This window comes from Ziziphus jujuba, chromosome 7 (assembly GCF_031755915.1).
Source record: "Ziziphus jujuba cultivar Dongzao chromosome 7, ASM3175591v1".
Classification (NCBI taxonomy): domain Eukaryota; kingdom Viridiplantae; phylum Streptophyta; class Magnoliopsida; order Rosales; family Rhamnaceae; genus Ziziphus; species Ziziphus jujuba.
In genome coordinates, this window is record NC_083385.1 from 28,056,283 (window position 1) to 28,128,371 (window position 72,089).

Below are 72,089 nucleotides of genomic sequence, written 5' to 3' on the forward strand. Positions count from 1 at the left end.
TAGACATGATGGGATGCATGTTGGCATATTCTAGTTTACTAGGTTATTTATGGGGAAAAACTTTGATGACAATAGCTTATATTTTGAATCAAGTGTCGAATAAATCCATTCCTAAAATTCCTCTCGAGTTGTGATCAGGGAAAAAACCTAGCTTGCACCATTTACAACTACAGGATTGCAAAGCTGAGATTCAGATTCATTATCCTCAAATTAAAAAGTCGGATCCTAAAATCATTAGTGATTATTTTATAGGCTAGTATATAGATTTAAGGGTTCCAAATTCTTTTGTCCATCTCACACCACTAGGATCATTGAGTCAAAAAAGGCTAGTTATTTTGAAGATGATTTTGGTATTGATGACAGCAATGGTCCAAGGGAGCTTGAATTTAGAGAAAAAGTGCGTTTATTTCTAGTGTTAATGTTCCTACTAGAAATATTGTTGATTCAATTGTTGATGAACCAATGGTTAGTCAAGATGAACATGTTGTGGAGGAGCAAGATGTTACTGCTATAGCATATGCTAATGTGCCTTTGAGGAGATCATAAAGGGCTTGAAGATCTACTATTTCTTATTACTATGGGGGTATATTTATAAGACTATAAGTTTGACATAAGTGATGAGTTGGATCCAGTTACTCATGAGAAGGTCATAAATAGTTCATACTTAAACTTTTGTTGGATGCAATGGAAGATGACATAAAATCCATGGCATCAAATGGTGTATGGGAGTTAATTGAGTTACTAAAGTGTAGCAAACCTATTAGGTGCAAATGAATTTTGAAGATCAAGAGAGACTCTAATGATCAAATGAAGAGGTATAAGGCTAGATTTGTTGCCAAAGGGTTTAGCTAGAAAGAGGGAATTGACTACAAAGAGATGTTCTCTCCTATTTCCACAAAGGATTCTTTAAGAATCATTATGGAAATTGTGGCTTACTATAACTTGAGGTTGCATCATATGGATATCAAAAATGCTTTTCTGAATGGATATTTGTATGAAAATGTGCATATGGTCCAACCAATTGGCTTCTTAGAAATGGGGAATGAGAATTTGGTATGCAACCTTAAGAAGTCCATTTATGGTCTTAAGTAGCCTTCAAGGTAGTGGTATCTTAAGTTTAATGAAGTTGTCACCAAGAATGACTTTGAGAAGAATGTTGTTGACAAGTGCATATATATGAAAGTTAGAGAGAGTAGCTTCTTATTCCTAGTATTGTACGTTAATGGCATACTTTTGGCTACCAATGACACTAACTTGACAGGAAGGATGTATTGTTTTTTTTTTTTTTGGGCATCAAGATTTTTTGAGATAGGGGCAATTATGTATTGTTGTTATCTTAAATAACCTAATTGATAGGATCCTAAAAAGGTTTGATATGCAAACTTATTTTTCTAGAGGTGTACCAGTCACAGAGAATGAAAAGTTTTCTAAGAATCAGTGTCCTAAAAGTAATAGGGATAGGATGACAATGAGAAATATCAACTATTCTTTTAGAGTAGGTAGTTTGATATATGCTCAAGTTTGCACAATGCTTGATATTGCTTTTGCAGTGGTATGCTTGGTAAATTTATGAGCAATCCCAATTCTATTCATTATCAGGCAGTTAAGAAGATCTTTAGGTATCTTCAGGGTACTAAAAATCATATGTTGACTTATTGGCACACCAACTCTCTTTAAGTAGTTGATTATAATGATGCTCATTATTAGGAATGTGTGGATGATAAAAAGTCTACTATTAGATATATATTCATTGTGGTAGGAGGAACTATGTCTTGGCAGAGTGCCAAGCAATCTGTGACAGTTTCCTCAACTATGGAGGCAGAATATATGGCATGTTTTGAGACAACTTGTCATGTAGTTTGGCTTCAAAATTTTATTCGTAATTTAGGGTTTGTTGACTCCATTTAGAGGCCTTTTAAGATGTACTGTGATAATACATACTGCAACAGTGTTTTTCACCAACAATTTAAAAGATACCCCAAAGGTAAGATACATCAATGTAAAGTATTTTATAATAAAGGAGAAAGTTATAGAGGTCCTTATTACCATTGTTCACATACTGACTTATAACATTCTGGTAGAGTCATTAATGAAGGGTTTACTAGCAAGCATATTTGAGGAGCATGTATCTCATATAAGATTGTTGAGTAGTTGAGACTGCTATGGGTTAGTGGAAGTTTATTTGTAATCTACAATAATATTCATGTTGAGTATTATTTATTTATTTGAGTATTGTATCATTGAGCAATACATGGATTTATGTTGATCATTATTTATATATATAAGATATTTATTACACATATGGCTGCTCCTTGTGTTTATAGGCTTGTTTTAAGACTTTTAATCTGTATATGTGTACGTTGATCCATAGGTATCATGGTAAGTCCTTACTATCTAGTTTGGGTATATTGTTATGTCCTGTCAGTACGCAGTGTGCGCAAATGAAATGGTATTGTGCTGGGTGATTGTACATGGTAAGATAACTCTCTACTGAACCTCCAATAAAAGAAAGAGATATTGTATATGAATCACTCACCTATTCTTCGGAATTATATGTATCCACAGGAATAATTTGGAAAACTTGTAAGGATATGCAAAAACAAACAATTTTTATTGAAAACATTCCTCTAATGAATTCCTTAGGAACTTCTATAGTAAATATCCATTTTACGGAATTGTGATCAATCAAATATTGCAAAGCCAAGGTATCTATTACCCGTAAGAATCTAGATTGAGTTTATGGTATGGAAAGTGCTCAATTGAAGTGGTATCTAATTTTAGAAGATTTATTGGAAAAATGTTTACTACCTAGACTTGTATATTGTTATACCCTATATATTTAGATGAAATAGTACTTTATTTTGAGAGATTCTTAGTAAGTGAGGTTAAAGTTGTATATGATAATAGTGCAGTTTAAATGGGAGAATTTTAGATATATATTATGTAGACTAGCCATAATCAATAATTTACTTATAACACTTATTTGTGTCATTAATGCAACTAGCTTGATCGACTTATGCAGTAAAGCTCTTGCACATGATTTCAATCTTTTACAAGTTAAAGCTTTGTTGAGATGATAAGTTCGTGAGAATACATACAACATATTTTCTTAAGGTTTGTGAGATTACCATTGATATGTGAGAAAGAGAGTTAGGAAGAAATATGTTTATTAAGCACTGCTATCACGTGGTGTTTTTATTAATTTATTTTGCAGGATCACAAATCAATTATTAACGGCTGTGTTTAAAGGTTAGTGGTGAAATCAATTTTAATAATTTATTACAGTGAAATTTATTGTGTGTATGATCTGTAGAATTTATTGTGTTAGAATATTATTAACACTAACATAAATTATAATAAAGAGTATTGGTACTTTTCTTTTCCCTTTTGTAATTACTAGTCACTTCTATATTTTTAATTTTTGTAAATTATAGAAATTGTGTCAAACTCATAAATGGTCATGCTCCAATTCAACAAGAAAAAATCATTCAATTTAAAAGGCCAATATTGTTGTGGGTAGCTGAATCAAAAATTCCAACTTTTTGCACTTCTAACCCCTCCCTTCTTTTCTAATTATTATTTTAGAAAAGCCAGTAGGGAAGTAGTAAAATATGCCCACATTTTTAGTTCAACGAGTAGTTTTTCTCATTTGCCTTAAAAATAACTAGATAATCTAGTTTTAGAATATGCCACCGAGTTCAAATCAAGAGCTAAAGTTATTTTTTTGCCTTATGAAACAGAGAGAGGCTCCATTTCACCTAATTTGTTAAGGTTGATGAAGCATGCATGTATTTAAAAACAAAAACAAAAACAAAAAAAAAAGTATACTTGAATCCTAAAGTTCCAAAACTAACTTTTAGTGATTTCAATTTACCAACGAAATATAAAATAAAATAGCACTAGAGTATGGACAAAATATGAAAATACCCTCAAACTCCTCATTACACTCCATAGCCTATTTTCTTCATCATCCCCTATAGAACTCCATAAAGATTTAAGTCTAAATTCTATAGAAAACCCATTAACAAAATGTGGTAAACAACAAGTTTAAGTTATAAATGGTGGTATTTAAATTCCCAAAAACATGAAAAACCATTTTAGAAAACCAAGAGTTCTAGCAAATGAATTCAAGAGAGAAGACTAAAGAATTAAAAGGGGGAGTTGTAAACTGTCCCTAAAAAACACATGAAATTTGAAATTTTTAACAATTTGACCAAAATTGACTAAGTTTGATCAAATTGGACTTTTAAATGGGATCAAGTTTGACTTTTCTTTGGAGATGCATTTTGATTTGACTTTTATACTATTGCAAAAGTTTGTTGATAAGAGTTTATAGATTGTTAGCATGCCTAATTTCAAATTACAGTTAGAAAGTTCTATTTCTAATAAGTTATTATAATCAGGATGCAAACCCATCCTATTTTTATTTGTTAGTGATCCAAGACCCCATTTATACTTTAGGAGCATGCCATGCATAAAAAAATATAAAATTCCAATTATATCCTTGGAAACCCAGAACACCGTGTGAACACAGCTACAAGTGGGTTGACCCGCAACCCATTACCACCTAAATTCGATCGATGTCGATTTCATCTTTTTTCTAGTCAAGAAATCTATGCACACCACGTAGGAGTATTGCCCACCACAAGATTGGCATGCTCACAAAAATTCATGTTAAACAGCAATCGAAAAGACCTAGATGAGCAGTCTAAAGTGTTGGCCATCATTTATGTTTCATCAAATTTCACTAGTTTTCTAGCCTTCAAGCACCACATGCGCCCTATACTTATGTCACCCAGTAAATTCTAACCAAACCTGTCAATTTTCATGATTGATTGATACCAGATGCACGATTGAGGACTTTTCCAACAACGACATGATTTTTTTGGCCACCATATATCTCGTTAGATTTTAGCCATTGCAAGCCTACTCATATACCCCTTCCCCCTAATTCGAATCTCTGAGCTTGAATTTGGCTTGTGTTTCTCAAAATCCTTTACGATTTGAAAGATCCATCAACATCAAGTTTGGCTAAATTTGTCGATGTGTTTTTCAGCAACCAATGAGACTTTTTGATCAAGGTGAGTACACCAATGCATTTCTCATCTCATGGCCTTTCAACATAAACTTTGTAAATTTTGGACATTGTTTGATAATTTTTCAACTTTTGGGTCAATTAGTTTAATATTAGATAAAATTAGATTGTGTTTGGACACAATTAGACAAGTTGAACAAAATGAAGTTGGATTAGTATAACTAGATGTTAATGGGACCCAATAAAAAGTTTAATTTCATTAAATTGGCCCTCCAGGTTGAAATTTTCAATTTTGTATACTAGATCATAAAGGGTCACGATATAATTGGATCCTTCAATATCTAATTTATATGATATGAGAGTTGTATAAAGTAATTTTAGACTCATTCCTTAGTTTTGATTTTTGGATCCTAAGAAATATTGTTATTATATTATATGCACCCATACTAAAACTGGAGGCAGTCTTGCAGAGGAGTAAGAGTATACATCAGCGGTATCTATGAGTGGTTTATGTTTTTAAATGATTTTGGGTATATTATAGACATCAGTGGTATCTATGAGTGGTTTATGTTTTTAAATGATTTTGGGTATATTAGTAAAATATATTATGGTTTGAATATTTTATATGTATATGGTTTGATTTAGATACTTATCGTGTATATATATATATATATATGAATAAATGCCTTTATATATATACATATATGTTTTCATTTTATGTCATCTTTAACAGGTTTTCAAATGATTTTAAGGTCTAATGAGTTCATGGTGAAGTTAGGAATCTTGGTATTTAAATTGATGTTTTAATCTTTTTAGAAAATAATTGGTTGTAAGGAAGAAAATTGTAAATTGTATACTTTGAGGTATATATAAGTGTTTTGTATTTCAAATTGCTTAACGTGGTTTATGGTATATCTTTCAATATTAATACTTATGTTTTGGCATAAATTGATGATTTGGAATATTTAAATAAATGATCGAGTTTGAATATTAAATTTTGGATTATAGTACTTTATTTATTTGGAAAAAATGGAAAGTACGATTTTGAAATAGTTGTTATGATTATTGTACTATTATTTTTAAAGGGTGTACCATATAGTACTAATGTTCTGTTATATATTATTAGCTGCATGCAGGCTTAGTCATATTATATGTAGTCAAGATATGAAAAAATGATGATGAGTTTTGTGCCATTTTTTGGGAATAATAATAAGTTGTATGCCACTTCTCCATGAAATTGATTTATTTATATCTCTTTGCTATCTAGTGGTGTATTAGGACGCCTTACACTAATTGGCAGTATTAGGTTATATCGTATGGTATGTTATATGATTTTCTGGCAGATATATATATATTGGTAGGTTTATTATATTTTTATTATCGCTTCTATGATTATGATTATATTATTTATTATTCAGCATTAAATTTATATTTTAGTTGATTATTAATATTTTAAATTTCTTAATTATGAATTGTTCATTTTAAAATATCGATTTGGAATACAAGTTGATTTTGTTAAAAAGATTTTTAGAAAAGAAAACTTTTCAAAAAAGTGGAAGTGGGGTCACAAGTGAAATGTTTTGAAGTTTAATGACTATTTTCATATTATTGTTTTATTCCACTCATTGAATTTTTTTTTTTTTAATTATTCCTCTAGACCTCAGCTAAAAGATTACGTCTATTACATTCAGGCATCTTTATTGTTCGTATGGTTTTTGTTGCTAATGAAACGTTCTTTTCCTTTAACCTTAATGTAAGTAAATATTATTTTTTGGTAGTGCATTTTCTGAAGATTAAAAATGCCGAATAAAATTAAAATTTTTCTTTAGAGAGCTAGCCATCCAACTTTGTCTACCACATTGGGTCTTTCTAAAATGAAGATTTGCCTCATGATCTATGTAGACTTTGTCAAACTTCTAAAGAATCTCTTTTGCATGCGCTATGGTCTTATCCACAAGTAAACAAATTTGGAAGGAGGTCTCTATTTATTAGATTTTGAAGGGTTTGGAGCACTCGGCTTTTGCAGATTTATGTAGCTGGGTTTGAGGCATTTGACAAATTTTGTAAAAGTTCAATGTGCTTACATCAGTTGGGGAATATGAAAAAATTGAAAATGTTTGGTTGCATGGTGGAATCCGATGTAAAGTGTCTCAAATTTTGGACAATATGGTATTTATACATGTGGAATTTAGTGAAGCAAATTGTACAATGCACCTACCTCCGATTGCAAAAAAGCTTGCTTGGCTTCCACCAATTGTTGGTAGTTGTTGGAAAAACATCCAACACTAAGCGTCTTTGATTGTGCAAGCATGCCACCTTCTAGATTGAAGGAAATAGAGAAAATAATAATAAGAATTGCAAAAAAAAAAAGTCAAACGATTGTATTTAATTATAGAGAACAAACAATTAAGAAGATTCTAATACCTTAATGATTAAAGGATTTTAATCAACTAAGAAAAATAAATAAGAACAATGCAAAAAATAACAATAATAATGATAATAGTAATTGAAGCCAATAAAATAGACGGTCCAAAGACCAGTACAAAATTAAATTGCTAAAAATAAATAGTAGATGGTTTAAGGGCCAATACTAAATAAAACTAAATAATAGGCGGCCAGAAAGCCTGTTTTATGTTAAAAATTAGAATTAAAAATAAAAAAGATATTCTAGTGTAAAGAGATATAGTAGAGGTTGAGGTCCCTTTAATAAGCAAATAAGATTTTAATATATAGTAAGAGAAATCATCTATAAATTTTTTTTTTTTTTCAATATGGGATAATTGAAAACCTTTTATTTTCAAAACCTAATTGGTTTTTATTTTTCTAATTCATGTGGAATATTTTTTTTAATATTTTTCTTTATTATCTTAGACCGAAAATATTGATACAAATAGTAGTATTAAGATCAAAGTTGATAGTACAGTTTCTACGTCTACTATGTGTGTCGGTGTTGGTGTTGTAATACGCAATGACAAAGGTCCGTTAATGGCAACAGCTTCTATTCCTTCTTAGAATATATTTGATCTTCTCACTGCTGAGCTATTGGCAATTCGTAAGGCTTTGGTTTTCTGCTCACAAATTGGACATGATGAAGGAGAGTTGTATTGGATTCTCAAGGCATAATTCTTTTAATTAGTGGCTCTTCTAATTTTTTTATTTTTTTATTGGGGGAATTAATTATTATATTGCGGAAGATATTAGGAGAATTTAAGATTCACGTACTGGTTTTAGGTGGAAGTTATGCTCCTAAGGAATCTAATCAGATTACGCATGCTTTTAGCTAAACATGACGATTTGTCCATTGGTTGATTTTCAGACTTGGATGGAGCTTGGCCTTCCGTGGCTATTTCCTCTCCTCAAAGTTGATACTCGCTTATGTTCTTCTATTGATTTTTAATATATTTCATGTTTTCTTTCCCAAAAAATAAAAACAAAAAACATAATTTATGAGGTTCTAGAATACACGTTTTATTAACTTAATTTTATATTTCATGTTAAAACATTAGCATCATATCAAATTTTACTTTGAGTTGAATTAAAGTGAGTTTCAAAATTGAGAATCTAAATTTTACAAGGCTATAATTAACTTTTTTTTATTTATATATATATATATATATATATATATTTTTTTTTTTTACGAGTAGGCTGATGAGGTGGAATTTTGTCCAGATGTCATTTGTATAGTGGAAAGAGTATCCAATGGCTCTCTATAATTTCCCGCCATATCAAATATGCGCGCCAAAACATGTTTTCCTTTTTCTAAACCCTAATCTTGTTTCCAAATTTAAGAGTAATAAAAAAGGAAAAATTCAGAAGAGAAGAAAATGAAAGGAGGAACCGTCCAGATCAACTGGCACGAAACCAAACCAGTCTTAACCCTTGATTTCCACCCAGTCTTTGGTATTCTTGCCACCGGTGGCGCCGATTTCGACATCAAGGTAACTCTTTTTTTATTTTATTTTTTTTATTTTTGGTTTTCATTTTTGTTTTCCTGGAATCCGAAGATTAATCCGGATTCTGGGTCTTAAGAACGTAATTGGGTTCCGTACAATTTGGTTGTTTATAAATTCATTTGATTAATCCGGATTCTGGGTCTTTGGAATTTTGGCATTTTATGAACGCTAGGGATCAAAGATATCCAAAATGGAAATATATATATAGAGAAAACTGCAATATTATTATTTCGTTTACTATGCACTTTCAAGTGTAAATATGAGTGATTTAAAATTTATTACATGTAACTGTGAGTGACTTTTTTGAGGTTTTGAATCTAATTAATATATTTTCCCGTATTTAATTTTACCAGCTTTGGTCAATAAAATCTGCTGATGCAGAGAACAATGTTCCAACAGTTTCATATCAAAGTAGTCTTTCTTACCACACTGCAGCTGTAAATGTCATCCGATTCTCGCCATCTGGTAAGGGCATATTAATGCTACTCAATGCTTTGAATTTCTTTGTATATATAAATAAACAAATAAATAAAAAACATTATTACAGATTTTAATGTTAAGAATGGCTAATTGTTCTTATACTAGCAACTGTTAGTTTTTGTAATCAGTATCAAATTGGGAACCATTATCCATATGATAGTCAAATGCGGTTGAGATTTCATGTGCTTTAACTTATATGCATAAAATTGTAGCTTCTACTTTCTTCTTCTTCTTCTTCTTCTTTTTCTTTATTTATTTATTTTTTTTTTTTGGGGCATAAATTATTATAAGAATTATGATGAATTATTTCAGAGAGTTCATACTAGTATCCCCATCTTATCAAAATATCAGTAGGGTATTTAAACTGAAAAGTATTTATTAGATTTGACTTGTAAGTTGTCAAAACTTATTATGCATAACAGTATGAACTTCAGGTGTCATATAAATTACTAGAGACATAAGTTTTTCCTATTATGCTTTTGCTCATTTTTAAACTTAAGTTCCATTTGCATAAAAAGAGAATACTAATTGACAAAACTCTAGCTTCATAATGCTGTGACTTCCTATTCAGATGGTGCAAGATTAGTTGATAATTGGAACCTAATCTACTATTTACCAATCCAAAGGTGAAGGTCTTTCATGGTTAGTTTTCAATTGTCTTTCTGCGAAAGATACAATGGTTCTGACTGGGGCTTTCTTTTCTTTGTTATTTATTTTTATTTTGTTAATATTATTATATGTTTGTGTGACTGCACAATTCTAAAAGTTTTAAGTTTGTGGAATGGATCCATCTTGAATCATTCCTTTTTATATGAAGCTCCATGAGGCCTTAAGCATTGGAATTTAGAGTGAAAACTAGCAAATGCATGACACTTGCTGCAAATATTTAGATTGATGCTGGCTTGAAAATGTATGACCTCGCTCATGAATGGGAAATGTCTTGCATGTTCATTATCATTGTGTTTTTATTGGTCTAGTTTCACTAAATTTGTGAGGAGATTACCAAAACTTTATTCTGCTATGTGGATTTTTCTAGCTACTATGTGGATTGTCTCTGGTTTCTTGCATGAATCAATCTGTTCAACAATAGAAAAGTTTTAATCCTCTTCCAGAATCTAAAGTCTTAACTTATCTTTGAAATGAAGCTTTTCAATTAAGTTATTATGATCAGTGGTCTTATAATAGTTTCTCAAAGCTTTTGTAATTATTTTATTCCCTTTTTCGTATTTATGTTCATTCTGATGTGAAGACTATAACCGCTCCTTTTATTATGTAGGAGAGCAACTTGCCTCTGGTGCTGATGGTATGTCTTATAATTTCCAATCATTTGTTAGTTTGTGGTTCTTTGAGTTAGCTTGACAGTCTTATGTTGAACTGAGTATTTCTCTTTTCAGGAGGTGAGATGATCATATGGAAGTTACATCCTACAGAAACTGGTCAAACATGGAAGGTTCTTAAGACGCTATCGTAAGGCCTTTCTTCTGAATTTATACAAAAGTTTTGCATAAATAAGAAATTGGTTGTGTACAGTTGGCTAAACACCATGTCTATCCATGTTCAAGTTTGATCAGATCTAGGTCGTGGCATCTATTCCTTATGTATATGTGCGTGTGTGTGTGTGTGTGTGTTTGATCAGATCTAGGTCGTGGTATCTATTCCTTATGTATCTCTGTGTGTGTGTGTATCTATTGAGTGCCTAAATTTTGATCAATTGACATGGTGTGACCACTCTTACATGTACAATTTCCAGTATGGTGTGCTAATTAAATTTTTCGTCAGTGTGATTTTTGATCTATTGCTCTCTCTCTTGTGAGTATGGAGACTTATTGACACCATGGTTAAATAAAAATCCATTGGCTAAAATTCAAATTTGGTAACCCATTTTCATTTCTCGAACAAAATTTGATGTTGATCCAACGCTTAGTGCTAATAGGATTCTTTTATGCTCCCCGGTGAGCACAAGATACACAAACATAAATATAGGAAGGAAGCTTGTATTTCATCTTGATAGTTTAGAAGGTCCAGCTGAAAACAAACCACTGATAATTTTGATTTTAGTAAATTATAAATCTGAAAGTATAAACTATCCATGAATGAAGAAGTGAAATTGCAATTGGTGTATCTTTAGTGAGGTTCAGTCGCTTTAAGTTTATGATGTATTTTAGTAATCTTTTTAGACCAAGTTGTTGAGTTCAACTAACATAGTAACATGTGGAGGCATAATTTTTTTACATTTACATGGTTGGAGGCTTTGATGCTTTCTTTTTCTTGATTTGTATTTTCTTTTTACTGGAATTTTTGTTCTCTAGATTTCACCGCAAGGATGTTCTGGATTTAGAGTGGTCTACTGATGGTTCATTTCTCATATCTGGATCAGTTGATAATTCTTGCATCATATGGGATGTGAACAAAGGTTAAAATATACTCGTTACTACCTAGTAAATGCCAGTTCAAATGTCTTACAGATTCAACCTGATTGTTGTTTTCTTTTTCCTTTTCTGCTTTTCAGGTTCTGTCCATCAGATTTTGGATGGCCATTTCCATTATGTTCAAGGTGTGGCATGGGATCCATTAGAGAAGTATGTTGCTTCCCTTAGTTCGGATAGATCCTGCAGAATATATGTCAATAAGCCTCAAACAAAAGCAAAAGGCATTGAGAAGATGACTTATGCTTGTCAGCATGTAATAATAAAGGCAGAACAGCCAATGGCTGATGATAAGGTTAGAAAATGATAAGATGCCTATGTGCTATCATGCTGTATGTATTACAGATGAATTTATCACATGCTGTAAGCCTTTCTATATGCTTTAAATGCAGGCTTTGAGAAGCCATCTCTTCCATGATGAGACATTGCGCTCTTTCTTCCGCAGATTAGCCTGGTCACCTGAAGGATCATTTTTACTTGTTCCAACAGGTTTTAACTCAACCGCTCTTACTGACTTATGTCATCTATAATTTTCTCACCGACTCTTGGTTCTTTGAAATTGTTGGCCATAACTTGGATTTATTTGGTTGATCTAGGAACTGCCTTATTGTTTGTTGAATTCTTCTATTTCTAATTTTAACTCAATTGTGTCACCTCAAGCTTCAAATTTTAGAAATTAAACTGTGCCACTTAAAAAATTAAAAAAAAAAAGGCGTAGTTCTTCCAAAAAGACCACTTATTGATGTATTCTTTTGTTATTGTGTTTGTTTTGTTTTTCTTTTATCTTTTCCTTTTTCTTTTTCTGGTTAGCAATTTATTTTTGTGGTTCAAGGATTGAATAGAGCCTTATACTGAAACTACCTGAGTTGCTTTCTGTATCGCTTCTATATCTGCATTGCCTAGTTTTATTAAAGTTGTTAATTTTGGTTGTCAGAAGGCAGATCTTCATGGATGGTTCCTACAATCCATGTTCCTTACTTATCAAAAGTTTTAATGGATTAAGTTCTAGGCAAAGTGATCCTGCATAAATGTGCATTTGTGGTACTTTTTGATTGCTTGGTTGGAAAGAAATTCCCTAAAGTAAATTAACTAGGTGAAGAATTAATGTGGGATGGAACACAATTTTTGGCATGATTATGGGCTTGAGGAGGAACAAGTTTAAGAGTTTTAGTAATTATGTTTTACTAGGGTTTTGATTAATGATGTATGTGATTATTGAATGTCTCATATATTTTCTACCTATGACTTTTTCCTTCCTCCTCTCTTCCTCTACTCTATCACCAATCCTATTGGTATTAGAGTCTAAACTCAATTTGCAATGGTTTGGCCCCTGAATATACTTTTGAGAAACCTAGACATGTATGCTTAGACCATTCACATGTCAACACTTGCCAGTGTTTCCCTGCTGCATACTGTCCCCAACAGTGGGCTTCCTTTGACAAAGCAAATATCTATTGAGCTTTAGAACTTCACTGTGATCCTTCCTGGCATTCCATTCAACCAGTAGAGCTCCAAATTATTGGGGCCAAATTGCTCTAAATCTTGTAATGTACTTTTCATTTTTAATGAAGTTAATATTTATATAGGAACTGTTAGTAACAAGTATCCTAGATGTATGATTTAACTCTGTATTTTAAGAATATGTTGTGGTAGTATGGTGCTTATAATTGACTGTATAAGATATGCTTATGGATGAGGTTGGCCTTGAATCCACGTTTTCAATTCTTCTATAATTCAAGCAATTTGCTACAGGGATAGAGGAAAGTACCGTTTTTCTTTTTGTTTTTGGTTATCATTTAATGAATATTCTTCAGAATAAGTGTTTGTTTTTCTACAAAAAAAAAAAAAAAAAAAGAGAATTTCATTATATTTAGTTTTAGAAATCATTTGAGCAGGCAACTTCTATATGGAAGGAGCCATATAAGTAATTAATCGTTTTTTCCTGCTTTCCGTCAAAACTTGTCACATGACAACTCTGTTGTGTTCCATTTAACTCGTTTCTGAAAACTGAATGGTGGCTTAGACATTTCCCGGTCTCTGACTGCACTATCTTCATACTTACATGTTATTATTATTATCATTATTATTATTGTTGTTTTTTTTTTTTTTTTTTTTTTAATTTATATCCATCCTTTTGATGATGTGCATTTTGTCCTTTCAGGATCTTACAAAATTTCAGCTGCACTTGAATCCATAAACACAGCATATATTTTCTCTCGGAAAGACCTTTCTAGGTAAGAAACAGCTATTACTATTCAGCGTTGTCAGTATCTTAAAATGAACATTCTGGTGTGGTATCTTTATAATTGTTTTATGCTTTTGGATGCAACTTGACTGCCTATTCAAACATACAAAATGATGTTTGGAGGAAACAGTGTCTGCTTTTAAATTCATTTCCCCAAGTTTTATTTCAATGCAGGCCCACTATACAGCTTCCTGGTGCCAGTAAACCTGTTGTAGCCGTTCGATTTTGTCCTCATCAATTTAGCCTTCGGGGATCAGATCCATGTAGTACTTCTTTCTTAACATATATAGTTGGTTAATTGATGATTGCAATCTGAAGAGTTATTTGTGAATTATGCAGCTGGATTCTTCAATCTCCCTTATCGTCTCATTTTTGCGGTGGCCACTTTGAATTCTTTGTATATTTATGACACAGAGAGCATTACTCCAATTACAATCTTGGCTGGTCTTCATTATGCGGCCATAACTGACATTGCTTGGTAAAACTTCTACCAGTTACCAGGCATTGTTATTTTATTTTCTTTTTATGTATAATATACATTTTGAAAGCTCAAAATGTTATCTGGGTTCAAATAGCTGCCCTTATTTCTTTTCATAGGTCATCTGATGCCCGTTATCTAGCATCATCCTCGCAAGATGGTTACTGCACCTTGTTAGAATTTGATGGTGATGAGCTCGGTACACCCATTGTTTTATCAGGTTTGCATCCTTTTCATATTCAAATTGCCATCAAGTTTTCTCTGTTATCATATCTTTTCACCATTTGCTTCCTTTTTGGTAACTTTTTTTTCGCTCTGCTCTAGAACAAAAGAAAGTCATGGGAGATGAAAAGATAAACCCTGTTCAGATGCCTGAGAACATGGTAATTGAAGCAACTACAAATGATGGTCACATTTCAGCAAATAACACGCCAATGGAAGCAGATGGTGACGTGGTGAAACAAGAATCACCAAGCTCCTCGAAGACTCCCATCGTGAATAAGCCCACAAAGAGGCGGATTACACCTATGGCTATTGATCCATGATAAACTGGCATCCTGATCTCTCTACATTATACCTACTCTTAACAGGCTTCACTCACTGAATGTTGATTCGCCCACTATGTGGATTCAACTAAATCATTAGCTGCAGATGTTTGGAAAGATGACCCTTCTGATGCATGAAACAAACACCATTTTCTATGTTGTAGTGCTTTATCGTTTTTGACATGTAAATATAAGAGTTAACTTGAGCTGGTAGGAATTTGTATCTTTTTCCTTTTTGTAGTATAGTATGAAATGTATCTTGTTGGGCATATGGATGCCTACATTAATTTGACTGACCAAGTGTAAGGCCTTATTATGATGACCTTGGGTTGATTATCTTTTATGTACCCTTTGAAATAAACCATACTATTTTAATCAGCTTTCATTTTCTCCTTTGCAGAGTGGTTTCAAATTTTTTTGGTGTGTATATGAGATGCAAGGAAAATTTTCAATATTCATCCATTTGTGTAGTCTGTAATATATATTTAGAAGGGTATATTCAATTTAGAATTTAAAAGATTTTAAAAATCTTTAAAAGTTTTTAAAAATTTAGAGGTATTCGATTTAGATTTTAAAGGAGTCTATACAAGTTTAATGATATTCAATTAAAATTTTGATAGATTTTTTAAAAATCCATTAAAATTCAGGTATATTCAATTAAAATTTTGTAGAATTTTTTTAAAATCTGGTAGTATTCAAAAAGTCATTTATTTTATAAGATTTTAAAAAAAATGATGGATTTTAATGGATTTAAAAGGATTTTAATAATGAAACTGTGAATAAAATTGCCAATATAAAATTCAACTTTAAATCCAAAGATTTTGTTGGTATCTTATAAAATCTTTATGGAGTCTGTAGAATTCCATAACAATCTATCAAATCTTTTAAAATCTATAGTTTATTTTAAATCCATCAAATTCTAAATTGAATACGTCCCTTTATTTTTAATTGGATGACAATATGGTTAAATTATTTCTTGGAAATGGTTAAAAGAACAAAATTAATATTTATTTCAGCAAAGAAATTATCACATCTGCATGTCAGGATTTTAACTAATGAACTGAATGCGGATGCCTGGATGAGAAAACGAATGTACTGCAGCAAGCTTTTTGCAGGGATATTTGCAAATTAACTTATTAGAACATAAATCAAAAGTAGAAAGATTGTAAGATAGCGGTAAAAGACAATTAGGTCTAAATTTGGTGGTAAAAAACATGTCTATTTTTAACTACCGATCCTCAAACACTAAAATGTATCTAATGCAATACAATTTGAGATTTAATGGTTCACCTGAAAATTTTAAAATTAATTAGTCCAAATTTTAGATTTTGTTCACTATAAATTAAGAAAATCAACCATCACCTTAATTTAATTAACACCAAGAAAATTACGTCGAAACATCATCATGATGTAATGGGTATTAAGCATCTATTGCCCCTCAATTATTAAGCTTTTGATTTTTACTAGCACTTCGTTTGGCAAACTTTAAATTTTTTATATTATGGTCCTTTGAACAATTTTTTGTCTACATTTTAGCAGTTCTTACAACAACAAAATAATGAAATTACATAACTAGTATATCTTATATTACAAATTGTAATAACCCGTATCAAAATACACATATTTTAACAAATTTGATCAAGTTTGACCAAATTTGACCAAATGAACAATATATAGGATCAACTTGACTTTTTCAATGGTCAATATTTTTTGTTTCACTGAGGTACCATTGTATAGATCTCGTCGATACGAATTCATAAACTAGCGGCACGCCAAATTCCGAGTTACGGATAAAAAGTTATGGTTCTAAGAAGTTTTAAGCATAAGTTTTATACCAGTGTCCAAACCAGTCTCCAGTGTTTGTCTATTAGTGACCCAAGGCTCTATATGAGCCTCAGTAAGTGTGGTAAGCAAGGAAATAAATCCCAAAATATCCATTTCATTCCTAAAACCCAAAAAATTCTCCTCCAGACCAGTGGATCTAAACTGGGTCCCCGTTTAACGTTGAACCGGATCATCTCCATTTTTGCCCATTCTAGCCACCAACCTATTACACGTGCCAGCCAGGGAGGAAGCTCACATCAAGGAGAACTTGGCCATGAAATTTCACGGCTAACGGCGACGCTTGCTCTCGGATCTGGCCGGCAAAGTCGGAAGCGGCCGGCTAGGTGGGTCGCTTGATTTTTGCATTTTTCGACTGTTTCAGGCGAATCCATACATCTATCCTACCATTTTTGGACCCTTTGGACTCATTTCCATGGTTATTTTACCCAGATTCCTCACCGTTTGAGAGATACAACAATGGAGATTTCGGCCAAAGCTTCAACCGAGTTTTCCAACCACCAGAGGAACCTTTCCCCTAACGCTAGACTGACAATAAGAACTCCCCTATCATTCGCATAAGGGCTCCCAAGGCCCCTTCCTCTTGTTAGGGTCGATTGTTTGGCTTGAGCTTGAGTGGGTCGAAGATTGGAGGCTCGGTAAAGGCCTTTTCCCTTAATTATTAGTTACAGGGGAGGCGCGTTTAGCCCTATATAAAGGGCTTTAGCCTTTTCTTCGTTCCCCCAGTCAGGTAAAATAGAACCTCTAAGGTAACATGACAGGGTTAAGTAAAATTCGAGAGTCTATGCTCACTTAATAACCCCCCCCCCCCTTTTTTTTTCCTCTCCGCTTGTACCAATCCGCCTACTCGGCTTCTTGTATTTAAAGTGATTAGTGTATCAACTCCAATGAGACTATTGTTCCGTACCATTATGGAAGAAAATTCGGGTTAAATATGCACTTCCAGGTGAGTATACTGATGGGTTCCTTGTCTCTTGGGCTTTCCGTTGATATAAAGTTTGTGAATTTTAGAGGTTGTTTGATAATTTTTCTATGTTTGGGTCAATTAGTTAATTTTCGAATAAATTCGGACTATGTTTAGACAAAATTGATTAAATTGGTCAAAATTGGAGTTAGATTAGTGAAATTAGATATTATTAGGATCCGTTAGAAGGTTCAATCTCAAAAGATTAGCTTTCAGGTGAAAAATCTCAATTTTGGATACCAAGTCCTAAGGATACATAGTATAATTGGACCACTTGGTGTCCAGTTTATGAAATTTTTAGTGGTATAAATTATTTTAAGACATTTGGTTCATACAAGTGTCTCTAGTTTAGTTATTGGAGCCTGAGAAATATTTTGTCATATTACAGACACTTGTGTTGAGTTTGGAAGCGATCCTGCAAGAAAGCATGAGTGAGCATCCGCAGTACAGTGATTGATTATATCATTTTAAAATGTTTGGGCATATAGTATAATACATATGCGGTTTGAGTATTTTACATGTACATATTGTTTGTTTTAAATGTTCATTTTATACATATATGATGAGCTGCTTTTATATATATGTGTTATCATTTTATGTGATTTTTGATAATATTTTAAATGGTTTCCAATTCTAATGAGTTCATAAATGAACTTGTGGTATTTAAACATCTTGGTATTTGAATTGAGGTTTTAATCATTTTGAAAATTAATTGATTTGAGAAAGCAGCTTGAATATTATATGATTTTAAGTATGTTCAAATATTTTATAATTTTATGTGCTTGAAATTGGTTTATAGTGAGTATATTTCACTGTGGTATTTATGGTTTTAGTATGAAATAATGACTTAAAATTTTTTGAAATATTTAAATAAGCGGTTGAATTTAAATATTAAATTATGATTTATAATATAATATCGTTTGGAAAAGTATATATGATCTTATAAGATTGTTTTAAGGATACTATATTAGTTATTTTTAATTGATGTACCATATAAAACCAAAGTTTCGGTTCAGTATTATATTACAGCTTGCTAGGTTTTCCACGGTTTTGTGAGATTGGATTCATCCCATAGGTTTTTTATTGCCACATACCGTAAGGTTGGGTTTATCCCACAAGTTTATTGATTGCCACGGTACTGTGAGGTTGGGTTCATCCCATAGGTTATTTATTGCCACGGACCGTGAGATTGGGTTTATCCCACATGTTTGTTTATTGCCATAGTACTGTGAGGTTGGGTTCATCCCACATGTTATTTATTGCTACGGACCGTGAGGTTGAATACGTCTTGACGGTTTAATATTTCCATGATGCCTTTCGTATATTAAAGATCGTGAGGTGGGTATATTCCATGGTTTACAGTTGGTATATCGAATGGTACATTGTATACATTTTAGGTATATTATTGGTTTTCAAATATTGTGATTATTACAGCACGTTTATAAATATTTTGTGGAAGTGCGTTTATAATATTTTATACTCAATATTTATATCTTAATTAAGACATTTCATAATATTACAATGATCGTTCACTTTATATTTTTGAGTATCGGTTTTATGATATTAAATTGGGGTATAAGTTCAGGTTTTGTGAAATGATTTTTAAACGAAGAATTTTTTAAATGAGTGAAATAAGAGGTATTGAGAGAAATATTTTTACGGAAATAAATTATTATTTTTCTATTATACTATACTACTCACTGAGATTTTTTTATCTCATATTTTATTTATTTTAAATTGATTCTCCTAAGTCCAAGCAGTTAGTAGCAGTCTACCTCATGCACAGCGTGTCATTTTGTTTTTTCCATGATAGCAGCAATATCTATCATTTCTTTATTTATCATTATCCTTCCAAATTTATTTGTTATTTACTTATACTTCTAAACTTTACAACTACTTTTAGAATGCTCTGCTTTAGATATTAGATTCAATAGAGATCCTACTATATACATGTGTAGTTATGATCTGTAGTACAATAGGCCAGTTGTGGACTTTTACTGTTGTAGTTTATATTTATATAATAAGGTATTATTGTTAATATTTATGTTCGGTTATCTACGTTTTAAGATGATTTTCTATTGGATATTCTCTAGGAATTGTTCGGTAGAGAAAAATTTTTGATACTCTTGAAATACTAACTGCTCAGTATTCCTTTCCTTAAATACGTGACACATGTATTATCTTTCTAGGTCATAAACGGATCTTTATTACTCCGTATGCACTCGTTAACTGTTTTCCTCATTTTGATGCCTTTTCTCCTTCTCTTATACAACCTCTACATTTCTACTCCAGCAATTTTCAAACTCGCAAATCAAGCATCAATTTTTTCAAAAGAAAAAAAAAAGAAAATAGAAAAGAAAAACAAAAAAGGAAAAGAGTTAAGATTATGAAATTGCAGGTCGGTATTGGATAACAAATTGATAGATAAAAATTGATGATTTTATCAAGAAATTGCATCAACTCTAATTTCAACATTTTTAGAAACCAAATATTTTTCCTTTATTTGTTTTTTAAATTATGGAATTTTCATAGCAACAACAATGAAGAAGGAATTTTGCCCTACAAGCTCACATCTTCTCTCTATTATAATGAAGTTTGAAACGGATTATATCAAAAATCATATTATTTGTTATAATTGATAATAATCACCGTTTTAAGTAATAAATTTTAATTAAAATATTTAATTTTATTATTTTTTAATTTAAAATTTTAAAATAAATTATTTAATAATAATCATTTAAATAGAAACCGTTGACGATCACTCAGGAACCATGACAAATAACGTTACATCAACAGTACTACACTTTTCAAACTGCCAAAAGTTAAACAAAATCCATAAATAAATAAATACAACCAATTAACAATTTTTTTTCAATAGTAATTCAAGGTAATAATTTCCAATTCACTCTTGAATAAGAAATTCAATTTTTTCATTTATACAAAAAAAAAAAAAAAAATGAAGCGCCTAATTCTAACTCAGATGCCCGTATAAAATAAAATATATAATAAAATAAAAATCAAGCTACAATTAGTCACTAAAATACATCTGGGTGACACAAGGTATGGAATACCTTAGCAAATGAGTTTTATAGATTTTCTTGCGTTGGAAAATTTGAATAACCAAAAGAAAGACATGGCTTTCTCTTTTCTTTCACCTTTTTTTTTTTTTTTTTTTATTTATATGTTATGATTTTCTTTCGACCTCCATAGCCTTCCCGCCAGAAAATCCTGGATCGTTAAGAATTCTTAAGTTCTGAAAATGTCTGGTGGAAACGCTTTTCGGTTGTCTTCTTTAGTTAGAAACTGCATTTACCACCCTGCAGTTTCTCAAGCTAAGCAAATCCATGCACAAATCCTTGTCCACGGTTTCCTTTCTGACGTCACTCTTCAAACTGATTTGTTGCTGTTGTATTCCAAATGTGGTTTCCTCTGTGATGCCCGCCAAGTGTTCGATAGAATGGTTGACAGAAACATGCATTCATGGAACATTTTGATTTTTTGGTACGTGCAGAATTCCATGTTTTCTGATGCTTTGAGTGTTTTTGATAGATTCAGACAAATGGATCTTCGACCAGATCATTACACTTTTCCCCCACTGTTTAAGGCATGTGGTGGAGTAGTGGGATATACTTATCTGGGTAAGCTGCTTTATGGTTGGGTAATTAAGCTTGGATATGGAGGATATGTCGTTGTGACCAGTTCAGTTTTGGATTTTTGTGTAAAATGTGGAAATATATTTGATGCAAGGAGGGTTTTTTCTGGTATGTCATGCAGAGATTCTGTAGCATGGAATTCAATGATATCAGGGTTTGGAAGGGCCGGTTTATACACTGATGCTTTGAATTGTTTTAGGGAAATGCTTGCAGCAGGAGTGAAAATGGATTCCATGACAATTCCAAGCATTTTAAATGTATGTGGAGGAGAAGGTGACTTGATTAGAGGGAAAGAAATTCATGGCCAAATACATAAGAGTCTCAAATATGATGCGGATGTTGCCATAGGAAATTCGTTGATTGACATGTATGCAAAGTGTGGATGCTTGGACAATGCAGAAAAGGTCTTCAAGAACATGACCAACACAAATATAATAACTTGGACCACATTGATATCTTGTTATGGAGTCCATGGGAAAGGGGAGGATTCCTTGGTCTTGCTAAAGCAAATGAGAGATTTTGGATATGAACCTAATCATATCACATTAACAGCTATTTTAGCTAGTTGCAGCCACTCGGGTCTCATAGATGAAGGTCGAAAGATTTTTAATAACATGTGGTTACATTATGGGTTCAAACCCAGAGTAGAGCATTATGCATGTATGGTTGATCTTTTGGGTCGTTTTGGGTACCTCAAGGAAGCGCTTGGATTGGTAAAGAATATGAAGTTGATGGTGACATCAAGTGTTTGGGGTGCCCTACTAGCTGGTTGTATGATGCACAAGAATGTTGATATTGGAGAAATTGCTGCTCATCAACTCTTTGATTTGGAACCAAGAAATCCTAGCAATTACATTGCCTTGTGTGGTATTTATGAGTCCCTTGGTATGTGGGACAGTGTATCTTTAATTAGATTGAAGATGAAGGATCTGGGTCTGGTTAAAACTCCTGGTTGTAGCTGGATAATGATTTCAGGAAAAATTCATAAATTTTACCAAGGGGACAATTCTCATCCTCTCACTGTGCTGGTATGTAAAACATTAGAAAGAATAACCAAGGCAAAATTGTTATCTGGTGAGTGTGGAGTGGAAGAGTATGTATAAGTTCGACCAATCTACAAGCTAATGCCCCTTTTTATTATGAGAATATGGAATTCGACCATTATATAGTTGAAGCATTTCTGGAGCATTTCTTCTCCTTGATATATTATATAGAGCAAGTATGATTATCATCTATCCTTTTATTGCTCTTGTTTTGAAATATTTATTTAAATGATGCTCGTATTGTTTATATAAACGTGTCATGTACATTTTGACAATCTTATAGATTTTATTCTGACAAAACACTCTTTTTGATGAACAGGAAAAAGAAACATAAATTTTTACATAATACTTTTAAAAAATGGTGGTTATAGGAAGTGCAATTCAATGATCTTCTTTAATTTGCAGCATTTGTTTGTGTAACGTTCAATCATGAGGCCTTGTGCTCAAGATGGTGACGACTGGAACCAGAAGAAGTTGCTGCCGCTTCAATAGCTTGTGGATGATGGTGTGCAGATTTATGTGAACCTTCACTCAGCTTTGCAGTTTTCTTGATTTCTTCATTAATATGCACATCTTCTTCAATGGACAGTATCTTTACTTGTTTTCCATGTGGACCTGGTGTGGTAGATTCCTGGATTTTCATGTGTTCATCTATGTTTATGAACTCAGTTTTCTGGGCCTTTCTTTTCTTCTTTTTAATGAAACAGCATAAAGCAACCGACAGGAATGCAAGAAAGAATAGACCACCAAGTGAGACAAAGACAACAACTATTACAGTTGAATGGTGTCCGGGTGATGGTGCTGGTGGTGGCGGTGGGCTAAAATGAGGTGGAGATGGTGGAGACAGAGGATGAGGTGGTGGTGGTGACACAATGGGCAATGGTGGTGGGATTGGGTGATGAGGTGGCTCTGCTGCTTGAGGCGGTGGTGTTGGAAATGCTGGTGCTGGTGGTTTAATTGGGCTGTGGGGTGGAGCTCCTTTTGGAGGAGGTGGCGAGTAATGAGGTGGTGCAATTTTTGGAGGAGATGGAAGATTATGAGGTGGGGCCGCTTTTGGAGGGGATGGAGATGAAGGTGCTGGTGGTTTGATGGGGCTGTGGGGTGGTGCGACCTTTGGAGGGGATGGAATAATATGGGGTGGGGCCACTTTTGGAGGGGATGGAAATGGTGGTGTTGGCGGTTTGATGGGGCTGTGGGGTGGTGCAACTTTTGGAGGGGATGGAAAATTATGGGGTGGGGCCACTTTTGGAGGGGATGGAAATGGTGGTGTTGGTGGTGGCTTGATGGGGTTATGGGGTGGAGCTACTTTTGGAGGGGATGGATGATTATGAGAAGGTGTCACTTTTGGTGGGGATGGAGGATTAATGTGGGGTGGGGGTAGAGGAAAAACTGGGAAGTTGTAGTTGTAATTTTCAGTATGAGCCATATTGATATGAGAAACTTGACCCAGTTTATGGATTGAGTTTCTTTTTTATTATTATTTTTATTTATTGTTTTTTTTGGCTGGTGTTAGGCTATGGAGAATAGGGATTGTATTTATGTGTATCTGTAGTCTAGGGTTGGGAACTTGATGCATGAACTTCTAAGCTTCAAATAACTTGACTGCCATTCTAAGATTTTGCATAGTTGTAATTGATTGCATTCAAAAACACTTCTTTTATGACATATATGTGTGCGGTGGGTGGAAGTGTGTGTGTGATATATATATATATATATATATATTGGAGGATATAAAATTGAGAGTATTGTGATTATGAACATTCTGCAATATATTTTAAGATAAATTTGCTCTCGCAACATGTTGTGAGATGTTGGATGTACATCCTCAAAATGCCCTTGATATAATGTCCTCACAAGAGTATATGTATATTATATGAGAATTTTCTAGTGCGGACATTCAGATGACAGGTTTTGGAAAAATTATTATCTAAAATTATGTCTAAATTTTAGTAAAATGAAAAAGTCCGCATTGGAAATGGACTTTATATATATATATATATATATATATATGGAATATGTATATAGATATTAAGAATGCCATCTGGTTTATTGAACTTCCTGCTCTTAATTTTCCAACATATGTACTATACATTATCAAGCAATGTTTTGATCCTTTTAAAAGTATCCCAAAGCGATTTTTTGATCAACATAGACCTTCTTTTGATTTGAGAATAATTAGGCTCCCATTTGACTCAAAAGGACCAAAAAAACAAAAGGCATCAATTTCATGAACCAAAATTGACTAACAAATTTGAATATGGACGTAAAAGATGCAAAAACAAAAACAGCTAGCAAGAAGAGAAAAGACTTTTAGCATAGAGAGTTGCAAGATTTAGCTTTAGCACCTCCTGATCAGGCCATATATGTAAAGAGATGAGGTGAATTGCAAGTTGCACAGGTTCATCAGTTCTTGATGAAAAAAATTAGATCGTCTTTGAATCACCTAATTCTATATAATTCTATAAATTGTTAATAATTGTTAATATATGATAAAACGTAATTGATATGATTTTAAAATGATTGATGTAATTTAAATTTAAATTATTTTATTTTATTTTTGTTACGTATTAAAAAAATTTATGAAAAAACCATTTAAAAATAGATGGTCAAAAAACCTATATAGTTCTTTATGGGATTTTAAGTTTTCCACAATTTATTAAAAATATAACCCATTTATTTTAATGACTTTTGCTTCCTAGAAAATACCACAAGATCCACCGAAATTTTATTTCCACTGCAATATTTCCTTTTCATAACAAATTTATTGAACTTTTGACTTGTGAATTTTCAACATTTCTTAGAACCAAATTCAGTTTTTTTTTTTTTTTTTTTTTTTTTTTTTTTTTTTAATACAAATAACCAAATTCAGTTTATTTATTAATTAAAAATTTAAAGGCATATTTCCATAATTTACAAAAATAAATAAACAGCTATACTTTTGATGTCTCTAGTAACCTCCAATTACAAAATAGGCCCATGCTTAGAGAATCCATGGGAAGAATTAGAAAAAAAGAAAACACTTACTTTTGGAATCACAGTAATAAAATTTACTTTTGGAATCACAGTAATAAAATTTGATTACATCATAAAATTATCTCATAGAAAAAGCATCATGTATAAGAAAGGCAAGTTGAAGCCACAAAATATACATATAAATAAATAAATATATATATATATATATAAGAAAGGCAAGCACACTGCTTAAATTTTGTGTCACATTTTTTGCCCCTTCACTATTAAGCTCTTTTTTCTTTTTTCTTTCTTTCTTTTTTTTTTTTTTTTTATAATAATTGTTCATTTCACAAGCTGTGTAATGAGTGAAAATAAACAAAATTAATGAGTGAATATAAACAAAATTGTTACATCTCAGAGACAAAAATTTAGCCCCTACTCAGATTTCCTTTTTCCCTTATTTATTTATTTATTTTTTCCCTTTATCTTTTTGTTTTTTTCAAAGAATAATAACAAAAATTGAAAAAGAATGAAAAAAAAAAAAAAAAAGTTTCTGTTACAAAACTGCTGCATACATGCAACTCTACTTCTTTAGATAAACCAGAGCCATCCTTGAAATTTCAGGATAGTCCAGCTGGGTTGCCGGATGACAACCAATAACCAAAAATGAAAATTGAGGTCAATATTTACCACAGAATTTGGGCTTCAGAAGAACCAGAGGTAATTCCACATTGATGCGGTCTAAGTTGGAAATTTTTAGCTCAGGAACAGCTGCATGGAAATGCATTTTGTTCACTCTGCAATAATTGAAAAGAACTACATAAATGGGTGCATACAAAACCGTTTCTCGAATAAAAGGAAAATGAAATGAAGGACAATGAGACTGAAGCAAGTATAGAACAATTGTTTTGAAAATAATTCAAAGTTCTTCATTTTCTTTGTACATATATCTTCTTTAACTTATATATACTCCAACCCCACACTTCCTTTAGGCTATAGCTATACTGAAGGCTGAGAATGGGCCACTTGAGATTTTTATATCTTATTTTCATTTTTATTTTTCCAAAAGCTGCAACTGGACCAAATGACTGTCAGATGGTATGCTATGCGCAACAAAACCATTAACTAAACTGTAGTAATCAATCTTGAATTGGCTAAAGCCCAAGAAGAAGGCCTAGAAAAATGTGATTTACACTCAAGGGCATCTTTTCGACCAACATTTATTTATGAGATTTTGTAAACCTATGTTTGCTTCTACGACATATTGATATTGCATTGCATATCAATCATGCAAACAACATAAAATTACTAACTGAAACTTACTTGATCTCCAGGTCAATGGAGAGGAAGCCCATTGTCAATAAAAAGATAAGAAAGGAAAATTTCGTTCCATACATCAGGCACACCAGGTAGACACCAGTGGCTACAGTCGGGTACGGAAGGATTGTCACTCCAGTTACCCACATGTGCATCACTTCGAAAAGCTGTCATGGAAGTTATATGCAATGTGTTTACAGGAATTGTCATGTTGCTTACAACCTCCAACACAGTGTCTGTGAGTATGCTTTGTTCCCTTCCTTTGGTTTCCACAACTGGGTTCTGGGTCACTTTGCAAATCCTTCTAGTTAGATTGCTGATGCAGAAACAAGCAGTATCATCAGTTACATAGAATCTCCTATGCACCAGATTAGTAAAAGAGCATAAAGAAAATCAATTAAAAATAAAACAAGCGAGGGAAAATTAAGATAAAAGTTTGGAATTTATATGAGATAATTAATAGTAACAGGGAAGAATGATGAGGCTGCCATTGGTCATTAAGATTCTATCATGTGAGGACCATTTAACGCATCCATATTAATAGAACACTATCACGGATTTGAAATATTAATTAAAAGAATATACAAGGTAAGTTATTAACTTGAAAATAAAAGCTGCACTTTCCATGTGCTGAGACAATGTTTACATTGTCACATGAAATGGGAAAATTCCCTTCTTTTTCTTACCCTATTTTACCTTGTAAAAATGGAAAAACTTCTGCTTATTTATTTCTAATCCTCTCCTCCCTTTTTATAGGCCTCTGCTTCATGTTCTCTAAACAATTTAAAACTCCAAACAAGACAATCAAATCCTTGTCTTCTTTAATGATAAACCACAAATCATTTCTCTTGTCTCTTTGTTGAACAATTGTGAGAGAACCGAGAAATAAATAAACAAGAAATTCATTTACCAAAGATCATCTTAGTTTTGAACCCACAAGATAACTACCATATAAATTGGAATTGGTGCTTTAAGAGGTCCAAAACATAACCAAACTAGAACCTCAATTGAACTGGCTCAAAAGTATGAAGACGCATGTCCGATTCTAAATTGCATGGACTTTCACCCACCCATACTTGTTAAATAGAACATGAGAATGCTTAGAAAACAATTCTAAACACTCCAAACATAGAGGAAAACTTAAGAAAACATACAATAAGAGAGTAATACAAGTGGCTGCATCCCAAATACTAATGTCCATGTAAAATTAATTTTGATAACAAGACTGGAGTCCATGTCAACAGTAATTTTTTGTGCCAAAATTTTATTCGAATGCAATGTTCAAGTGCCAAAAACAATGCCAAAGGCAGTAAAAGTTAAAACCAAAATGTAATACAATGTGTTTGAAACCTGAATTGCATTGGATCTAAAAACCTAGCCCAATAAACATTTGCCAAGGGAATGTCACAGAATTTATCAGGTCTCAGATAATGGTATATTTAACCCTTAAAAAAGAAGTATAATTTTTACTGCATTTTAGTTGCACTTTCCTGTGAGAGTAATGGCATAAATTGTAAACAAGTTAATATAAAGAGGTCACACAAAAGAGCATTCATGTCCTATTCTGCACCCAGATATTTAATTTCCAAGTAATTTTGAAATGTCAAAAGCTTGATAAGTTTACAAAGACAACATTTTGTTCCCGGTATCAAAGGAATACCTCCAGTGAGATGGCTCAAAAGTACGAAAGAAGACATGCGTTCTGCCTGTATCAATATTTTCCTCAACCCATGATGCCCAAGTGCCTATGGCAATTCTGAATGCAGTGGGAATTGGCATTCCAAGCTTTACAATATTCCCAACCTGGAAGTAGCAACCCCTGTCCAAAATACAAATTAAGCTATTTGTATAGGATAAGGACAAATGTAAAGAACCTAAAATTCAAGCATGTAGAATGCCAACAAAAATTGAATAGAGGTTCATTGATCCCAAGCTCTTGAAGTATTATATAACATAGAAAGTCAAAAGACTGATGCTAAAACAGGGCATCCACGAAAATTCAATCCAGAAGGCATACCATTTGAGTTTGCAGAAATGAAACAATTGAGTAGACTGTTAACCTTTATCTTTCCTTGGAATAGGCTAAAATTCTTATCCCAATCCCAGACATTTGCCATGCCCAGGTTAGTTAATATTATGGCAAAATTCAGTAAACGGTTGCTAGAGCTGTCTTGGACAATATGGAACTTTAATATCAACCGTTGCTTAATAGTATATGGTGCTAGAACGTATGGATTATAATAACAAAAATTGCCGGTGATCATTAATTTTTGAAGCATCTAATCACCGCAAATATTCTGATAAAAACCATGATGACAATTAGAGGGAAAGTAATGCACTGGAATATATATTGGCAAATAAAATAATTCTTTTTTTGGAACAATATTCAGTACAAGTTAATTTTTTTTTAACACATTTATGATTTTCCATAGTGAGAAATCGACAGATAATAATGTTCATTGCATTGTTTTCCCATTAAGAACAGAAGCAAAACATCCGCTAAATGATGGAAGAATATCCAATAAAAAAGTAAAATGTTATAAGTTAAGGTACAATTTGTGTCTGGTTTGGTTTCAAAAACATATATTTTGTTTTCTTAATTTTTATAATAAGTCAACCAAGCAACATTTTTTAACTTAAAAGCAAATTTTCTGGAAGTGGAAAAAAAAATTAAAAAAAAAAGAAAAGAAAAACACTAGCAGCCCTGACCCCTTTTTCTGAATATCATGATTCATCTATGACTTTTCAACAACTCTTTTCCTTCTCTTTTTCTCTCATTTTTATATATTATACATTTTCTTTTATATTCTTTGAAAATCTGAATGTAAGCAGCCTACAAGCTAAAGAAGAAGCTCATGCCTACCAGAATTGCTTTTTAACCAACATAATCAAACATTAAATTAAGATTCACCAAGATAGACAAATAAATAAATAAATGACTTGTCAAATGTTTTTTTAATAAATGGGAGTAGATGGAAGCCAACAATTTTTCAAACTCTGAACCCAAAGTAACATGGTTTCAGGATTTTTATAATTATAAGTTGAAAATTAAAACAACAGAATCACTTAGAAAGGTGACTTTGTCTATAGTAACATAGAAACTGGCTTTATCTCAGGCAGAGTATAGTCTGCATACATAAACTACAAAATTTTATTCCTATCCCATGTTATTTTGATTTACCAGTCCAAATGAAAATACTAGTAGGAGTACAGCCGAATAGGATACACGGGACCTACTCTCCACAAAGTGAAAGCTGCATCAAAAGTATTAGTTATGCATGTAACCAAAAAAAGGTGTTATGGACTTTTGATTGCGAGAGGTCTATTAAGTCATGGAAATCTAAATATACACTTTTTGACAATGAGCATAGTATGCAATCCAAAGTTTCAAAGTGCACAACCTAATTAGTTAACATTACAGTTTTCCATCAGGCGTGTTCGCTAATTGCAAGCAAGATCAGTAGAATCAGAAGGTATATATACATATAAATTGTACAAGAGAACCTCAATTTTATAACTGAATGATTATGCTACATTGCTACTATCACAAGAAATATCAATTTGAAGAATCAATGATGAGTATGGAAATGGATATAGGGAGTCGAGGGAACTTACAAACTAAAAAGCTTCCCAGGCACCCACCATTGTCCTGTATTGAATATGAGAACATCTGAATTAACCCACTGCTTGCTAATATCATCTAACTTGTCCAACTTTAGTGTTGACTTGACCCTTTTTGGTGCATGCCTTGGCACCGAACCTTGTTGCACCAGGAAAACAGAGCGAAAGAACTCAATAGTAAGATTGAAGGTACTGAATCGAACACCTAAAAATCTTATCTGTTTGGTTATCTTATTCCCATTGACTTCATAAACGCTCTTTTTATCCTCCACTCCAGTCATAAGCAAGCATATTAGTGACTCCCACTGTGTTCTACTCATTGAATCTCCAACAAAAACAACTCTTTTTCCTCTAAGCTTTTCTAGTATACTGTGCACATCGAATTCCGGAATATTACAGTTCTTGGGTTTCCACCTCCATTTCAAGTAATCTTTGTCTCTTCGACCATTACCTAAGCAGTCGAATCCCCGTTCCACAAACGGACATTCTGTGGCATTGTACAAAGGGTAACCAATGTCTGCAACCCATGTTCCATCAAATACATTGCAACTACCAACTGAATCATCTGACTTGGAAATGCTATAACCGTGAAAGGCCTGACTAAGACTTGGAAGCACATAAAAGTAACCGCAACAAAAGGCTACGATGAATGAAATCAATGAGCCAATCACCACCAGTACTTGAAACCAACGAGAAACCCAACTCAATCGACTGAATCTTGGACTTCCAGTACTCAGTGTTCTCCGGTTAAACGATACACTACGCTTAATGGATATATTTTTATAGGTTTTCATCACTGTAATCATCTATGCCACCAAATTTCATAAAATACTTCCACTTCCCATACAAAGAAATCAACCCATGTATAACTTCCAAAAACCACCAATATCCTATCAATATTCATTAAAAACCAATTACAAGAACCAAATCAGTGGGATTTTAAATCATAAGAAGAAGCGAAAAAACATATCCTCCAATCAACAAAATCCAATACAGAACTCAAAAAACCCAAAGCAGGAATCGTGAAAAAACCAAAAGGGCATAGTTCAAATCTCAAAAGAAAAGAACAAAAACATACCCAGATACCAAAATCCATGAAAGGTAAGGATATTTGATCATTACCCTGTCAACTAGTTATATCAACACAGCGTAGCCACTTGGATGGTGCATGGATTGAGGAAATCTACCATTGCAGTTTTTTTTTTCTACCCAGAAGCGGAAGTTGAAAGAATAGTGTAGATTGCCCCAGGTAGAAAGTGGTTGGGGATTTGGTGGTGGGTGTTGAAAATGGAGGAGATCGAAAGTGGTTGAGAAGAAAGAAAATATAAAACAAAGAATACATATTAAGAAGGTGATGAATATTATTAATATTAAGAATACTATCAATATTAATACTATCCTAGCAGTTGGAGACCTGAACATGCCTAAGAGAGTGGGTTTTATTTATTTATTTATTTATTTTATTTTATTTTATTTTATTTTTAATAAATAGATTAAGCTTTTGAGAGTTGGTAGCTGAGTCATCAAATCAATTTCTGATGTTTAAAAAAAAAAATTATACATAATTTAAATTTTTTGGTGAAAATAATTTTAATACGGTAACCATATGGTGAATATAATCACTACTGTGAAAAATAGTCAATTTTTTTTTAAAAAAATCACTTTCATAAAAAATTAATAAAATATATAATTAACTAATAGTGATAATAACTTTTGTGGATAAGTAAATAATTTTTAAAATTATTTATATATTTATATCAATTAAATTTAAATAATATTAATTTTTATATAATATATAAAGTAATTTATATTTATCATTAGAAATGTTCTAACATATAAAATAAATAACAAGTTAATATGGTATAGATTTTGTAAAGATAAATATTTATTTCTAAACACTTTCTATCTTAGATCCTGTGAATTTTCCTTAAAAATAAATTTTTTTCTTTAACAAGTCATTTTTTAGAATGGAAAAGATTAATGAAACATGTAACTAAGTGATAGGTTCCTAAATAGAAGAAGAGAAGAAGATGAAGAGGAGAGAAATAAATGGTTTCATAGAGACTGCAAAGAAATATATTTCATTCTTTTTCCTTTCAACGAAACAACCATCAATACAAATAACAATGCTAAATAACTACTCAACCACTATATCGTACAAAACAGGATCCATTATTACATAAATGTCAATATGGCTAAAGCAAATAACAACTAAGAAACTTAATAACAAATATCCACAAAACCAAGTCAAGTGGGTATTGCAGCTTATAGTCACCTCCCTTAGCAAGGAACATGCAGAGACCCATCAGCCTTCCTCCTTTAACTATCATTGTCCTTAAGGATGAATTGGGGATGAGCATGTTGAAAACGTCTTTGGTTCTCCTAAATCGCATCTGCCTCCAATGAACCAAGCCATTTAACCAACATTTCAGTTCAAGGTCGATATTTCCTTGTATGGACAATATGGGTAGCCAAAATTCTTTCAGGTTGGGAATCTTGAAATTCAACATTAATTAAGGAGTTCGGCAAAGGAGTAGCCACCGGCATTGGCCCTTCATGTTTATTGAGAAGACTTACATGAAAAACATTGTGGACCATAGAATTAGGTGGTAATTCCAAACGATACGCCATAGCTCCAATTCGTTCCAAAACTTTGTAAGGCCTATAGAATCATGAAAACAACTTAGCAGAAAAATGCCTTACCATTGATTGCTACCTATACAATTGTAATTTGAGGTATACATAATCACCCACCTCAAATTCACCTTTTTCCTATACTAATCAGCTTGAGTTTTCATGCTGTCCTATGCTAAAACTAAATTGTGCTTTAAGTTCCTCAAAATCTAAGTCCGATCACAAAGTAATCGACTAAAGCCTGTACTTTTGTTGTTCCCGAAATATACGAAAGCAATGTTGGAGGTGGACTTCAATGCACGACTTCAAAAGGAGAGATTTTAGTTGCCTAGTGCTTGGATGTGTTGTAACTGTATTCAACCCAAGCCAACTAATCAACCCAATTCCAAGGTTCGTCACCAATAAAACATCAAAGTACTGCTTCAGAGTCCGGTTAATCTGCCACAATTGCCCATCCGACTAGGAATGATAACCTGAGCTCATATTCACTGTAGTTCCCTACAATTGAAACAAAGATTTCCAAAAATTACTCGTGAAAACCTTATCCTAGTCACTTATGATGGAGGAGCGAATTCCATGGATTTGAACCACATAATCAGTGTAAGCCCTTGCCATGATGGTGATGTTAAAAGGATGCTTGATGGAACAAGATGGGCATATTTAGAGAGTCTGTCTACCACCACCATAATTATCGTATAGCCATGGGTAGAGGGTAACCCTTCAATGAAATCCATAGAAACATCAGTTTAAATTTTCTTAGGACAAGGCAATGGTTGGAGCAATTTTGATGGTTTCGCACAACTAGCTTTGTTCCACTAGCAAACTTTACATTCCTTAATAAAATTTTTCATGGAGGATTTCATGTTGGGCAAAAAAAAAAAAAAAAAAATTCTTTCATAGATGACTAAGAGTCCTATTATATTTGAAATGTCCACCAACAGGTGAGGAATGAACTTCACTAAAATAGTAGGACGTAAAGATGAGGTAGGACTTAAGAAAATTCATCAACCTTTGGACCACACTGCATCACTTTTTAAATACCTTTGGGTAGTCGGTTGAGCTCCAATAGGAAACGTAGAGAAATAAGGATTCTTTCGAATTTCTTCCTTTAATGTGTCCCACCAATCCAGATAAGGCAAGGAGATTGCATGACAATGAACTTCCACTTTCCGTGACAAAGTCTCTGCCCCATGATTCTCATGACCTTTCTTATATTCAATAGTGTAATCATACCCCCATCAACTTGGGCAACCAACGGGCTTGAATGGGAGTGGTGGTCTATTGTTCCATTAGATATTTAAGACTTCTATAATCAATACGAACTACAAATGGCTTCCCAAGAAGATATATTTGCCACTTTTGGATAGCTTTCATAATTGCCAACATTTCCTTCTCATAGGTTGATAAAGACAAAGCAGATCCTTTCAAAGCTTCACTGAAATAGGCTATAGGCCAGTCCTGTTGAATAAGATTAGCTCCAATTCCTTCACCACAAGCATCACTTTACACCATGAAAGGTTATGTAAAATCAGGCAACCTGAGGATTAGAGGTGTAATTAGTGCCTTTTTCAGATGAAGAAAAGCTGATTTTGCCTCCGGTGTCTAAAGGAAACATCTTTTGGATAACAACTTCGTGAGAGGTGTAGTAATCCCCTCAAATCCACTAATAAATTTTCTATAATATCCAGCCAACCTAAGGAATCCTCAAACCTCCTTCTGTGTAGTTGGTGTTGGCTATACATTTACCGCTTAAGTCTTATTGGGATCCACACTCACACCATTCTAATTAATAATATGGCCGAGATAATCAACCAGTGAAACTCTAAATTGATACTTGGATTGCTGGGCAAATAATTTATTAGCAGAAAATATAGCTAAAAAAGTCCGTAAATGAACCAAATGGTCATCCCAAGTTTTATTATAAATTAAAATGTCATCAAAAAATACCAAAATGGATTTTCAAAGATGTGGATAGAATATATCATTGATGAGGCTCTGGAAAGTAGCAAGGGCATTTGTGAGCCTAAATGGCATTACAAAAAATTTGTAATGTCCTTCATGTGTTTGAAACACTGTTTTGTGTATGTCTTCTTCTTTAACCCCGTATCTGATGATGCCCTGCTCGCAAATCTAACAATTCATCAATAATAGGAATTGGATACTTATCCTTGATGGTGATTCCATTTAAAGCCCGAAAGTCTACATAGAAGTGTCATGTTCCATCTGCTTTCTCAACAAGCAAGACTGGTGAAGAAAAAAGGTTGTGGCTAGGTCTATTTAAACCCGTATCCAAAAATTCATGGACTATCCGCTCAATTTCAACCTTTTGATAATATGGATAGCAATATGGTCATATATTGAATGAGGCTTGATCGAGTAACAAAGGAATGGCATAATCTTGTGTTCCACATGGAGGAGGTTCTGTTAGAGGGGAAAAAACTTCTCTAAACTCACTCAACAGGGCAGTAAGCTCTACTAGATGAGACTCTTAGATGGGTGTTGTCATAACTACAAAAATCACCAAGAAGTAAGCCACATTATCAACTCTACACAATTCCCCATCCACTATTGTAGAGATAGCCACTCGTCTGATTCCCTGGAATTTATAAGGTATGCTCCCCATGGAGAATTTCATGGTTAACTGCCTATAGTCGATTTCGATTGGTCTCAACATTTCTATCCATTGAATTCCTAAGATAACTTGACAAGTAGCAGCTGGAAGGACATAAAAATCAGAACAGATTGAGTAATTTTCTATCTTTAAGGTAAGGTTGTGACACTTCCCTGAACATTCTAGTCGATCACCATTGGTCACCATGACTGGTAATTTGCAACTCTTATCCATTGGAATGCCGAGCCGATTGACTAGTGAGAGATTAATGAAGTTGTGTGCACTACCCATATCTATTGATGTGGTAACCCCAAATTTGAATATTTTTCACATGATACAAAAGGTTTGAGGATGGTTGGCTCAAGTTATGGCTTGGATTGAGATTTTCGGAATGGATTCTTCAGTTTGCAACTCCTCCTCTTTAATTTTTGCTTCCTCATCTGCCTCAAAAACGTCGAATATTCAATCATAAAAAAATTGTTGCCTTTAACAACAGTGTTCCAATGTGAATTTCTCATCGTAGTAGAAGCGTAGTCCCTTAAACCTTCTTTCTCATGCTTCCTAAGCTGAAATTTTTTGAAAAGGAGCAGGATTTAGTGGTTTCGGCATCGGTATTGGACCTAATAGACCTGCAGAAGTTTGGCCGATGATCTTGAGTGGCTGGCTAACATTGGGTGGTCTTGAAGCTTCAGGAATTCTTCGCTGAAGGAGATTTCATTCCTCAATCAGTCGTGCCACACCTATGGCATCCGAAAGCGATCTTGGTTGTTTAACTTCAACGTCTAACTGTATTTCATCTTTTTAGCCTGCAATAAAACATGCCACTAAGAATGGTTTGGGAAGATGCTTGATTCTTTAAGACAAGTTCTCAAATTTAGTTTGGTATTGATCGACAATGGAGGTTTGCTTGAGCCGTGGAAGGGCTTCTAAAGGATTATCGTAGTCCGTAAGACCAAATCGGTATAAGATGGCCTTTGTAAATTCGGCCTAGGTAACAGATCCCTTGAATTTGCTGACCCACCGATACCATTGCAATGCCACCCCATTTAAATGGAATGAAGCCAGTTGTACCTGCTGTAAGGGTTCTATCTTTTTAATTTCAAAATGCTGCTTACCTCTTTATATATCCATCTTTGATGACTCATGACCATTGAACCTGGGAAATTCCAACTTGATTCTAGATTTACTTGCATTCGACATGCCAGTAGGGGGTGGGGAGTCGGAGTACAGGTCAGGTTTGTTGGATGAGTAGTCCTCTAGGCTAACTCTTTGATAATCATGTTCTTCAGAGTTCCTGAGGGTTCGAACATGCAATGCTTATAGATTGGATAAGATAGTCTGCATGGTAGCATTTATCTGTCTTAGATTGGTGTTGATTTGATTGATATTGCTATCATGTTGGTGCAAGGCTTCTTGTACTACTGTTTAGAAGTCAGCAAGTGCCTTAGCTTTAGTCTCCATAGCTTAACTGGGTAACCAGGCTCTGATACCAGTGATAGGTCCCTAAGTAGAAGAAGAAAAGAAGAAGAAGGGAAGAGAGAAAGACATAGTTCAGTAGAGACTGCAAAGTAATATCTTTCATTCCTATCCCTTTCAATAAAACAACCATCAATATAAATAACAATGCCAAATAACTACTCAACCATTACATCCTATAAAACAGGACTCATTCTTACATATATGCCAACATGGCTAAGGCACGTAACAACTAAAAAACATAATAACAAATATTCAAAAAACTTGATTAAATGGGTACCACCGCTTATGATCACCTCCCTTAGCAAGGAACGTGCAAAGACCCATCACTATAATGGTATTTTTAGATAATTAAAAATTCAGTAATGCTACATGTTTTAAAATGTTTATCAAACTTATCTACTAAATGATATGTATTAAAATATTATTATTTGGCATATTTATATAAATTAAATATAAAAAAAATGAATCTTTAAATGGATAAGTGAATTAAAAAAATCAATTAAATATCATCACATCATTTAGTCAATAAATTTAATGAATATTTTGATAACTCTAGCGTTATTGTCAACAATTTTTTAATTAGCTTTCAATACTTTAAACACCCGTGCTACTTAGATATCAATAATGTTATTTACTATGCCATATAAACATCAATGTCAATACACACCAACCACTAAATTTGTAAAAGCTTGTTGTTTATGTAGCATAAATATTTACTTAATAAACATTCAACCATCTCCAATAATTCTGTCTATATCCCAACTAATTAGTAATGTGTTTATCTGTTTTTTCTTTTAAAAATGATTTTTTTTTCTTTTGATAAGAGTTGTTTTTGAAGATATTTTATAAGACAAGTCACATAATTCATGTCGAAAAATCAAATATCAATAAATTTAAAAAAATAAAAATAATATATATATATATATATATATTCAATTCTAAGTGGGTTTAATGTAAATATAGTTGACTATTTTATTTTTTTGCAACAAGCTAGCAGATTATTATTTAGATAATGTTGCTTGAAATATAAGTTTTTTGTACGATAAGAACCTTACAATTTATACACGCACACACACACACACATATATATATATATATATATTTTATAGTTTTAATATAGTAAAAATTTATGGAGAAAGTTCATAACGACAACATCTGTTGGCGTCAAATTTGTATGATCTTCATAATTTGAATATATTAATATATATATATATATATATTTATTTAAACTCACATCAGAACGATTTAATATTTTTTAATATCAAATATTCCTTTATTAGCCTTTGGATCATATAAAAAATTATGATTTAAAATTCAAAAAATGATAAAATATGAATTTAGTGATATACTAAAACTCTATTTAGGAAAAGTGAACTCTGTCGGAACCCAATGATTAACAAATTTAATTTTAAATCTTAGCATTTGATGTAATCTAAAAGCTAAAAAAAAAGTAATATTAATTTTAATATTAAAAATCTAATTTGAGCCTATATATATATATATATATATATAAGGTTTTCACCAATGGAATCATATATTTGCCAAAAGTATAAATCTGTGTGTGGTACAATATACATAAATTTTGATGATAATATTTAATTTTTATAATATCAAACCTTAAATTTTAAAGGAAAAATAATAGTATAATAATACAATATAAATGTAAGGCAATAACTAATATTTTTTTTTTAAAAAAAAAACATTCAATTTAATGTTTCAATTCCCAAATTCAAATTTCTAACGAATAAACATAACCTCTGAAATTGAAATATTAAGTCATATTAAATATACACACATTTGGTAAAACCAATATACATATATATATATATATATAGTCAGGTTCATAAATTTTCAAAAAGATCTATTATACAAAACTCTATAAACTAAAATTTTATTTTTATCAGATATACTAAACGGACACTAAGTTTTCCTTCGTTAATTAATTATCTAATATGTATTTAGTGATATATATAAAAATAGAGAAGATAAACAACTTGGTGGATCATAAATGTATCATTAAATCTCAAATTTTTTCCAAATAATCTTCTTTTTAATAGGGAAATTGAAAAACGACCATCATTTTCAAAACTTATGATTTTTACCAAATATACCCTTAGTCATAATGATATTAACATGAAAGAATCATTTTTGATGGAATAAGAATAGTCATGAACAAAATATAAGAAAAAGGGAATCACCGATCCTTTTCATTTATTTGGTTACATCGATGAACTAGATTTAATGATTAGCACAAAAAAATTAAATTAAATTTTAAATATTTATTTATATTTTATATTTATGTTCTTTATATTTTATTAAAATTTTTTAATTAAATATATAATTTATTATTTTAAATTTAAATTACTTTATTTGATTTTTAAAATATTTTTATTTACATATTTTAAATAGTTAATGCACCAAGTTTAAGATTCTTAAGAATTATCAATTTTATATTTACCATATTTGTATTACAAAAAAAAAAAAAAAAAGTCATGCTTGTCTAGGTTGACAAAAGTGTGGAAGGCTCTCCCAAACCAAGGCTCAGTTAACTTCCATCATAGGTGACCTGGGCACGTGAGCTTGACTATCTGGGTTGATTCCCTACAATAAGTCATGCTCAGCCAAGTTGACAAGGTATGAAGGGCTCTCCTGAACCAAAGTTCAGTTTAGCTTCCATCATAGGTAACCTGGACACTTTGCCTATGACACATGAGCTTGACCCTGTGGGTTAATTCCATACAAATAGGTCTTGCTCATCCAAGTTGACAAGATGTGGAAGGCTCTCCTAAACTGAGCTTCAGTTAACTTCCTACATAAATAACTTGGGCTTAACTTGGTGGATCAACTCCTTGCAAATTGGTTGAGCTTGTTACTGTAGAGTTTATAGGATAAACAAGGCAAAGTATACATAAATGTTTAAAAGAAAACTTTACTGCAGTACTCTAAGATATAGTATTTACCAGTCACTTGATATTGATCATATCAGTTATAGTAAATGTTGAGGTATTCAACATTTCAAGGAAGAGCGATTACTTTTGTTAAAAAAAAAATGGATATATATATGTAAATACATGTGGAAAAAATTAATATAAAATAATTAAACATATTAGACCATGTAGGTTTTTGTAATTGATCTGCTTTCTGTAAAACTGACCGAGGCCTATGTGGTACCACAATACTTAAGACGTTTTCGCCCATCGGTTCAGGAGTTTTGTGACGAACGTCTTCCAGGATACAATGGTTGCAAAATCTTTCAGATTCAGTATCTTCAAAAATTTTCTCATCGAACTATCAGTGTACCTTTACTTTATCACTATAAAAATCATTGTAATTTTCTTTCTGTGTTTTTTTTTTCACGTATTTCCTTTATTTATTTTTCTTTGAAAACCTTCAAAAATTGAAAAAAAACGTTTCAAATACGTGCAAGCTTCAAAGGGACCCAAAGCCCAAATCATTCACAATTGTGGGCCAAAGCCCAAACTCTAATAGCTTTTCCATTTAGTTTTTCAAGATGGTAAGTTCTATATCCAAATACTTTCACCACTAGGCAAGGGCATTCCAAGGTCAGTCCCAAAGTTCCTACACCATGCTCCTTTATTTTGATCATTACTTTTGTGAGAACCAAGTCACCAGGTCGAAAGGTTCTCTGTTTCACCTTAGAATTACAATAACAAGCTGATCATTGTTGATAAGCTGCAATCCATCTCTCTCTTTTCTTCAACCAAGTCCAACTCAAGACACATTTGAGCCTCATTTTTATTAGGTTATAAATGCTGAGTTTGATAGCTAGGCATGCCAACTTTCACTGATATAATAGTTTCAACTTTAAACGCCATAAAAAAAAAAAATTGGAGTCTCTGTTGTTGTATTTCTTGTGGTTGTCATGTATGCTCAAAGAACATATAGAAGCTCGTTTGCCCAAGCTTCCTTAAGCTTATCAAACTTTTGGTTTCAAATTAACCTTGATCTTCTTGTTCATTGTTTGAGGATGAGAAGTAAATCTTGATTCTAAGCTGTGAGCACATCCTCCTACAATTGTCATTGTTGATTTATCTACTGTTGTTTGTGACTCTAGTATAATTGATACAAAACCAACAGATTATAGCTTTCTAAGTGAAAGTAAAGGTTTTTGTTTTGTAAGCTTTCTAAGTGAAAGTAAAGGTTTCTGTTTTGTAATGGTTAGAGTGATTCAGCCTCCACCAACTTTGTGAAGTTTATTAAAAATCACGATTGCATATTTCACCTAGCATGCCTTGTTGGGAAGTGGTCGATCATGTCAACATCCTATTGAGCAAATGACTGAGGACCAGTAATAGAGGTTAGTTGCTTAGGTGGTCAACTTGGTACACTTGAAAAACGTTGACAATATTCACACTTTTTGACAAAGATTTTTACATCCTCTTGCATCGTATGCCAATAGTCTCCCTATCTAATGACCTTATGAGTTAAATACCTAGCTCCAGTGTGGTTCTGACACAGTCCTTTTTGGACCTCTCACACCACATAGTTTCCTTCTGCATTGTCCCAAAATTTAAGGTAGGGTAAGGAGAAACTTTTTTTTGTATAACATTCTATTGATGATTATGTAATTTGGAGTCTTATACCCTTTTTTTTTTTTTTTTTTTTTTTTTTTGTATAACCAACCCTTTTTTCCATTATCTCTCCTTCTATAAATTGGATATCTATCTTCATCGATAATAGTGCAATCTATGTATCTTTTAGAAAAACATCTTGTACATCTTCCATCTAACATATATGGAGAATTCTTCTTAAATTGCTGCATGAATCACGCATCGTTAAATTTTTAATTGCAACATAATAATTTGGATTACTTGCTTCGTCAGGAATTTCAACTAAAATGATCTTTACAATATCTTTATCTATTAGATACTTGTCTTTTCAATATATATATATGTATATATAAAGTAGGCAACCCACGTTTTTAGAACTCAACAATGTATATTATTACTACAACAAAAAATTTTAAGATTAGATTTATGTTAGTCAATATATTATTAAAGAATGTCAATATATATAGACAACATATTATATGAAGGAGCTAAAATCTATGCAACCTCCAATGTTTTATAAAATATCAAAATACTTTCCTAAAATACTTTCCTGCCATTAGTACGTTGCCATTACAGCTAATAGAAAAAGACTATTTTAGTCATTACACTTTTTTGAGGTTTACAAAAATCTACCGCACTCCTTATTTTATAACATTTCCAATCTTTCTTCTACATGGTTGTTTAATTCATTATTATACCTTCCAAAGTGAAATTTTAAAATAAATAAAAATTACATGTATAATTTTGTTATATTTACTTATTTTGTCAAGGGTATATATTTCTTGATTTTCTCTCTTGTCTCCTCTTGTCTTCTTCTTTGCTCTCCATATTCTTTCACGATTTTTTTCTCTTCCTTTCTTTTTTTTTTTTTATTGCCAATTCTTACCATAGATATATATGCATTTAATTTTGCTCTCTTCACCCTTTTTTTTTTTTTTTTTTTACTTTTAATCTTCATATGTATATATATTTGGATCTTAGGCATTGATTTGCTGATGATCACTGCACGCTTTGCCAGTTGGTTGCGCTTCAACTTTGTTTGCTGATCTGGTTGTTTATGGTGCTTACGGATCCATGCTTTAGCCAGTTCAGATCTGGTTGTTTGCGACTAGCTTGGTTTGGATGATGCGGTGATCTCTATGGCTTGGTTCCACAATGCTGGCTGGGTGGGGTGAGTCATTGTGGTCAATTTTGCTAATCTAATAGTTTAACGGTTACTATGGTTTCAATGGCTAAGATGATTGTTGGTTTTGTGTGGGAATCGGCTGCTAGTCCTAGCTAGTTGTGGGGAGCATTGGTTCCTTGCATCAGTTTATTAGTTTATCTATTCTCTACAATTGCTGAGTCGAGTTGATTTTTTTTTTCAATTTTAGATATCTATTTTTTATTTTTACTTGAATATATACATATATATATATATATATATATATATATTTTAATCATTATTCCTGCAATCAGTATAATTTTCTTCTTTAATATTGGTTTAAATTTTGTTTGGGGATTTATAATTTGAATTTTGATAATATATATATATATATATATATTAAAAATAGTTCAATAGTTGATGTAGAGAAGCATCAAGATTAAGATGTGGATGCATCAAGATTAACTTAATAAAAATGGATAATTATTTTTATTACATATTTCACGGTGTGTATATATATATATATGTATTTAATAATACATTTGCCAATTTATAATTAAGGTTTGGATGATTTGTTTTAAAATTATTTTTGGGTTGATAGTTGAAGATGATTTTTTTTTTAATTATGTTCAATTATGGATAAATATTAAAATATAATTAAAAAATATAGATAAAAATTTATCTTATTATTTTATATTTTTAAATTTTTTAAAAAATTTTCTAGAAAATATCAAATGAAATAGTTTCAATGAGAAAACTAGATAATTCAAAATTTTTTGAAAAAATTGTTATTCCTTTAATCTTATTATTTTCTATTAAAATTATTTTATTAGATATTTAAAAAATTAAAATTTATTTAATTTTTGAAAAAAATTATTATTATCATTTGGGGCTTTTAATTTTTTTTAATCTTTATTAATATCTGTTACAATTATTTTCTTAGATATTAGAGTTTTTGAATTGTTATTTATTTAAAATTGATTAATAAGATATTTAAAATTTTTAAGAGGTATAATTGATATTCTATTTAAGTATTTTTATATTTTAAACACCTGAGGGGTATATAAGTCTTTCTACAATGCCACATAGGAGAGAGAAAGTCTTACATAAATGGAAGTTAGACATCTATTTTCTATAAAATGCACAACCTCTACCCATTTTTATTACATGTAAATATAATGAAACAGTAAAGATATCCAGCTCACTTACATGTCGCCATAGCATCTTAATAAATTTGGATCATATATTGGCCTTACATGTGAAATAAGAAGGCAAAATCACACATTTTTCTCAAAATTACACATTTTCTTTGTGAAGAAGGGTTTCTTTCTCCTTTTAAGATGCTTTTGTCAAACCTTTATAAATCTCAAACCTAAGACCCTTTTGATAAGTGCATATATACGATAGATATAAAGGTTCATCCATTGTATAAGCATCAACCAATTTTAGGAATAAAATAATTCGGGGCTTATGCTTCCTTTCTTGCAAAAGAATTCTCTTATGCTTAGCTTTTTCTTTCTAACAGAGGAAGTTGTGGTTTGACTATTTTAATGGGTCATACTCTCGATATTTATCTTGGCAATATGGACAAAGCAAAAGGAATTGAAATCCAAGGTATGAAAGATTTAATTCATTAATTTGTTGTAACTCTCCTATTTGAGTTTCAAGTATAATGTCTTTATCACCTGGAGATGGTTTAAAGTCACCAACAATTAATGCTACATCTTCAAATATAGTTGGTAAATTATACCTCTTTTCGTTTTGTTCTTTGTTTCCAATGAGTTTAAGCATCAAATTTAAAAAATCATGATGGTGAATTGCATTTCTTATCATTTTAAGTGTCTGTTTGGTAGAGGTTTTTTTTGTTTGTTTGTTTGTTTGTTTGTTTGTTTGTTTGTTTGTTTGTCAAAAGCTCTATTTGAAGATCAAAAACTTTTTTGTTAAAAAATAAAAGTGTTGGATAAGAGTCAACAAGCATTTGTTGAAAAAAAAAAAAAAAGCTTTTTTAAAATGTTTTAGAGAAGTCCAAATTTTGTGTTTCTTTAGAGAAGCTCACTTATATGGAAACTTAATAAGCATTTAATACAGTTTTTTTTTTATTTACAACAAAATACTTATTAGCTTTTTCATAAAAGCTTGTTTTCAAAAAAATCTATTATACAAAGCTCTATAGACTAAAACTCTACTTTCATTAATTATATTAAATGGATCTTAAATGACTTAACTAAAACATTGTGCTCATTAACCATCATCTTCAAGTCGAAAACAACCTCAGCATGTAGTTTGTTGATGTCAGAATTTCAATGTTCACATATATAAAAATACAACAATATTTTTAGCATAAGTAGTTAGAGTTATTAGCATGAAAATTAAAAATTCCAATAAATAATAGTTACTTAACAGCTTGTTTTCTATTTCACACTTCACTAACAATGTGATAAATATACAATTGGGCAAACTTTGGTAGAGGACCTTTTGGCTGAAATAAACTTCCAATATGTAGTAATTTTGATAATATAACCTAAATACAAAAGGCATTTGTCATTTGCACCATAAATTAGATCATTAAGAGCTTGAGGATGGTTATGCATCATTGGAACCTTCAATTTCCTTTGTATACAACATAACGAAAAGTTTGGTTTTGATGAATTGTAATACTTTCCAACCCTCTTATCATACCTAAATAAAGCACTAAAAAATTCACATCTGCAACAATGATCTTTGATATCTCAATACTATAAATGAAATTTATAAATGTTGCATACAATTAAAATTTACTAGTAATAATATTAGTAATTCTAAAATAGTCATCAATAAATCCAAAAAAAATACTAATTTTTGAAAAGCAACTGAAATCCACTTCTTCCCCTAGAAAAAAAAGTAAAACAATTAATCAATATTCAAATTGCAAAAGCATTGTTGTTAATGACAATGCACACTTTACATAACCATAATTGTACCATCATATTTGAGATCATCCCTTCTTGTAACATCAAATTATGCAGAAATTCCATTACCTTTAACATTACAAATAAACGAAATAATGTAACTAATTATACAACTTAAAAATATAAATGTAAATTCAAATAATTAACTAATAAAATTTTCAAGTTACAACTAACCAAAAATATTGGTTGCATATTAATCTTGGGCAACTTTGCATCCATAAACACTTCTAAAGCAATAGCTATGGATGTAATTAAAAAAGTAAATTAATAATAATAGTGAAAATAAGATCATATATATATATATATATATATATATTAAGAAAGCAAACTCACTATTTTTAAATTGATATTATCTTCTAATAACTCTTCAAAAACATATGCATCCAAAGAAGCATTTGAATTTGTACTGAAACTTCCAACAATAAATCCATAATTTATTCTATACTTCTAGAAGATAGCATATTTCATGTTGTATATACTTTGTTGTATCTATTATATTTAGAACTCTCTTCCGAATTGTAAGTATTAATAATAAATTAGAAACGTTTTTATTCTCTTTGCCAAACTGTCACAAAAATCATCCTTTTTAATAGCATCTTTTCACCTTTTGGAACTCTAGATAAAAAATTGAGGTATAAGAATTTTTATAAAACATATATGAGTCAAATATACAATCATACCATTTGTGATATCACTTGATAGAGATCTTGAGCAAATTTGCAATCTACTTACAAAACCTTGATTATGGAAAAAAGCTTGCATGTTAGTTGAAACAAAACAACAATCTAACACTCTTGATTGAAATCACATGTTTTTTTCTAGGATATCCAAATATATTAACTATAATTGGGCTGCAAAGGGAAATTGTAAATGATTCTATGCAACACATATACTTTTTTATATTCCATAGAACATGGGCTACCTATAGATGAAATGAGGTCTATCATATGTTCTTTTTAGAACTTTAAACCAGTCCTCATAAATATAAATAGGAGACTTTTGATTATATTGTCAATTAAGTACTTTTTTTTTCATATTACGATTTATTTATATATTAAAGAAATAATAAAAAAGTAAACTATCATTTAGATAAATAATATGATCTTTGATGCTTTTAAGACCAGATAAGTGATCTTCTAATTCTTACTTATTCTTAGATAACACATCCATGATAAATTTTTATATGAGATTCGATTCTAAAGTACTTGAATAGACATAAATTCACAAGCAAAGAGGACAAGACGCCTATTATATTTGGTATTATGTTCTAGGGAAGATTGGCTAAATTTATTAACAAAAATTGAAAGGGCACGTTCCATATACTAAGATATTTGACATAAGTTTTTGACAGATGTCATCTTATCCATTGAATAAGTAAATCTAACATTGTAAAAATTATGGGGATAAATTCTCATAAATGCTGTCCACCATTAAATATATCCAACCAAAGGCTAGGATAATTTGTTAAAAGATATTTATCAAATATCTTGGTATATTGAACAATTCCCATATATTGAATATATTTTATTAAACCAAAGCATCAAACATAATTATTGCCACTACATTTCATACTATTAATTATTTATACTATTCATATTTTTAAAAAAATAATAGAACTTTGAAATGATTTGTTTCAATTATAATGCATCATATATTGTGAAGAAACATTTAATGATATAGCCCATTAAATGTTTCATTTAGGATTGGAATTTCTTGCTTGCTTAGGTACAACTTTTAAAGTGAAAAAGTATACTATCTTTACTTTGGTGCAAATTTTGAAGGGAAAACAATTCACCATTAATTGCCACTTGGTAAAATATTTTGAAAAACTATCCCACTCAATATATTTTATCAAACAAAAGCATAAATATAATTATTGTCACTTCACTTCATATTATTAAGTATTTATATTGGAACTTGACATATTATTAAAAAAATTATAAAAATTATAAAACTTTGCAACGCATTAAATGTTTCGTTTAGTATTGGAGTTTCTTTCTTGCTTAGTACAACTTTTAAAGTAAAAAAGTACACTATATTTACTTTGGTAGAAGTTATGAAGAAAAAATAGTTCACCATTGATTGCCACTTGGTAAAATACTTTAGCAAACTATCATACTTTAATATATTAATAGAATTTTAAAAAGCTTCAAAGTTCATAAAAGCTCACAATGCATATGATATATACTTATATATATATATATATATACATATATAATCAATCTCTCATCAGAATGTCCTGAATGTCCTGATAGATTTTCCATCAAGATTTTACTTATTAACTTTAGGATCTCTTTAATGCTTAAAATTTAAGAATGGATTTGGAATTTTATATAAATATTGTGAAATACTAAACCTTAGGAGGGGGAAGTGAACCTTATTAAGACTCTGATAATCCTAAATACATCTTTAAAGCTCATTCTTTGAAAGATCCAAAGGTTGATTCGTGAGAAATACGATATCATTAACCCAAATTCGTAAGTTATCGTACAGGTTCATGTCATGTCGTGTTATCATATCGTATGAGATTTTATCAGGCATAACCATAGCAAACTATGTATATATATATATATATATATATATATATATATCACTTGAGTATGCCTATGAATACTAACTTATAGTTTGTGTATATCCTCGTTATGCTAGTGAAGTTATTAATTTTGTTTTTTGTTTCAGTGAAATATGATTATGTGTTAAGTGATGACTTGGGTTTGGACAAAATTCATTTGTTTAAAAGTTTTTTTGCTTGGAGTAGGATTATATTCTCTTTGTTGTATTAACTTAGTAGTATATTTTCTTTGTTGTATAAGCTTAGAAGCTAATGTATTATTTTTGTCAAGCTTAACTTATTTTGTTTTTTTAGTTTTTATTTAATGTTTATGTGTTTTTATGTATTTTTTTAAAGGTTTTCTTTAATAATCTACCTTTTTTTTAAAAAAATAAATAAGGTTAAAAAATAAGGATTTTAGAAAAAAAAATTAAGTATTTTATATAAGAAAAAGCTCAAAAAGAAAGCTAAAAATAGCCCGGAATAAATAAAAAAACCTAATTTCAAAATTGATTATCCAATCAGATCCAAACAAATTGCTAATTTGATTAGATTAGAGTGGATTACATGGATAAATCGGTTCAGATTTGATTGAAAATAACCAAACCCATTACTAATTGAATTGAATTAACTACTAATAAATTAGGTCAATTTTGAACGATTAACACCTCTAAAGTGGATAGAGATAAAGATAAAGATGAGAGATGGTTTGGAGATGAACTAAGCGTTAATTGGGTTGTGCGGAAAAACACATGACATAAGGTAAACTAGTAATAGGTAGATCTTAAGACTCTAGTGGGTAGATAGACTATATTAGCTTATGCATTTTTCCTTATTGAATTTTTCCTCTTGCAAAACAGGTAGATGTATCACTTAGCTTGCTAATTTGAGTTTAAGAGAATTATGTGTCTTCTTATAGTTACCAAATTCGTGGTATGTGTAGAAACACTTTTTGTACTACTATGTGTGCCGAATATTTGGTCTGAATCATGCAAAATAAAAATGACCATGAAGATCTTTGGGGCACCAATGTAATGCCAGCCCAAAACATTCTGACTATCAAGTCAATGAAAGTGCTTTAGATGGCAAAGTGCAATTAGGCTTGTTGAACGAGTGATGTACCTTATGTGCATGACATAATGAGATATTATACACTACAATCAGGGTTGCTTATGGGACAAGGAAATTGGCTTATCGAACCCTAATGGGTTGGACTGCATAGTCATATTTTAGGAAAGTAGGGCTCCTATGAAGAATGAACCAATTCAGCATCGTGTAATAGAATAAGTGTTACATGAGAAGTCATTCAAACAGAATGCCAATCGTATGCCTTTGACATATGGCTCTGACATTTCGAGATAGATAATCTCAGATACCAGTAACATAACCTTGAAATGATTACTTAGTAGGTTCATAGATAACTCATCCAATTTGAGGAAAATTCTTATCCAGCTCGATTTTATGCCAATCAAACAGGTGAAGCTTCATCCAATGGTGAGATATAGGTCATGATTATAAGATTCTGAGATAGCTAGGTTGTTCATAGCTTGATTACTTTAGTTAGAAATTTATAATAGAGTTTAGCTTGAAATTATGATTCATTAGTTAGAATGAATCATACCTTACAATACACATTGAATTGTGGTACAAGGATGGGTACACAGTAACATTTTTTTAGTAACTTAGTTGGGACTCTAAGAATATTCTTAGTCATTATATTCTTTTAAAATGTGATATTCTTTTTTGAGACGTGGGTATTCTTAAGTTGTTTTTATAGTGAAGATTCTTTACTATTCTCGAACAACAATGGCCATAGAGAAGTACCAAGAAAGGCTCTTAAGCATTACCTTTTATTAAATTCTAACAAGGCGTGGCACAGGGGAAGATGCTAAATGCATTAAAAATTAGAAGGGGAAAAAAAAAACAATTTAGAAGAATTAATTTTAATATCCTATCTTTTAATGTGCACATATTCATTATATTTAGTTGTATCTATATTTATTTGTCAAAGAAATTATTAATCTTTTTTATAAATTTATTGTTAAGATTCAATATATATATATATATATATGCATGTATATTGAACCGGTTAATTTATTATTATACATATATATTATTGTTTTCATGAAAGATATTATTGCTTTTATAAAGTAATTTATTTTTAGGTTTTTGAACTTTATACGATAGCCTATTTGTATTAGAAAATCCTTTTTACTAGAAAGCCCATTAATTTACAAAGACACGCCGTTTGAAAAGTAAAAAAATAAAAAAAATAAAAAAAATAAAAAAACAACTGTCTTCAACCTTCAGTCAGAGATCAGCAACCAACCTGAAGCCGCAAGGATAAAAATTTCGCGACGGAAAAAATCGCTTGAAATAGGAAAGGTAATCTTTCATCTTTTTCCCCCTTATTTCATTGTGGCGAAAATCCCAAAACCACCATCCATCTCTCTCTATCTTCACCAAAAATCCAAAACCTCTGCGTCTTCTACTTCTTGCAATTGGGTCGTTGATATTGAGGAAGCCCAGATCATGGAACTATGGTCTTCTGCTTTATCAAGTTTTATGCATAATGCTTTGTTTCTTCGCTTGCATTTCGAACTTTTTTTTTTTCCCCCGTACTTTGTTTAATGGATTTTTTTTTATTTTTTTATTTATTTTTTGGTTGGGTGTGCGTTTTTAGCAAAGTGAAAGTGAATAATTTTAAGCATGAGTTATGTAGACTTGAAAATAATTGAATGCCTTATTTTTGTATGCGCTATTTGTGTGTGCTGATTTAGTTTCTTTTTGTGTATGCTGAAAATTCACATAGAAATAAAGTGAAGGAAGATCTTTAAAAAAAAAAAAAAGAAAAAAAGAAAAAGGAATACATGGGCCAATGTGAGTAGTGAACACATTATTAAGCAGAAGTAATGACGACCAAGCCTGCCAAGATTCAGTATGTTCATATGGTGTATGACGAAGAAGACAACCAACATTTTTGCCGTTCCCTGTCTTTCAATCGTATCCGAAGCCGCCGATGGCGCCAAAGCAGCATGGGCACTGCACTTACAGCCGTGGCGGCTCTCATTATCTCCACCAGCGCTTGGCTCTCTCTTGTCTTCTCTGGCACTACCACTCTCTGTTGGTCTCATCTCAAGCACTGGGATGGCAGCCTCAGCCTCCATTCTTCACCTTCCTACCAAAACCACCAGCAGCACCAGCAGATTTTAGCTGTTTCGCCTCCACTGCAAAACATAATCCCTAAATCTCCTCATCATCATTCTGCTTCCACCACAAATAAAGAGATGGAGATGGAGAAGCTTTCGCTGAGGCACATCATTTTTGGCATTGGTGGATCCTCGCAGCTCTGGCGAAGGCGTAAAGAATATGTGCGGTTGTGGTGGCGTCCAAATGAGATGCGAGGCCATATCTGGTTAGATGAGCCAGTGCCTTCCGAGGATGGTGACGGCTCCTTGCCCCCTGTGATGGTGTCCGAGGACATTTCGCGCTTCCGCTACACCAACCCTGTTGGTCACCCTTCAGGACTCAGAATATCCCGTATCATCACAGAGTGTTTTCGCCTCCGGTTGCCAGATGTCCGGTGGTTCGTTCTGGCTGATGATGACACCATCTTCAACGTGGATAACCTTGTTGCTGTTCTTGGCAAGTATGATCCGTCCGAGATGGTTTACATTGGGAACCCCTCTGAAAGCCATTCTGCCAATACCTACTTCAGCCATTCCATGGCTTTTGGTGGTGGAGGAATCGCCATCAGCCACCCTCTGGCCGAGGCACTATCGACCATTCAGGACAACTGCCTTGACAGGTATCCGAAACTCTACGGGAGTGATGATAGACTCCATGCCTGCATTACAGAAATTGGCATTCCTCTGAGTAGAGAATCTGGTTTCCACCAGGTGATTGTGATTGATTGGTTTGTCTAGTCAATGAATGATTGATGATAATTTGGTTTTGTAAACTTATAATTTGATAATTTGGTTTTGTAAACTTATAATTTTTCTTTCTTTCAAATGGGTTGGTTGCAGTGGGATATTAGGGGTAGCGCGCATGGAATTTTATCCTCTCATCCTGTTGCACCATTTTTGTCTATTCATCATGTTGGAGTTGTGGATCCTTTCTATCCTGGCTTGAGCTCTTTGGAGAGTTTGCAACTTTTTATGAAGGCCATGAGAGTTGAACCCACTGGCTTTTTGCAGCGCTCTATTTGTTATGATCGTGAACACCGCCTTACTTTTCTAGTGTCTCTTGGTTATGTTGTTCAAGTCTTCCCAAACATTGTGCTCCCCCGTGAGCTGGAGCGCTCCGAGCAAACTTTCTCAGCTTGGAATGGTATAAGTCAAAGGAATGAGTTTGATTTCGATATCAGAGATCCTTACAAATCTATTTGTAAGAAGCCTATCCTCTTTTTCTTGAATACAATAGGAAGAGTAGGTAATGCTACATTGGGTTCATATGCTCGTGCTAGAAGAAAAGATGATTTGAAGAGGAAAGTTCTATGCTTTCCCCGTTTGCCTCCCCTGAACAACGTACAGAAAATTTTGGTGTTGAGCTATCCATTGTCCAAGAAATGGCATCTGGTAGCTTTTCTTCTCGTGACTTTTTCCCTCTTTCTATTTTGCTAATTTATTTCATAGATCTTTCACATAACATATGATGATGTTGGTTTTTTTTCTTTTATTTTGTACAAGTTAATAATAGACTCCTATCTTCTGCCTATGTCAATATATTGTTGGACAGGCACCACGCCGGCTGTGTTGCAAACTGAACCAAACAAGTGAAGAAATTCCTACCTTATTAGTAGGACAATGTTGATGGTGCTTTTTGTTTCTCCTGGTGAATTATGCGAATATTTGGGAGGATGTTGATGCTTGGGCTGGGTGCTGAGTTTACCAATTCCGTGTATTTGAGTGACTCAAGTTAGATTGTTGGAATCATTTATCTTGTGCTTTTTGTTACCTTATTGGGTTAGTTGCATTTATGGTGGCATCCAGATGATGTGTGAATACTACGGAGGCAAAAGAATGCAGTTTCAGGCCTTTTTCTGAAGCAAATTGTTGGGGTTCATTTTTACCCCCCAAAAAAAAAAATTTCTGGGGTTCATGTAATCTGGTCTTTAGGATCCTAGAGACAGTAACAATTACAATTCTTTCATGGGCTAGGTTGCAGTGGAAATGTTGCTTGCTTGTGGCTGTGATGCTTCTCAATAAAAGCAAAAAAACCAAAGGTGGTGGTGAACATTATTTCTGGCTAGTGATTGAATGGTTAAACTGTTTTAGTACACTAGTTGAGAAAATGGTTTTGTTGTACATGACGCTAGGCAATATCTAGACAAAGATCTTTGTGCTTGTGGGTGATTATTGATCAAGTTTTTTGTCTTTTGATGCTGGAAGTAGTTTAGAAATTTTGGATTTATTAACTTACTCGTATGGTCTTTATTGAATATCTGGAAGATTTCCACTTTAATGAGCAGTTTTTGTATATAGAATTCTGAAAATTCATTCAACATAGCATTGTCCAGTTTATTTCATGGCTGATTTTGTTCTATATGACCATTTTGATTAAATGTGCAGCCATATCTGCCGTTAATTACTAGAAAGCTTATGTTTTTCTCACAAAAGAGTTGTTATGAAGTTAATAAACATGTTATCAAATACTTTCAAATTGATTTTGACATCTTAATTCTTTTGCTTGTTGCCCAGTTTGCAATTAATCAAGCTATAGGGGGAAGCAAATGAGAAGGGAAAAACCCAAAAAAAAAAAAAAAAAAAAAAATCACTTGTCCATAAAAGAACATCTTGTTCTAGAAGTTCTAGTGCTCACGGGCATCCCAAAAAGGCGATCTAGACTTCCTTTATCAGTTGCTTTGTATTATATATTTTAGACTTAGATCAGTTTGAGAGACTATGAAAAGTAAAAGTAATGACAAAATTTTGGTGATACTTTGAATTGCATATCTTTTGCAAATAAATTCAAATTTCATGTCACCGTTAACAAAAAGTCATGTGTGGACAAGTCAGAGCAAGCAATCTAGTGTCTTCTTCATGCTTTCAATTAGTATTTCATTGTATACAATCAGCATTCGCTTTTGTTAAAAGTTTGCACTCATTCAAGTTCGGAAAAAACATCCTTACCTCCTCTATTATGCCATTTTTTTACATTCCAGAGATGGAAGCTTGTTAGCACTTCAATCACATTATATACATTGCTAGATTTACAGGCATAATTTAATTGTCTTGGCAGCACAATATACTGCTATTGTTACGTCCGTGCGATGTGTTAAGAGTCACATACCTCCTTGTATTTTGGTTGTAATCATTAAGCTAAGTTCATTTAAGGTTATTAGTCAAGTCCATGGTCACTTGTTTGAATTATAAATTATATTGTAAGGAATAGTGCCATCATGATTTCTCGTTTATTTCAATGCATACTCCTGTTAGGATAAAAATGATTAAATAAGCTCTTTAGAGGGGGATGATTGGTCAACAAGTTGTTAGGCTAGATCACTAGCGTAGGTGAGAACTTTTAATAGTGTGCTTGTAAGCTTTTCTGCTGTTCTCTAGATCGAGATTCAATAAAACGAATGCATTTTTATTCAATTCCATTGTTGCCTTGTTTGCTTGTCTTTTTATTAATGATTGTTGTTATATGCTTTATTACTCGCTTGGTGCTTGTACAATATTAATATCATGTGGGTTTGTTTGTGAGGGACATTAACGGTTGGTTTACTATTTGAAAAGGACTAGTAAGCATAATACGACCCACGTTGCACACTTGAAATTGTGGGACCGTGACGGTATCATAGCGTGGTTGCGAGTTGATGCACACAAATGCCGAAGCTAACGAATGAAATGCAATTCATTACTATCGACTAGTAGTTCGCGGAGCTCGCTGGAATAGTGGATGCACATGTCCAATGCCATAATTGGCATGAGATCTTTGAAAATGTGGAGATGAGCAATGATTTAGCAAGTTGAGTGAGTGCACTCAAAAGGAAACAAGACCCATTGGGGGATGTCGGCCCTTCGAGCTCGATTGTGGATGAGCGAGATAAAGCCATAGAAGAGGCAATAGCCAGCTTGGTGGCTATTGTGAACGACGTGACTAAAGACTTTCGAGTTACCGTAGAAGCATTGAAAATGGAGATGGGATAGATAAATACGAAGTTCATCCTCACCATGCGGGCAATGGAAAACCAGCTTGCTATTCCGATGGGAGTGGAATATGGGCGACTAAAAATGCTCGAGCCCCGAGCATACGGAGGTGTGCATGATGTGAAAGAGCTCGAAAACTTTCTATTCGACATGGAACAATACTTTTGAGTTGTGAGACCTGATTCGGAGAAATGAAGGTGATAATGGCCACTATATACTTAACCAACGATGTGAAACTTCCAAATATGAGGACATTAAGAACAATAAATACGTTATTGACACATGGGACCAATTGTAGAAGGAATATATGAACCAATTCCTTCCTGAGAATGTGGATTATATTGCTCGTTGACATCTGAGAGAGCTGAAACAAACTGGCAATGTGAGAGATTACATGAAGGCATTCTAGGTGCTTATGCTAGAAAAGGACAGACTCTTTTACTTCTTGGAAGGTTTGAAGCCTTAGGCGAGGACAAAGCTTCAACGACAAAGGTTGCAGGATCTAGTTTCGATGTCAGGGGCAATAGAACGCCTAGTGGATTACTCGACAAAAAGACCCAGCAATAGGAGACCCCAACCTCCTCCATCGAATACTAGCAGTGGTAGGTGCTTTAAGCCTACCAATATCACAAAACCTAAGGGAGGCGACAATAGGAAACCTCCGAACACAAGAAACCCTCTACCTTGGACTTTTAATGCATTCGAGACCAAGTCCAGACCGATGATGTGCTTCTCATGTAGCGGTCCACATAGAGTGGTCGAATGTCCTCATAGAACTGCTCTCAATGCACTACAGGCTTCCATTCGCTCTCAAGAGCATGTGTGCTTAAGTGGCGTTGCTGAGATTCTTGACTTCCCTCAATGGACAGGTTGTTCAAGCCAAGAAGATCGATGAGAAATGTCTCATGGTCCTGAATGCGGTGATTAATGGGAAGGCCGCGAAGAGCGTGATGGTGAACACGGATGCCACCTATAAATTTTGCTCAGAAAATGAAGCAAGGAGATTAGGCTTAAGGCTGCATAGGGATACAGGACAGATGAAGGCTGTGAACTTCAACGCTTTACCTACAGTGGTTTGGCAAAACAAGTATATTTTAAGTTGGGATCTTGGGAGGACCATGTAGACTTGATTGTGGTCCTGATAGACGATTTTGATGTCATTTTAGGCATGAACTTTGTAGTGGAGAAGAAAGTGATTTTCATTCTCCATCGCCAATAGCTTGTAGATGATGATGGAGTGATCCCAGCACAAAGAAAGCAACTGAGTGACTCCAAGTTTTTATTAGCACTCTAGTTCAAAAAGGGGTTAAGCCTCAAAGAATCTTCTTATGTCGCATTAGTAATGGTAAAAGAAGACGAGTATGATGAACCAGCCCCTCCCATCATGATAGAAGCCTTGAACTCATTCAACGATGTGATGCTAGATAATTTGCCGAAGAACCTGCCCCTTCGATGTGAAGTTGATCACAAAATTGAACTAATGCTTGGAGTGAAACCTTCAGTAAAGGCATTATATAGAATAGCTCCCCCAGAGCTAGTTGAATTGCGGAAGCAATTGACGAAACTTTTGGAAGAAGGGTTTATTAGGCCCTCCAAAGCACCATACAACACCTTAATGTTGTTTCCAAAGAAGAAAGATAGAAGTTTATGCTTATGTGTGGACTACAGAGCATTGAACAAGGTAACCGTGCGGAACAAATACCTAATCCCTTTAATTGTGGACTTGTTCGACTAACTTAGTGGTGCTGAATTCTTCACTAAGTTGGACTTGAGATCGAGATACTACCAGGTGAGAATAATCGAAGGAGATTAAGAGAAGACTATCTATGTCACACGATACGGGTCTTTTGAGTTCTTGGTCATGTCATTTAGGCTAAACAATATGCCAGCGACATTTTGCACCTTTATGAACCAATTATTCTTGGACTTTCTTGAGAAGTTCGTCGTGGTGCATCTAGATGATATTGTGATATTCAGTTTCACTCGGCAAGATCATGTCGAGCATATTAGATTGATGCTCTAAAGATTTTGGGAAAACCAATTGTTTGTAAAATGGAAGAAATGTGCTTTTGCTAAAATGGGAATTAAATTTTTAGGCCATATTGTCGAGGGAAAAATTTGCATGGACATGAAAAGGTTAAGGCCATCCGGGAATAGAAAACTCCCACTAATGTTAAAAAGTTTAGATTCTTTCTCAGGTTGGCAAATTACTATTATCGATTTGTCAAAGGTTACTTCAAGAAGGCAACCCCCTTGATAGAACTACTAAAGAAGGATTTACCATGGAAATGGAGCCACAAGTGTCAAATGGCATTCGAAGAGTTGAAAGAAGCTATGATGAGTGACTTGATCTTGTCACAAAACCCTTCGAGGTACAAAATGATGCGTCGGACTTTGCTTTAGGTGGAGTCTTACTTTAGGAAGACCACCCCATCGCTTGTGAAAGTAAGAAATTGTCGGGGCAGAAAGGAATTACACCATCCAAGAAAAATAGATGCCTGCTATGATTCGCTGTCTGATGACATGCAGACACTAATTGGGGTCAAGATTTATAATGAAGACCGATAACTTAGCGGTCAGTCACTTTCTCACGCAACCAAAACTAAACAAAAAATAGGTCTGTTGGCATGAGCTTGTTGCAGAGTTTGACGTTCATTTCGGACATAAAGTGGAGATCAAGAACCAGATTGCTAATGCCTTAAGTCATAAAATGGAACTTGCAGTGTTAAGGATGCTAACTGGTGTTGTGACGAGCATTAGAGCCACTTCAATAAGAGAACTCATAAAGCAACATTTAGGGGAGATTTGTGGCTCAGAACATCCTGAAATTTGTAAAGAAAGGAAAACATGCCAATTTTGTGAGGAAGATGGTCTATTGTGGACAAAGGGGAATAGATTGTTTGTCCTAGGATTTGAGGATTTAAGAAAGGTGCTATTGTGGAAGTGCCATGATACTCTATGGGTTGGACACCTAAGATGGCAAAGGATTCACGTGTTGATCGAAAAAGGATACTATTGATCATAGATGCGCGATGATATTACGGACTACATCCGAAGTTGTCTTGTGTGCCAATAAAACAAAGCAGAGAGACAGAAACCTCCAGGGTTGTTGGAACCATTCCTCGTCCCTACCCACCTATAGCAGAGCGTATTGCTTGATTTCATCACCAGCCTTCCAAAAATTGGAGATCTAACAAGCATTTTGGTGGTCATTGATAGATTTTCAAAATATGCAATTTTCATCCCAATCTTGAAATATTGCACAGCCGAGGAGATCATTCGCTTGTTTTTCAAGTTCGTGGTAAAGTACTGGGGTGTGCCTTAACTTGTTGTCGATGATAGAGATGCTAAATTCACGAGGTCCTTCTGGACAAAACTATTTAAACTTCTTGGGTCTCAGCTCAACATCTACTCCATATTACCCACAAACAGATGGACAGACTGAAAGTTTCACTCGCATGTTAGAGGGATACCTATGACACTTCGTCCATGCTAACTAGAAGAATTGGGTACAACTCCTTAATGTAATCGAATTCTGATTCAATGCGCAGAAAGGATCCCCGATGAGCAAATCCCGTTCAAAATAATTAACAGTTAGAAACCTTTGTTACGAGATACGGTTCATGAATATCAAGGTAAGAACCCAAGGGCTCTCAACTTCACCAAAGAATGGAAGAGCAACATGTAGATAGCCAAAGCCTAAATGGGTTGAAAAAGAGCGGAGCTTTTAGAGTTCAACATGGGAGATATGGTGATGGTAAAATTAACACGAGAATAATTCCACTAGCTACAAGATAGAGATCCCAAACTGATAAGGAAGTATGAAGGGTCGATGCTAATCATCACCAGGGTGGGGAGAACCTCGTATAAGATAGTAACCTTAGAGTGGATGAAGGTGCACCCAGTATTTTATTTCAGTAACCAATCCGTACTACCCAGACAAAGAGGAGATCCTAACTTAAAGAATCAAACACATCCATCGTCAGCCAACACTTGAGTATCTCATCAAGTGGAAATGATCAGGAGATGAAGAGACTAGCTGAGAAAAAGAGATCAACTTAACATACTACAAGTAAATGATTGAAAAATTCAAAACAGCTGAGTCATCGAGGACATCGACAAAATAGGCCGTGGAGGATGTGGGAATCACACACTCCTTTGTATTTTGATTATAATCACTAAGCTAAGTTCATCCAGGGTCATTAGTATAGTCCATGATCACTTGCTTAGATTATAGGTTATATTATAAAGAATAGTATCATTATGATTCCTCACTTATTTCAATGTCTATTTCTGCCAGGATGAAAAATGGCTAAATAAGCTCTTTAAAGGAGGTGGCTAGTTGGCAAGTTGTTGGGCTATACCACTAGTATTAAGAATTTTTAATAGTGTACTTGTAAACCTTTCTATTGTTCTCTCCATCGAAACCTAATAAAACGAATACATTTTATTCAATTCCATTGTTGCCTTGTTTGCTTGTCCCTTTACTAACGATTGTTATTATATGCTTTATTGATTGCTTGGTGCTTACATAATACTAGTATCATGTGGGGTTGTTTGCTTGTAAGGGACACTAATGGTTGGCTTACTACTTAAGAAGGGCTAGTAAGCACCACACAACCCATGTTGCACACTTGAAATTGTGGGACTGTGACAAGATGCAGGGGAAATGTAACCACAATAGATAATTTATATATATACATATATTGTATGAAATATATTATACACACATGGTATGTGCCACGGTCCCACTCCTTTGAGTAGGCAAATGGACTTTGCAGTGCTTACTAGCCCCTCGTGAGTGGTAAGCCAACCATTAGTGTCCTTCGTAAGCAAATAACCCACACAATATTAATATTGTACAAGCACCAAGCAAGCTATAAAACATATGACAATAATCATTAGTAAATGGATAAGAAAACTAGGCAACAACATAATTAAATAAAATGCATTCATTTTATTAGGTCTCGATGGAGAGAATAGCAGAGAAGTTTACAAGCATGCTATTAAAAGTTCTCACTATGCTAGTGGTCTAGCCTAACAACTCATTGACTAGCTACCCCCTTCTAAAGAGCTTATTTAGCCATTTTTATTCTGGTAGGAGTATACATTGAAATAAGCGAGAAATCTTAATGGCACTATTCCTTATAATGTAATCTATAATCCAAGCAAGTGATCATGGACTTAACTAATGATAGCGAATGAACTTAGCTTGATGATTACAATCAAAATGCAAGGGGGCGTGTGACTCTTACATCCTCCCCACTTATTTTGTTGATGTCCTCGATGACTCTGCTATTTTAAATTCTTCGATCATCTACTTATAATGTGTTAAGTTGATCTCTTTCTCCCAGCTAGTCTTTTCATCTCCTAATCCCTTCCACTTGATGAGATGGTCACGTACTGGTTGACAATGGACGTGTTTAATTCTTTCCACTAGGATCTCCTCCACTTCCTTGACTATTTTTGGCAGCTTGATGTTGACGTCAACTCTTAGTGGCTTGTTGTGTTCTGGATCCTCCTTGTTTGGGTGATACGACTTGAGGTTGCTGATATGAAATACTAGGTGTACCTTCATCCACTCTGGGGTTACTACCTTATATGAGGCTCTCTTACGTTGGCGATGATCGGCACCGGCCCTTCATAGGGATTTTTATCTCGTAGGCAGCAAAATTGTTCTCGTGTTAGTTTCACCATCACCATATCTCCCACATTGAACTCCAAAGGACTTTGCTATTTTTCCGCACTTTTCTTCATTTGGTCGGTCGCCTTTTCCAAGTAAACGTTGGCTATCTCCATGCTACTCTTCCATTCATTAGTGAAGTTAAAAGTCCTTGGGTTCTTACCTTGATACTTGTTAATGGTATGTGGTAACAAAGGTTTTTAACAATTAATTATTTCGATCAGGTATTTACTTGTGGGGGATCTTTTTTGCGCATTGAAGCAAAATTGGGCTACATCAAAGAGCTGCACCCAATTCTTTTGGTTGGCATTGACGAAGTGACGCAGGTCTTCCTCCAACATGCCATTGAATCTTTTAGTCTGCCTATCTGTTTATGGATGATAGCTAAAAGAGATGTTGAGCTGGGACTTAAGAAATTTAAATTCTGTCTAGAAAGACCCCATGAATTTATCATCTCTATCACTGACAACATGTTGGGGCATACCCAGTAATGTGATTCCGCCCGAGCCCGCTTAATCGATAACCCGCTAGGGTGCTGACCCGACACGGATGAAGACTAGGCCAATCACAAGAGCTCAAATTAAGAGATTTAAGGAAAACCTGGGAGCATTTATATAGGGGGTAATCAATTCTCAATAGAGCTTGTCCATACTTGGAGATACAAAGCCTATTTTAAGCATCTAAGTGGTGGAAGCCGAAACGGACCCGGGTAGCGATTTTGGTGCAAATATGGACACCGAGCAGCATGAAATGTTTCCAAATCTTTATGGATTCAATACATATGTCTAATAGGATATGGAATCAAGTAAAGCCAGCTTCAAAGGCATTCAAAAAGGGGTTGTACGGACAGCTTCAAATTTGGCCTGTTTTTTATTGTATTTTGTGCTGGCTTTACTGTATTTTGCTGAGTTGGCTTTTTCTTCCACTTCCAAGCATGGGCAACGTGTGGGACTTCATATTCAGCTTATTTGGCATCCTAAAAAGTATATTGAAGTTGATTTGGAGCTCAAATTGGTCAAAGAATTGTCAAAGTCAACTTAGTCAAAAAGCTAGTATTTTAGTTTCCTAATTTGATTATACTTTTTGTTTTAGGAAATTACCATTAATTTTTGATTTTTGATTTATTTATTTTCTGGAAAAATAAGTTTAGGAAAGTTATTATTTTATTATTTTCATTGTAAATTAATTAATTCCTAATTCAAAATAAAAGAATTAATTAATCCAAATTAGATTAGGAAAGGAGTGAGAATTTCGGCCACCATAGGAAACTACTTTGTATAGCTGGTTTTCCCTTTGTTTTTAGGGTTTTATTTCGTGGCTTTTTAGCCTATTTAAAGGCTTATTTTTCAATATGAATACAACTTTGATTTGATTGAGAAAATACTTGTGAGATTAATTATCTCTTTGTTCTTTGAGAACACCTAAAACACCATTAGAGAATTGGTTGTTTTAGCTTGACTTATCAATAGGTTTTCCATCCCCTATTGTGGCGTCTACATTATACCAAGGTTTCTAACCACAGGTTGGTTAGAGGTTGAGGTCAATTCCATTAGAACTTGAACTTAATTAAGATCCGGGCTAATATAATACGGGTTTAGGTGCAGGTTGTCCTAGGTTCGTATCACCCAGTACTTTACCACGAACTTGAAAAATAGGCTAGCGGTCTCCTCAGCGATGAAGTATTTTGAGGTTGGGATGAAAGTTGCATATTTTGAAAATTTATCTACAACCATTAAGATACTTAAGAGATCCCCGATCTTTGGAAGATTGGTGATGATCAAGTGACATGCACTTCCATTGGCGGGTAGGGACAAGAAGTGGTTCTAACAACCCTAGTGGTTTCTGTCTCTTCTAACAACCCTGGTGATTTCTGTCTCTTCATTTTGTCTTGTTAGCACATAAGACAGGTTTGGATGTAGTCCATAATAGCATCTTGCCTCTGTGACCAGTAGTATCCTTGTTTGATTAGTGCATATGTCCATTGCCATTCTAGGTGTCCAGCTCATAAGGTATCATGGCACTCTCGCAACAGCATTTTCCTTAAATCTCTAGATCTTGGGACAAGCAGTCTATTCCCTTTTTTCCACAACAAGCCATCTTCCTCCAAAAAATGTCATGTTTCCCCAATTTTAGGATGTTTTGTGTGCATGCATCTCCCCCTAAGTGCTGTCTTATGAGTTCTCGCATTGAGGTAGCTATGGTGCTAGCTGCCATGTTTACTAGCATCCTTAACACTGCGGACTCTATCTTACGGCTTAGGGCATCGGCAACCTGATTCTTGGTTCCTCATCTGTGTTCAAAATGAAGGTCAAACTCTGAAATAAACTCGTGCCAATGGACTTGCTTTGGGGTTAATTTTGGCTGTGTGAGGAAGTAATTGAGTGCCAAGTCATCAATCTTCACAATGAATATCAACCTCAATAGGTAGTGTTTCGATGTTCTCAAGCAGTGAATCACAACGAGCATCTCCTTCTCTTAGGCGGTATAATTCCTTTCCGCCTCTGATAGTTTCCTACTTCCATAGGCAATAGGCTGATCATCCTGAAGTAAAACTCCACCCAAAGCAAAATCTGATGCATTTGTTTATACCTCGAAAGGTTTCATGACGTTCGGAAGCACTAAGACCAGGTCACTTATCATAGCCGCCTTAAACTCTTCGAACGCAGTTTGGCACTCATTGCCCCATTCCCGTGGCACATTCTTCTTTAGTAGTTCTGTTAATGGGTTTGCCTTGTTGGAGTATCCTTTCACGAATCGATGATAGTAATTTGCAAACCTCAAAGATTATAATAGCATCCAGATACACCACCACGAACTTGTCGAGGAAGTCTCGGAACACTTAGTTTATAAGAATGCAAAATGTCGCCAGTGCATTGGTCATCCAAAGGGCATTACTAGGAACTCAAAAGCTCCATATTGTGTGACACACATGGTTTTCTCTTCATCTTCTTTAGCAATTCTCACTTGGTAGTATCCCGATCTCATATCTAATTTAGTGAAAAATTTGGCACCATTAAGTTGGTCGAATAACTCAACAATTAAAGGGATGAGGTACTTGTTTCGCATGGTGACTTTGTTCAATGCTCGACAGTCCACACACAAGCGTAGACTTCCATCTTTCTTCTTCTGGAGCAATGCTGGTGTGCCATATGATGCTTTCGAGGAGCTAATGAACCCTGCTTTCAAAAGTTCTATTAATTGTTTCAGTAGTTCAGCCAGCTCTGAGGAAGCCATTCGATATGGCGCCTTTGCTGGGGATTTCACTCCAGGTATTAATTCAATTTTATGGTCTATATCACATCAAGGGGGCAAGTTCCTTGGCAAGTTATGTGGCATTATATCATTGAAAGATTTCAAAGCTTCTATCATGATGGAAGGGGTTGGTTCATCGCACTCACCTTCCTTTGCCATCACCAATGCTACGTAAGAATGTTTTTTGTGCCTAAACCTTTCTTAAACTAAAGTGTTGATAAGAATTTGAAGTCACTCAGTTGCTTCCTTTGTGAGGGGATCACTCCAGTTTGCTCTCCCATTATCAACAAGCTATTTGCGGCATGAATGGGGGTCAACTTCTTCTCCACCAGAAAGTCAATGCCCAAGATAACATTAAAATTGTCCATCTGGACCATGATCAAGTCCACATAGTCCTCCTAAGATCCTAATTTGGGAGGAACTTGTTTTGCCAAATCCACCATGAGTAAGGCTTTGGAATTTATGACCTTCATTTGTTTTGTATCCTTATCCAAACTCAAGCCTAATCTACTAGCTTCGCTTTTTGAGTAAAAGTTATGGGTCGAACCTGTGTCCAGCATCACACTTTGCATGGCATTCCCATTAATCATCGCGTCCACAAACATGAGGCCTTTCTCCTTGGTCTTCTTGGCCTGAACAACCTGCCTATTAAGGGCATTAAAGAATCTCAACGCCCCCATTTGAGCACTGTCTTCTCTTTTTTCTATAGTCTCTTCTCACACTTCCACAGGTTCTTGTGAGCAAATAGAAACTTACAATGCATTGAGGGTAGTTCTATGAGGGCATTTGGTAACTTTATGTGGACCGTTACATAGGAAACATCTCATACGCCTGGGTTTGGTCCCAAATGCATTGAAAGTTCGAGGCTTTTCTGTTGTCTCCTCCCCCAGGTTTTGTTAGGTTGGTGGGCTTAAAGAACTTACCAATGGTGGCATTTGATGGAGATGGTTAGGGTCTCCTATTGCTGGGGCTTTCTGTCGAGTAATTCATTAAGTGTTCTACTGCCCCTAGCGTCGAGGTTAAATCTTGCACCTTTTGCCTTTGAAGCTCCATCTTGGCCCAAGGCTTCAAACTTTCCAGGAAGTAAAAGAGCTTTTTCTTTTCTAACATATCGCAAATATCCAACATGAGTGCGGAGAATGCCTTCACATAATCTTTCACATTGCTAATGTTTTTAGTTCTCTCAGGTGTCGTCGGGCAATGTAATCCACATTCTGAGGAAGCAATTGATTCTTTAGTTCCTTCTGCAATTGGTCTCATATGTCGATAACATATCTATTGTTCTTAATGTCCTTATATTTTGATTGCCACCATAATTTTGCTTCATTTGTTAGATACATTGCGGCCATCGTCACCTTCATTTTCACCCACTTGGGTCTCACAGCTTGAAAATATTGTTCTATGTCAAACAGAAAATTATCGAGCTCAATTGCATCATGAGCACCTCCATATGCTTGGGGTTCAGGCACTTTGAGTTGCCCATATTCCACTCCCATTGGGGTAGCAGGTTGGTTTTCCACTGCTCATATGGTGAGGGTGAGCTTGGTATTTATATGTCGTATCTCCATTTTCAATGCTACTACGGCAGCTTGGAAGTCTTCCATTAGGTTGTTCACTGTAGCCACCAGGTTGGCTATTGCCTCTTCCATGGCTCCATCTTGCTCACCCATAGTTGAGCTTGAAGGGCCGATATGCCCCCATGGGTTTTGTTTCCTTTCGAGTGCATTCACTAGACTTGCTAAAACATCGATCATCTCCACTTTTTCAAAAACCTCATGCCAATTATGGCCTTTGACATGTGCATCCACAATCCCAGTGAGCTCCTCGAGCTGCTAGTTGATAGTATCGAATCGCATTACATTCGTTAGCTTCGGCATCCATGTGAATCATCACGCAATCGTGCTCTGATACCTACTGCCACAGTCCCATTCTTTCGAGTAGGCAAAATGGGCTATGTGGTACTTACTAGCCCCTAGCAGATAGTAAGTCAACCGTTAGTGTCCTTCGTAAGCAAACAACCTGTAACACCCCGTCCCAAATCGCACCGAAATCCATGCACGTTGACCGAGGTTGATCGTTGACCGAGCGGGTCAAAAGTTGACTTTTTGCTCCAGTTGGAATTTCCAGTTGACCAGGGTACCGTGGCGAAGTGCATGATGCCCCGAGTTCGTAGACTAGTAGCACGTCAAAAACGGAGCTACGGTTTGAAAGTTATGGGCAAAACAAGTTGAGGTGCAAACAGTCCAAAAGGTGCCAGGAGTTGACTTTTTCTTGTGGTGTAATTTGGTGTTGACTCTTGTACGGTTGTAAAGTACTCGTCGATACGAGTTCATAGACTAGCGGCACGCTTGAATCGGACGTTTGGTTAAAAAGTTATGGACGTTTGAAATTCGCCGGATACCGTATTATTTTATTATATCTGGCTTAAGTGCACAGTGATGCCATGTGTCAGCTTATGATTGGTCCACGTGGCATGAACAGTGTCACACGGTGGCTTTTATTTGATAAAAATCTCGGGGAAGAGAGAGAAAGAGAGGGAGGAGAGAGAAAGAGAGAGAGAGTCCGACCGGCCACCAGAGATTTTCAAATTTTTTGGCCGATCTACTGTACATGTGCTGGCCAGCAAGATTCCCCTCCCCATTTCCGGTAAAACCTCAAAGTTTCACGGCGATCGGCCGCCGGACTCGCCCGGATCGGACGTTCGAAGATCGGCAGCGACTTTTTCCCTCCACCGCCGGCCACCGCCGATTGGCCCATTTCCGACCATTTTCCGGCCACACGCGCCAGATAGCCAGCACCACCTCCTCAAGTCCGGCCGACCCACCAAATTTCAAGGCCACCGGACCACCGACGCGCCGGGATCGGAGCGTTTTCCAGCGAGTGGCAGGAAATCTTCAAACCGTGATTTCTCCGCCGTCCGGCCTCCGTTTGCCTCACTGCCGGTCCCGTTGGATTGCTCTCCCCACGATCTATAAATCTGCAAAAAATCATAGGCAACGGCCACCGCACGCGTCGCCGCCGGCGACGGTTGCCGGTGACCGCGGCGGCTCGCCGGAAGTTACTGTTCCGGCGAGTACCCAGTCTCACCGTCGGCTCCTATCCGCTGTGTTCGATCTCCTGAACCCGAATCCGGCATCCGTTTTCGCCAATTCGCGACGGTTTGGGAGAATTGCAGAGCCGAAACCCGAAAAGCTTTCCGGCGAGATTCCGACCCCGTCGAATCCGATCACCGGAAAGTAAGACCGAATCAGTGATCCTCATCACTCGAGCTTCGATTCGGTATATAACTCGTAACTTTTAGATATCGTTTGGTGTTCGCTCCCCGGGTACCCATTTGGGAATTACCTGAATAAAATATTAATATTTTTGGTTGGTACACTGTGGTTGTTTAGGTGCGCGTACGAGTGGTGGAGTTGATCCCGAGGAGGATCTTGGTTGATTTTCGCGCTCAAGATGAGTGACCCACCTTCAAAAATTATTTTGGGCAATTAATTATGTTTAATTGGTATTTCAATTATGCTCATGTGGTGCGATTTAATTATGAATTTTATTGCGGTTTAATTAATTTATTATGCATGAGCAAAGTGTATTTCGGTAGTATTTGTACGTGGTTTCAAATATGATTTTTCGGACATAACTGGGTTAAATATTTTACGAAAATATTTGTTTAAATTTATAAATTTTGCCCGTAGTATTTTTATGGTTGCATCTCGTACTTCGAGAAAATTGTGGTTTGTTGGTTATCAATGTTTTGTACCGGTTTATTAAATAAAAATATGTGGGATGGTAAGTGTGAGAATTTAATGTATTTCCCACGGTAATTTTGGAAAACGGTACGGTTGGTTAATAATGTTTATTTTTAGACGCACTCATACAGTATTGGTGTTCTGGTGTATGGACACGTGGTAGCGCGCAGGTATTATGTGGTTTAGCGCGTAGGTATTATTTCTCCCGTTGTTGCCATTGGACCGTGGGCAGGCAAGTTGTTATTGGCCACAGCCGCCCCCCTCCTTGGCCGGGAGATGGTTTCAGCAGCGGTACTGTCGGGACGCTGAAGTGCCGTTTGCAGGTTTCTCTCTTTAACCCCCCCGCCAGTCGGTGCTCGGGATGCTGGGTATCGGAGGGCATCACCGGTATATGGTGTGGTGCGTCAGGTGTAAATTGCAAATAATGTTTTAAACCCCAAAGGTGTTCAAAAATTATTTACTATAATTTATTATATTTTAATTATATATTGGGGTATGTATTTATTTATTTATTGTTTATCAAATGGCTTAATCCCTTGGTTTTCGGGAAGTACGTACATCGGGTTTTGTGAAAAGGTTTTAAAAAGGGAACATTTCAAACGGAGCAATTGGTGAGAGTTTTGAGGGAAATTATTATTTCCAACAGTTGTCATTATTTATTTATTAATTGTTGGTATTTATTCAATTCCCTTAATTATTATTATTATTATTTTATTATCATTAAAAGTGTTCAGTAGTTAGGGTCACTCATTGAGATGATTAGCATCTCACGTTTTTAAGTTCCGTTCCTTTAGGTGCAAGTGGTGGTAGACGTTCTTCCGGAGCGAACCAAATCTTTCCGCTGCTGTTGTGTTTCGAGAAGTACTTCTGTACTCTTTCATTTCAGTGTATTATTTATTTCATCCTTGTTGTATTTCTGTTGATTAGCACTTCTTAAAGCTTGTATACTATTGGGACACTTATGTTTTTATTTATGCACTGGACTGTTGTTATTGTTGAGAAGTGCTGAAATTTGTGGAACAATTTGTAGTTTGCGGGAGGAATAAGGGGATGAGTATAGAAGTGTGTTTTCAGTGCAGGTAATTTGTGGTAAGTCCATCCCTTAGGGGAGGCTCTGCCGGATTTTCCATTGGAGGGTCCGGTAGGGTTTCCCTGAAATCAGGGCTTGTCTAGGGTTCCGGGGAGGAATTCTGGACGGGTCCTGACACAACCCATACGATATTAGTATTGTACAAGCACCAAGAAAGCAATAAAGCACATAACAACAATTGTTCGTAAAGGGACAAGCAAACAAGGCAACAACACCATTGAATAAAATGCATTCGTTTTATTGGGTCTCGACGGAAAGAGTAGTAGAGAGGTTTACAAGTAGCTATTAAAAGTTTTCACCTATGTTAGTGGTCTAGACCAACAACTCACCGAATAGCCACCCCTCTCTAAAGAGTTTATTTAGTCATTTTCATCCTGGCAGGAGTATAAATTGAAATAAACTAGGCATCATAATGATACTATTCCTTACAATATAACCTATAATCCAAGTAAGTGGCCATGGACTTGATTAATGACCCTGGATGAACTTAACTTGGTGATTACAACCAAAATGCAAGGGAGTGTATGACTCTCACACCATATATGTCGATTTATACATTATAATACAGATCAGCATCAAATTATATATAATTTATGGTGTATTGTATATATATATATATTTTAAATATTATATATAATTTGATTATGACTTACATTTAATATGCATATCAATATTCATTGTAGCAAAATTATATATATATATATATACACACACAGTCTTTTACAATGGATTATGGTTATCAATATTTTAAAGAAAATATATTTATTTAACATTTATTTCAAAACAAAAATTGATTTTATATATATTTTGGTATAACCATGAAAGGTAAAAAATAATATACTTTTTCAATCAATTATATAATATTATAATAATAAAAATATATATTTTCGTATACAACTAATAAAGGTAAAAAAATTTATACTTTTAAATAAATACTCTATTTGTGATTGATTAATATTTTGATAGAATCATAAATACTTAAAAAAAAGAATTTTTTTTTATTGATGATTTTGGAGGGAGTTTTAAATGATAATATGATAACACATGGTGTAGACTTTTCTCTTTTTTATATTATACAGATGTTATAGCTTATATAAATTTCTTATAATTATTAATGTAAAAAAACAGAAGCATATAGATTTTCAAACAATCAAAATGCATGCGTTTTCTATGCAATGCATTGCTAACCACTAAAATGAGGGAAGACTTGAGGCTTTCTTTGAATCTCAGAAAAAACCAAAGGAAAAAAAAATGAGAGGACAAAGAAAGGGAAAAAAATAATAATAAGAAACAAAAAAGTAATATCATCTGTTGTCTTCGGTTATTCAAATAATCGAGGACAAAAATACAGGGCATAGAAAATAAAAAAGTAAAAAATAAAAATGAAAAGGAGGGTTAGCGAGGGAGTAGGGAGCAAGTAATATATATATATATATATATGTAAATTTTTACTCTTTTCCGTTTCGAAATCCTTGTTATATATATAAAGTTTTCCTTCTACCTTTGCTCGTATTGTTTTTCCTCCCAATTTTTGGTTTAGCCAAACTCTAGAAATTAATTATTGTTTGCCTCAGTAAATTCCCAGCTCCAAACACATAGTATAAAACAAATTAATGGCAAATGACCGAAAAAATAAAAAAAAATCCAATTAGGAAAATTCGTTAGAAGCCCATTTAATATAAATATTAAAAAAAAGAGCTCATTTAATATAAAACTAGTATTGATCCCGTGTGATGCACGGTATGTATAACTGCAATAGATGATTTTGAAAATTAATAATATTCAACTAGAATAAAATTAATTAACTATATAATTTTTATTATAATAAAAATTAAAATTAAAGAGAAAGTATTGTTCAATAGTTATATGTCTGATTGATTGGGATTTAAAAATTATTTGCTTCATTACCTATCTATAGGTGAAGACTTTTAAATTTTATAAGGATACAAATATTGCTCTGAATAATGAATGTAATTTTTTTTCAATTTCTAAAATTTAGTGATCATTCCAAATTAAAAAAGCTTTTTCCTTCATAATTTGAATTAACTTGAAAATTTACCATATATGATCACCATCACTCTTTTAAGAAAATTAAATAAGAAGATCAATTTCATTATTAAAATATATATATTATAATATTAAATCATTATTATTAATTTCAAATAATTAATTATATTATGATATTGCAATTAATTAATTTACCTATATTAAATCCTCATAATATAATTTAATTATATTTATTATTTTTATTATTATTTACCATATAACTTTATAAGATAATTTATTTATGGTTTGATATTTTTTATTAAGATCAAAAAAGGAGATCAATTTCATTATTGAAATCTATATATTATGATATTAAAATTTCATTTAATGCACATCTATATATGTATATGTATTAATGTATGGAATGTAATTATTAATTACCATATACAAAATCTTTTTATTTTACAATAAAATAAATATAATAAACTAACAAATATTAATAAAGAGATTAAAAATCCACTTTTAATATTTTTTTTATTTTGACTATCGTTTTTTCATTCTTTGTAAATAATTAATTTTTCTATATTAAATCCTTATAGTATAATTTAATTACCTTTATTATTATTATTATTATTATTTACTTTTTACTTTGTAGGGTAATTTATTAATTGTTACATATATTTTAC

The 72,089-nt window shown here is 33.5% G+C and overlaps 5 protein-coding genes across 10 annotated transcripts; 3 read left to right on the forward strand and 2 right to left on the reverse strand.

Annotated features, from left to right (window-relative positions):
- Positions 1-8,705: 8,705 nt before the first annotated feature.
- Positions 8,706-15,554, forward strand: LOC107425703 (chromatin assembly factor 1 subunit FAS2). Its single transcript, XM_016035717.4, has 12 exons — positions 8,706-8,973; positions 9,342-9,453; positions 10,745-10,771; positions 10,863-10,935; positions 11,778-11,881; positions 11,978-12,189; positions 12,287-12,383; positions 14,056-14,128; positions 14,314-14,402; positions 14,479-14,617; positions 14,737-14,837; positions 14,942-15,554. The coding sequence occupies exons 1-12, from the start codon at positions 8,860-8,862 to the stop codon at positions 15,160-15,162; spliced, it is 1,362 nt and encodes a 453-aa protein (XP_015891203.1). The 5' UTR covers positions 8,706-8,859; the 3' UTR covers positions 15,163-15,554.
- A 5,351-nt stretch (positions 15,555-20,905) lies between these two features.
- On the forward strand, positions 20,906-23,210 carry LOC107425699 (pentatricopeptide repeat-containing protein At1g20230). 3 transcript variants are annotated; one of them, XM_048479921.2, is made up of 3 exons: positions 20,907-21,606; positions 21,743-22,840; positions 22,984-23,124. In XM_048479921.2, exons 1-2 carry the CDS (start codon positions 21,575-21,577, stop codon positions 22,722-22,724), a joined length of 1,014 nt encoding a protein of 337 aa, XP_048335878.2. In that variant the 5' UTR covers positions 20,907-21,574; the 3' UTR covers positions 22,725-22,840; positions 22,984-23,124. The 3 variants fall into 3 exon arrangements, with proteins under 3 accessions (XP_048335877.2, XP_048335878.2, XP_015891198.2); XM_048479920.2 differs by having other exon boundaries at positions 20,906-22,840; XM_016035712.4 differs by having other exon boundaries at positions 20,907-22,840; positions 23,070-23,210.
- LOC107425700 (protein TRACHEARY ELEMENT DIFFERENTIATION-RELATED 7A) lies at positions 23,092-24,416 on the reverse strand. The gene has a single exon (XM_016035714.4). The coding sequence runs from the start codon at positions 24,088-24,090 to the stop codon at positions 23,092-23,094; it is 999 nt and encodes a 332-aa protein (XP_015891200.3). The 5' UTR covers positions 24,091-24,416.
- Positions 24,417-25,979: 1,563 nt separating this feature from the next.
- LOC107425701 (protein trichome berefringence-like 7) lies at positions 25,980-31,930 on the reverse strand. 3 transcript variants are annotated; one of them, XM_016035716.4, is made up of 5 exons: positions 31,677-31,930; positions 30,549-31,444; positions 28,594-28,752; positions 26,940-27,249; positions 25,980-26,413 (listed from the first exon to the last, which is right to left on the reverse strand). In XM_016035716.4, the coding sequence occupies exons 2-4, from the start codon at positions 31,358-31,360 to the stop codon at positions 26,952-26,954; spliced, it is 1,269 nt and encodes a 422-aa protein (XP_015891202.2). In that variant the 5' UTR covers positions 31,361-31,444; positions 31,677-31,930; the 3' UTR covers positions 25,980-26,413; positions 26,940-26,951. The 3 variants fall into 3 exon arrangements, with proteins under 3 accessions (XP_015891202.2, XP_015891201.2, XP_024931893.2); XM_016035715.4 differs by having other exon boundaries at positions 31,633-31,930; XM_025076125.3 differs by having other exon boundaries at positions 30,549-31,930.
- An 18,790-nt stretch (positions 31,931-50,720) lies between these two features.
- LOC107425706 (uncharacterized) lies at positions 50,721-53,860 on the forward strand. Of its 2 annotated transcripts, XM_016035722.4 has the most exons (4): positions 50,721-50,877; positions 51,305-52,391; positions 52,521-53,072; positions 53,233-53,860. In XM_016035722.4, the coding sequence occupies exons 2-4, from the start codon at positions 51,405-51,407 to the stop codon at positions 53,305-53,307; spliced, it is 1,614 nt and encodes a 537-aa protein (XP_015891208.3). In that variant the 5' UTR covers positions 50,721-50,877; positions 51,305-51,404; the 3' UTR covers positions 53,308-53,860. The 2 variants fall into 2 exon arrangements, with proteins under 2 accessions (XP_015891208.3, XP_060675121.1); XM_060819138.1 differs by having other exon boundaries at positions 50,744-52,391.
- The last annotated feature ends 18,229 nt before the right edge of the window (positions 53,861-72,089 follow it).

Excerpts from the sequence above, each read along its gene's own strand:
- LOC107425700 (XM_016035714.4), bottom strand. The coding sequence starts at position 24,090 with ATGGCTCATACTGAAAATTACAACTACAACTTCCCAGTTTTTCCTCTA.
- LOC107425703 (XM_016035717.4), top strand. The coding sequence starts at position 8,860 with ATGAAAGGAGGAACCGTCCAGATCAACTGGCACGAAACCAAACCAGTC. Across the intron at positions 10,772-10,862 it reads ACTTGCCTCTGGTGCTGATG|GAGGTGAGATGATCATATGG; the intron begins GTATGTCTTATA and ends TTCTCTTTTCAG. Across the intron at positions 14,618-14,736 it reads GCCATAACTGACATTGCTTG|GTCATCTGATGCCCGTTATC; the intron begins GTAAAACTTCTA and ends TTCTTTTCATAG.
- LOC107425706 (XM_016035722.4), top strand. The coding sequence starts at position 51,405 with ATGACGACCAAGCCTGCCAAGATTCAGTATGTTCATATGGTGTATGAC. Across the intron at positions 52,392-52,520 it reads GAGAATCTGGTTTCCACCAG|TGGGATATTAGGGGTAGCGC; the intron begins GTGATTGTGATT and ends GGTTGGTTGCAG. Across the intron at positions 53,073-53,232 it reads TGTCCAAGAAATGGCATCTG|GCACCACGCCGGCTGTGTTG; the intron begins GTAGCTTTTCTT and ends ATTGTTGGACAG.
- LOC107425699 (XM_048479920.2), top strand. The coding sequence starts at position 21,228 with ATGTCTGGTGGAAACGCTTTTCGGTTGTCTTCTTTAGTTAGAAACTGC.
- LOC107425701 (XM_016035716.4), bottom strand. The coding sequence starts at position 31,360 with ATGATTACAGTGATGAAAACCTATAAAAATATATCCATTAAGCGTAGT. Across the intron at positions 28,753-30,548 it reads CCTGGGAAGCTTTTTAGTTT|GGGTTGCTACTTCCAGGTTG; the intron begins GTAAGTTCCCTC and ends TATTTTGGACAG. Across the intron at positions 27,250-28,593 it reads TTTGAGCCATCTCACTGGAG|CAATCTAACTAGAAGGATTT; the intron begins GTATTCCTTTGA and ends TTTCTGCATCAG.